Below are 57,927 nucleotides of genomic sequence, written 5' to 3'. Positions count from 1 at the left end.
TGATGAGAACAGCAATGGTCCAGGCACTAAGGTCAGCAATTGGTAACACCAATTATCAGAATCGGTAACACCAAAAACTCAAGAAACAGCACATGCTGATAAGGAGGTGGAGGGAGGGTTATACCCCTTAATTGCTGGTGGGCATGCAAATTTGTACAACCACCTTGGAAATCATTTTAGTGGTTTCTTAGAAAACTGGGAGTAATTCTACCTCAAGACCCAGGTATATCACTCCTGGGCATATACCCAAAAGGTGCTCCACCATCCCACCAGGACACTTGCTCAACTATGTTTACAGCAGCATTATTCGTAATAGAAACTGAAAAAAACTTAGATGACCCTCAACTGAAGCGTGGATAATGGATATGTTGTTCAACTACACAGGGAGCACTCAGACATTACAAACAAGGACATCATGCAGCCAAATGGATAGAACAAGAAAATGTCATGCATATTGAGGTAACCCAGACCAAACATACATGAGTGGTATGTACTGACTTATAAGTGGATATTAGAGGTAAAGTACAGGATAACCATGTTAAAATCCACAGACCCAAAGACCACAAATATTTAAGAGGGCCCAGGGAAGGCTGGTTGAATTTTTCTCATAATATTTCAGTGGCGGATAGTGGAAGGAAACTGGGTGGGAGAAGAAATGGGGAAGGAAGATGTGGGTGAGAGGAGGAGGGACAGGTGTAGGGAAAGCAGAGGAGAGAATAGAAATTGGTGGTGTAGGGATCCAGAAGACATCTCTAGGACCTGGCAGAAATCTGGGACAGGGAGAGACCCCAGGATGACTATTTGCAAGACTCTAGCTAAAGCTCCTAATGATGAAAAGTATAGATTTTTAAAAAATTTTTTTAATTTATTGTGTGTATATGAATACACTTTAGCTGTCTTCAGACATACCAGAAAAGAGCATTAATGGATTCTGTTACAGGAGGTTGCGAGCCACCATGTCATTGCTGGGAATTGAACTCAGGACCTCTTCAAGAGCAGTCAGTGCTCTTAAGCTCTGAGCCATCACTCAAGCCTGAAGATGTGGATTTTGAATTTGCCACTTACTAAAGCAAAGCAGGTCTCCCAGTGGAGGGATGAGGACAGCACCCCACCCACATAATCTTCCACCTAAAATCATTCCTGTCTATAAGAATACAGGGACAAGGATAGAGCAGTATAAGAGGGCGTGGCCCACCAGTGACTGGCCCAAATGGAGACTCATGCCATGGAAACAAATCCCTCCCACTATTAATGATATCATGTTATGCTTGCAAACAGAATCGTAGCAAAACTGGAATCTGAGCGGCTCCAATAAACCGCTAACAGAAATAGATGCAGAGCCAAACGGCCGACCATTAGACAGTGCTTGGAGACTTTTATGGAAGAGTTCAGGGAAGGACTGAGGAACTCAAATAGGGCAGGGAATTCACAGGAAGACTAACAGAATCTACAAACCTGAAACCTTGATGGCTCGCAGAAACTGAATGACCATCCAAAGTGTGAGCATGAACTGGACCTCAGACCCCTCTTATATATGTGGCAGATGTGTGGCTTGGTCTTCATGTGGGTTCCCCAATAACTAGAGTGGTGGCTTTCTCTGAATTTGTTGCCTGCCTGTATATTCCTTTCCTCTATGTGGACTGTCATGTTTGGCTTCAGTGAGAGGATATGCCTAATCCTGCAGAGAATTATGTATCAGGGAATGGAGGATCGAGGGGCTGGTGGGGTGAAGGATCATACACAGAAGTGGTTCTTCCTTCTTAAAAAAGAAGGGGAGAGGGGATACGGAGAGGAGCTTCGAGAGGGTGGAGGGAGGAGAGGGGCTGATATTAGGGTTTAAGGCGAAAAAATAAACTAATTTTTAAAAAGTGAAATCAATTATTGACTCTTGAAAATTACAAGTATCATTGGTAAAAACCCACATATTTATACTGACTTTGAAAAAGAGCAGGCTATTTCCCTGCTGAGAGAATTACATTAAGAAGGTACTGTTTAGTCTTGCTGCTAGGTACAATGTTAGCTTCTAAGATATATAAACAAACACACACAGTTAAAACCAATAGCCTGTTTCTCAACCCTCTGAGCTAAAATAACTGTAAAAATAGATACAACACATATACTAAGGAGAGCTCTCTCTCTACTTGTAAATTTAATATTCACTGGATCAAGTTAACCTCCCCAAACTGTATGCCCACAAATCTGGTCTGCTTCTATTCGCATGACATGAATTATTAATACAGGCTGGGAAATTACAAAATCCTTCACCACGACACAATCAAGTACATTTTCATAATGGTGACAATAGCAGCTGATGTTTTACAAAATCTCTCACTGTACATTACACATTAGGAGAGTCCTCTCATTCTGATCTGAAGTTAAAAGCCATACTCCACATGCAAATCCTTTTCCTCTTACTGCTATGGACAACCTGACTCAAATAAGTAATTTTCAAACTAAGTGGTGGTACAACCAGTTAATTTAAGACTTTAGCTCAGCTGGTCAAGGAGACAACAGTTATTGCCCTCAGGAACAACAATGGGATCAAGGCCACCAGAGTCAACCTAGAGGAGCTTTTCTCAGAAATATCATTCTAGACTTGGAGTAGCTGATCTAGGTGTAATATGTCTCTCTTAAAGGAAATTACTTTACACACGTAGAAGATTTTAAAAAATCTTTTTAGTACAGCCTACATTTACCTCCAGTTAATGCTCAAAGGCAAAACAAGCCAGAACAAAATTTGTACTCCACATATGCTGTCATTCTGAAGTCTCTTCTGTTTACAGGACCAAGATTGTATTTTGAATAATTTAAATAGGGAAATGAGCCAGCAAGTCTAGCCACTGATGCACATGGAGATTTATAGAGCAAATCTACCACCTGTAAGATCATAATGTACGACCTAAAACATAGATTTGAAAGATGTTATCAATACTACATCTCTCCCACATGCAAAGGACAGGAAACACAAATACAGAAATCATCAAGTAAAAGTCACCTAACAGCATTGTGGTTACTGTTCTTATATGAACAGCCCTGCTGATGTATTTTAACTCCCAAATAAGGCAAATTTTCATGTTGAGAGAATGCTGGTTCAGAGGAAGGCCACAGTTGCTTCCATGTAGGACCAGAAAAGTGTTCATTTTAACTTTCTCTGACTGCTATGTGTCTCAGGCCTCTGACATTACTATAAAGAATTACATTTTTTCAAGCTTTGCTTTTATTTTATGTAAGGGATTGATTTTCCTGCATGTATCTGTGAATAGTAACCCCAGAGGTGTGAAGAGGGCATCATATCTCTCCCAGAGATAGCTGCTAACTAGGTAGTTTGGGGAACTGGACTTTTATCTACTATAACAATACCTAGTTCACTGACCTGCTATGCTATCTATCTGGTGACAGTTTTATTTAAAATTATTTTAAACATCTTAACTAAACTATATTGCATTACTTTCACCATTATTCATCTTTTTTATACATTCATAAATTCTTCCTTTCCAGGTTCTTTCTTGTTAAGTACATATGAAAATATATGCATGTTGCGGCCTGCTGTGTTCCGCAGGTCGGGGTCTAGCAAGAGACAGAGTGTAGGGGAAAGAAGGGGGAGAGACGAAGAATGGAAAACAAACCAGAGGATCTGTAGTCAAGTCTCCTTTACTGTCTCCCACAGACTATATTCACACCTCCTACTGACCCCACACACACCCACTCTTACTACTACCACCACCACTCATATAGACCTCCAATACCATATTGACTTCTCCTATTTACCCTGTTGCAAGGAAATCCTGGGTATTTATAAGCACAAGCAGAGGAACACAGGTGAAAACATTTTACCACGTGCACCATGCAGCTGGGGTCACTAAACAGCAAAACAAGCTATGTGGGATAAACAATATATTTATCAGAGTGTGCTTCAGCTGTTGTAGGCTTTTGAAAAACAAGTCTCTATCAGGGTACATGGTTCCAGATGACTGCAAAGATGATCTAGCCGCTTTCTGCTAAAAGTCAGCTCAAAACATATGCACAAATATATGAATAAAACATGCTGTGTGCATTTCTGTTGGGAGTGTACATGATTTCATAGATGAACACTTTGCATTGGATATGCCATTAGAGAGCTCATTCTGGCCTGAGGATAATTTTCTGATTTACAGGAGAGTCAGACCTTGAAGTAACCTAAGATGTCTTAGACAGGAAACATTGAGAATAGAAAGTTTGGGTGCTAAACATCTCAGCTAACCCTTACTGATGTTATGACCTTGAACTTCTGTAGCTTCAGGGAAGACGTTGGGCACTGGTCTGTGCCAATCACAGTCTACCTTGGCTCTCTGGTCCTAGTACCATACCCTGATGACCACTATGTCTGGTTTAGGTGGCTTCCACTTCAATTAGTAAGGCACTAGAATTACAGCATGAGGAAGATGAGCAGTTCCACTTAAGTATATTCAGAAGCAACTTAACCCTACAACCCTCGATTTCACCATCTCTAAAATAAGGACAGACCTCTGCCCTAGTTTTGGTGAAGTATAACAGATGGCATGATAAACTAAAACATTGCTTTTAGTTGGAAGACAGTGGAGTTTTATGCAAGAAGTCTATATATGGTAGAAGACTTCTGTTACTATAGTTAGGGCTAGAGCCTGTGTCACAACTGCTCTAACCAGCTGGGCTCAGCCGCACATCTTCACTAAGCCCATAAAAAATGAGTTACCTAGCAGCAACATGCCCACATATAAGTGTTTCCTCGTAAGACTGAACCAACACATTAAAAAGGAGACATAGCAGTGTATCATTCTCATTTGCAAATAAGATTTGCTATTCAACGTGTCCTGTTTCTTTCCATCCTTTCATGCTTAATAGGTTTACAAATTGAAAAGAAGACAGTATTTTACTGATGTAATCTTTCACCTAATCTTATTTGAGCATCAGTGAGAAGGCTCAGTGTGAAAGGTCTATGGAGCAAGCCTGGTAACCTGACTTAGATCACCATATAAAGATGGGCAAAATTAGACCTCACAAAGTTGTCTTCCTGTCTCCACATATCTGTCATTGCCTAAAAACCCATCACCAAATTCTACACAATCAATCATAAAAAAAATCAAAGTAAATCTCAGTGCATTACATAATTCTACATCGCTAGATAATTCCCTTAGAAGTCAGTACACTTTAAAATGAAGTGCCAATTGCTTAACTCACAGGACATGAAGAAGCATGGACTGCCAAATAACATATACATACACATAGCATAATGAGCTATGTTGTGAGATATGCAGTTGATTGCTGATTAACTTACATTATTATATCTCTATAAGATAGATGAAAATGATGTTTTGGGTACACACATAAGATATGCAATGTTTTTTATCTTTCCATTTATTAAGTATTTAAGATTAATGTTACTGAAACATATCCAGATAGGACATATTGAGTATACAACTTCTACCCCTAGACTTGTACTCATAAAGCTGACCACCTATATACCTATCACGAAGTATAGTGCAATTAAAGATGAACAAAAATCTTGGAAGGAATACAAGGACAGCCTAATAAACATCTGCAAATGGATTTGCTGTGCATTCAACAAACCTTAATACCTACTCCAAAATGTCTGAAAATAGAAACCACAACCACAATGGTGATCTCTACCAAAACACTTGAGTGAACTTCCTTCCAGGCTATGATGAAGAAGAAATGAAAGCGGATGTTTTTCTTGAACTTGAAGACAACTGAAATGTCTACAGTCATTACCAAGTCATTTGTGTGTATAGGGTTTTGTGGAGAGGTTTTGGTGCTGCTTTAGGAATTCAGTAAGAATACTTGACATTGGGCTAGGACAAGAAAGTAAGCTTAAGAAAAAAAATTACAGCCCAGGATATTCATCATTGTTGGGACCTAACTCCTAGCTGCAAGTGGCTATCATCTTTGCAGCCATCTTGGGCCGTATGTTTGCAGGTTGATGCTTTTCCACCCTGACAAGAGACTTGTTTTTTTCGAATATTTTTGCAAGTGGCCCGTGGCAGCTGAGCACACTCTGATAAACATCTTGTTTTTCTCAGAAATATCCTGGACTTGTTTAGTGCCCCCAGCTGTAAGACACTTGTGGTTCAGTGTCTCTCAGCTGCACTCCCTTGCTTGTGCTTATATACCCATGCCTTTTAATAAACGATACTTGTTCTAACATCCTCTCTTGTTTCCTTTCTTTGCATCTCTTCCCCCTTTATCCTCACTCTTTCCCTAGAAGATCCTGTTGACTGACCTGCTGGCCAGGTCACATCATGTTGTTAAGTCCCTGAAAACAGTGACCCTGTAACCTTTTTTTTAATGTCTTGTTTATTCCTTGACTACTTTGTTTATGCCTTAGAACTGACCTTATTCTTTGCATGTCCCTATAGTGATATAAAAGCAAACTGAGTAAAATCAAATCTGCTTCAGCTTTTGCTGGGGTCATACTATAGTATTGTTTAATTGTGTGTGTGTGTTTTTTTTTTCTTTAATCCTCCCTCACTCACTCCCTCAAGACCCTGTTGACTGATTGACTGAGCTGGCTTGATCAGGGTTGTTGTCTTTTATAAGATTTTTCCTATTTTCTGACATCAAGATGATATAAAAAAAACTTTAAAATATTTACATGGTTAGAGACATGGCCAAGCAATTAATAAAACTTCATTTTAGGTACAAAGCTAGGTTTTGACATCTTACTGTAACTCCTGCTATAAGAAGATACAACAGTTTAATTATCTTGGAAAGCAGCATGCACATGGACACACACAGCCATCTCATTATTAAAATTAAAAGAAATTGGTGAACAAAGACAATTTTATTCCTGAAGTTTTTCTTGTGTAAGCATTCATTACTATCACACAGGTCTTGAGGATTCTGAAGGCTTACTCAGAGATGATTTTCCTGTTGAATTGGCTCAAGAAACAGAAAGCAATCATGTAGGCTTGAAAACAAAGAAACCAATTTCGGTTGTGGTGTCATTTGGGGAGATTTAGGAAATGTTCCCTTGCTGGAGAAAATATGTCACTGTGGGTGGACTTGAGAGTTTACATCCTCACACCATGTCTAGTTCCCACACTCTCTGTAATGCTACATGTTGAGGATCTGAGCTCTGAGCTCCCTCATTTAGCTGCCACATATGGCACTATTTCCCCTGACACTTTTGTGGTGATCCCATATCCCTTTGGAACTATAAGGCAATTTAAACACTTTTAAAAGTTGCCTTCATGTTGAGGCTTGGTCTCTTCCTATGTATTGTAATGCTAAGTGCAGGCCTACAAAACCTGGTTGTCATAGAGAAGAGAAAGTCTTCACATAGACCCAAGTAAAGCTTTGTGACCTTGCTTCTAAGTTACTTCCAACTGGTGAATAAAGATGTAACAGTCAATAGTGAATAGGAGAAACAGAGACAGGGTTTAGGGTTATTGGAGTTTGAGTCAGAGGAGAACCATGAGGAGAAGAATGTAGATAGAGAAGAAAGTTGCCTTAGGTCAATAATAAAATAATGGCCATGTGGGATGATTAGTTGTAGTTAAGAGCAGCCCAGATGAAACATAGCAAATCATACAGTGTGATTATGGCTGGGAAATAGGTACAATAGCATAGAGGAGAGATATCTGCCCAGGTCTTGTGCTTATTAAGGCTTATTATAAATATAGAGGTCATATGTGACTTTTACCTGGAAAAAAATGGTCAAAGATGGGGTAGAAACACTCGTTTAGGATTAAATTTTTCTACAATAACTTTAAAATTTCATCACAGCAACTCAAGAGCACTAATATACACAAATAGTTTTTAACCTGTATGAGTTATTTCATGTAGTTGAGGAGAATTGTGAAATCTAAACCAGTTACCTTATCGATGTAATTCATACAGCTTTTGTCCATATGAGTTTGCAGGTACAAACCAAATGGAGACATTGTTATACTTGAGCAGATTGTTGACACTTGTTAGTGTTTTTTTTCTCAAAAATAAATAATTTTGTGTTACTTATGAAAATGGATTGGCTAAAGATTGTACCAGAGTCCACCAGAGTCCCAGATTGCTGTAAGTATGAGTACCTTTAAGTTCTCGAAGAGTAGTGTGTCATGCAATCTCTCCCAGATTGATTACATGCTAAATGTTTTACTCTCACATAAAGATACCAGGAAGAGCAAACTTTTACCACAGTGACTACATTTATATGGTTTCCCTGCAGTGTAGATTTTTCTTATGATTTCAAAAATGACTGATACATGCACAAGCTTTACCAAATTGCTTATTTTGTAAGGTTTCTTATAAGTCTGTGTGCTTTTATGCATTAGGATATAACTATGACATGCAAAGTTTTCACAACATCCATCAGACAGATATTCTCTCCAGCATGTGTTCCATTAAGTATTTGAAGATTACTATGACATGCATTTACTACATTGACTATGTTTATAGGGTTTCTTTCACCTGTGTGTTCCTTTATGTATTCTAAGTTTTATGTATTGCATTTGTAGGGTTTCACCACCACCATGTGCTTCTTATGTATTTGAAGATGACTGTGATATGCAAAAGTTTACCACACTGAGTACATTCATAAGATGTTTCCCTCTCTCCAGTATGTACTCCTTTCTGCATTAGGAAATAACTGTAATGGGCAACTGTTTTACCACATGGATGATATTCAGAGGATTTCTCACCAGTAAACATATGTTCTTGACAATGAAGACCATGGAAATTCATGACTTCACTGTATTATCTAATATAAGACACAGTAGTAAGCTTTCTCTATAGTATAAATTCTTTTATGCTTTTGAAGATTATTGTGACATGTAACAGCTTTCTACAATTTATAGGGTTTCTGTTCAATATGTGTTGTTTTATGCATTAAGAAATAATGGTGTTGCAAAAAAGCTATCTCACATTGATTACATTTGTAGAGTTTCTCTACAATATGTGTTCTATTGTGATATTGGAGACTACTGTGTGGGGAATAGGCTTTATCACATTGACTTTGATTACATTTGTAGGATTGCACTCCAGTATCTGGTCTTTTATAAATTTTAATAGTACTTGGTTGGCTATAGGCTTTGTGACATTGATTATACTTTCAAGGTTACTCTCCAGTATGTGTTCTTTTATGCATTTGAAAATGCTGTGTGAAGAGCTCTTGCTGGTCCTGTGAATAAGTGAGCTCAATTGCCTGTATTTACATGAAGCTCACATCTATCCATTATTCCACTTACAAGAGGTATGAGGCCATCTTCTGACTACTGTGAGGACTTGCACAAATGTGTATATTCATGTATGCAGGCAAAAGACTCCTAATTTTTCTAACATAAAGTCACCACAAACACAACAGGTAGAAAGAAGGTCAGCACCTGCAATCCAATGACTAAGAATAATCAGCAATATTAATGTCATGAATACATGCAATCCTAGGAAATAGAATTATAATGTCTGGAAATTTTCAAAAATCAAGATGTGTGTGAAGCTCAGTACAAAAGAATATGCTTGATATATAAAGACACATACATTACAGGCCTATCTTTTAATAAATAAAAATAAGGCCAGGCATGTTGGCCCACATTTGATCCCAGCACTTGGAAGCCATAATCAATTTGATGTCTATGTTCAAGGCCTGCCTGGCCTCCAGGCCTAGTTGAAGGACAGCCAGAACCACAGGGAAATGTTGTCTTCAAAAATAAAAATAAAAAATATGAAAACATGGGCTGGAGAGATGGCTCAGGGGTTAAGAGCAATGACTACTCTTCCACAGGTCCTCAGTTCAATTCCCAGAAACCACATGGTGGCTCACAACCATCTGTAATGGGATCCGATGCCCTCTTCTGGTGTGTCTGAAGATTGCTACAGTGTACTCACATACATAAAATATAAATATATTTTTTAAAAATATGAAAGCATTATGTATGCAAAACAGCTTAGCACTGAATAGCAAGCTATTGTTTCTACTGCATCTTATGCTATTTAAGGACAGAGTCTATTATGGGGAAGGCATGACGTGAAGGAAGGGCATGAGAAGGAAGCTGAAGGATGAATTTTAATCAAAACAGTAAACAGAAAGAAGAGGAAATGGATTAAGTCTATAGATAATCAAATCCCATCTCAATAAGAAATTGCATCTAGTAGGGCTTCTTTTACAAAAGCCTTTATATTCTCACCAAGGAAGGCCACCAAGAGGAGAATAGTATTTAAATACAAGATGGTATTTGGATTTTCTTTGATTCACCCAACGATGCTCTGACTCTGTTCCCTATAGGCTCATGGTCATTCCATGATAAAAATGCATTTAATCTACTTCAAGGATTCTTAAAGTCTGAAACCCCCCATACACTATTCAAATGTTCAATGTTTCTTTTGAAAGGCAATCTTTGGACTGTCACATCTCCTAAAGTCAGAAAGCAAGTTAAATCTTTATAACACAAAATGGCATAGCATATACCTTCTCATTCCAATAGACAGGGATGGGTACATAGGGAAAACTGAAGCAAGGCAAGAAAGTCAGCAGGACAAAGTTCAAATCCTGCAATTCTGTCTCAGACACATGTGATTTCAATTTTAAGAGATAACTTCTCATACAGCTCTTGGTTTGGTTACTTTCACTCTGTATATGCATTTCTTAATGGCAGATGTCCCATATCTCAACATCCTGTGGTCTGAAAATGCAACTGAGGTTTTATCCTCATAGCTCCCAGCAATAAACTCACTCAGTTGATTCCTTGGAGCTCTGACTCTGTTGAACAAAGATGGCTGGGTCAGTGCTGAATGGAAACCACAGATCAAGAATCCATGACCTTTAATTTTACGTCTTTCTTGATTCCAGAACCCATAAGACATTGGCGGTCCTGCTGAGTTTGGTTTCTAAGTTGGGATGGACCCCACTGCAGGTAGACTCCAGTTGTAAGAAGTTTTTCATGAAGTTGTTTACTGGGACTAGGAATCACTTTACCTACTCCTGCTGTTAATTGAAGGGTTAGCAGGAGAGAGTGTTACTCTTATGGCAACTTCTAAGATTTCAAGTCTATAGCAAAGATCTTTTCTTTAATGGTGATAATCTCCTTGCATATCAATTCATGCTCCTGTTTCACCACTTGAGGGTCATCTGAAACTACCTGGTACTGTTTTTCTTTATAACCCACAAACTTTCCATTCATTTCTAACCCCCCCCCCCCACTTGTTGAGGTTTTTTTCTCTGTTGTCCTGAATGAGTCACTAGTAATAACACATGTTGGTGAGGATATGAAGTAAGAGGAACAATCCTCCACTGTTGGGAGGATTGCAAACTGGTACAACGACTCTGGAAATCAATCTGGAGGTTCCCCAGAAAATTGGAAATAGATCTACCTGAAGACACAGCAATACCACTCTTGAGAATATACCCAAAAGATGTTCCATCATGCCACAGGGTCACGTGCTCCACTATGTTCATAGCAGTCTATTTGGTGATAGTCAGAAGCTGGTAACAACACAGATGTCCCACAACAGAAGAACAGTTATAGAAAATGTGGTTCATTTACACAATGGAATACTACTCAGTTATACAAGGACATCTTGAGTTTTGCAGGCAAATGAAAAGAACTAAAAAATATCATCCTGAGTGAGGTAACTCAGACCCAAAAGAATATGCATGGTATGTACTCACAAATAAGTGGATATTAGCCAAAAAAAGAGAAAAGTACAGAGTACCCAAGAGTTCCACAGAACTCAAAAAGTTCAACAAGATGTAGGGCCCAAGTGAGGATGCCTCAGTCCCACTTGAGAGGGAGAAAAAAGCAATCACAAGTGAGGAGGGGAAGAGGGACCTAGGAGGGAATGTGAATGGGGTGGGGGTGGGGAAGAGGGGAACCTGATCTGGTACTGGGTGAGGAAAAAGGACTGAAGCCCTGAGGGCCAGCAGAAAGAATGGAAACAGGCAACCTAGGGAGGTAGGAGGTTGAGGACCCCCTCCAGAATGCACCAGGGACCTGGGAGGTGAGAGCCCCTCAAGACTCAAAAGAAGAGACCTTAGATGAAATGCCTGACAGTGGGGAGAGGGAACTTATAGAGTCCACCTCTAACAGAAAGATAGGGCATCAAGTGAGAGAGGGGGTTGTCATCTCACAGTCAAAACTATGATCCATAATTGTTTCTGTCTGAAAAATACTACAGGGATGGAAATGTAGAGGAGTCTGAGGAAAAGAAGGTCCAGCCACAGGCCCAAAATGGAATCGAGCTCAACAGAAGATCCCAAGGATTGACACTATTACTAAGTCTATGGAACACTCAGAAAAAGGGACCTATCATTACTGCCCTCTGAAAGACTCAATAAGCAGCTGAAAGAGTCAGATGCAGATGTTTGCACCCAACCAATGGTCAGAGGCTGCTGACCCTTGTGGTTGAATTAGTGAAAAGCTGGAAGAAGTTGAGGAGAAGGGCAACCCTGTAGGAGGACCAGCAGTCTCAATTAACCTGGACCCACAAGATCTCTCAGACACTGGACCACCAACCAGGCAGCATACACCAGCTGATATGAGGCCCATATCACATATACAACAGAGGACTGCAGTGTCTGGGTTCATTCAGGGAAGATGCACCTAACCCTCAAGAGACTGGAGGCCCCAGGGAGTTTAGAAGTCTGGTGGGGTGGGTGGTAGGTAGTGGGAACATCCTCGTGGAGACAGGGGGATAGGGAGGAGGTATGGGACGTGGAACAGTGGGAGTGTGGACCAGGAGAGAAATTAAATCTGGAGTAGAAAATAAATAAATAAATAAATAAATAAATAAATAAAAGATACTCTTTGACCTTGCCTCTAGGTGGATTGTTAGCCGCTGGCTGAATCCTGTAACCTGACACACAGCTGCATCCAATAGCCTGAGTTTCAAATTTCTGAGCTGACCTAATTATAAAAATGAGGTTTGCATATGTGTGTGTGTGTGTGTGTATGTATATTCATAGACCAGTGTCCTTAGTGGAACTGAATATTCATGGTTTAACTAATATTCACAAATTGTACACCCACCAATCTGTTCTGTCTTTGTTCACACAACTCAAATCAAGGTATACCGAAATATTATGTATTTACCCTCCAAGCCTTCAAAAGGTCCTTTCTCATAATGATGACGCAAGCAGTTGATTGCCTACCCTGTTTCCCCCAGCAGTGTAAGCAATAAACTATTCTTCTGTTAGGATGTGAATGGAGAAACTATGATCCTAATACAGTTGACTAAATGACTCAAGTGGATAATTTTGTAACTCAGTGGTGATATGGACTTTAGCTTAAGTATTTAGTTGGTTTAATTAAGAGGACAGCAACGGCATTGCACTGGGTAGTAATAGAATGGAATCAAGGCTACGTGATTCAGCACAGAAAGGCTTGTCTCAGAAGCACTTTTATAAAATCTGGAGGTGCAACCAGTCTAGAATTAACACCTTTTCCCACGGGGTGAGTAATCACTTATTCAGTTCTGGTTAATGCTTTAAGAGGAGCCAGCCTAGAACAGATTTTTACATCCTACATATAGTGTCATTCTTAAGTCTCTTTTACTTTCTGGCTCTAGGTTATACTTTGAACAATTAAAAAGGAACATGAGACTACATGTCAAGCCATTGAGATGAAGATTTACAGAGCAAATCTCTCTTCTAGACCACAATATATGATTTCAAATATAGACTTAAAAGATGAACCAATGCCACAATTCTCCCACCTTCATAGAACAAAAAAACACAAACACAGAGAGCATCAAAAAATATCACATAACAGCGTGCTGGTTACTGTTCTTTAGATTATTTTAACCTCAGAATAAAGTTGGTCCTGCTGGTTCACAGGAAGGCTACAGATGCTCCCAGCAGCCAGAAGAGGGCACTAGATCACCTTGAGAGTCCAATATGGCATTTGTTTAAATACTGTTCTCCTTCCATGAAGCTCTTCTCAGCCAACATACACACACACACACACACACACACACACACAGAGAGAGAGAGAGAGAGAGAGAGAGAGAGAGAGAGAGAGAGAGAGAGAGAGAGAGAGAGAGAGAGAGAGAGAGAAGCACCTACTAAGAAAGCTTTCAAAAGTGAAATTGCTTATAAAAAATCTCTAGCTCCTTTTAATCCTTTGCAGACTCAACCATGTTACTACATTGATGGGGTGCTCCAATCCAAGTCAGTGTGTGCCCAACCATTTCATCTTTAGTGTGGGGAAGCTAAAGGACATCCAGCTGGTTTTGTCTCAAGTCATATAGCAAAGACCACGGGACCCCCCTCCCCCCCAAGCAATTTGCCTCAAAATTGGTGGGCAGAGCTGGAGAGAAGTGAACTACAGGTGGGAGATTCTGATTTAGGCAGGGGCTCTGAGCAACAAGCAGCTTCCACATATGCTGATGAAGGGTGCCAAGAGGCCTTGGTCAGAAAGTCTTTTGAGATGGTGAAATGATTAACATAATTTACTTTATTTAGTGTCATTAAAAGCATTTTATTTTCCTATCAAGTCTGGGGAAGAGGAATTGGACCCACCTCCTCATTATCCCACCAGGAAGGACTTGGATTTCCTATGTGTACATATCACTGTACAAGGGTCTCAAAGGAAAATCATTGTCAGAATTTTAGAGCAATGGTCAAGAGCAAATTCTCATGGTTCCTGTTCACAAAAGAAAGTCTTTAGTCCCACCTTCAGTTGTACTGTGAGCTCCCAATATCAGAATGCAGCACAGTTGTTTCATGTTAATTCCTCAGTACAGAGCCTGCCATAAAAGAGAAAAGAAGAATGCCAGGAAGCACCAGCATGAAGCTGTGATTTCCCTTACTGCCTGCTCTGCCTCTGAAATCTAAGCTCCATGACTTCCTGCTTCAGTGTTTTTACCCTTCTTAGATGGAACAGTGCAGAATCACTGCACAGGAAGAATTGGTATCAGTGTTTAGTCCCATCAGTGTGCCCAAGGCCTGGAGTGAAGGCAAGGGCCTGTTCATTGCCTCACTATGCATTTGGGCTCCCTAAGTAAGCATCTGGGGAATCAAGCCTACATCCTAAACCATCCTTTTTACACAGTCCAAGAAAATTGAAAACATATTTCAAAATTTCTCATATTCTAGAAGAATTAGAAGCATATTTCACAATTTATCAACATTTTGGAAAGATAGAAGTACATTCATATCTCTTCATAGTCTTTCTCTAGGGGAAGCTCTGTGGGCAATAGAATGAAAACAGAAGGATATTTTCAGAAACTCTTGTGTTGGTGGCATTCAGTTGTCACATCTCATTGTTATATTGAGGGGCCTAGCCTACAGAGGAAGTACTATGTGATTCAGGACCACAAAATGTGAAACTTCTTAAAAACATATATATTATACCTGTTTCACTTCTCAAATTCTCTGTCTATTATGGCTGGTGAGATGCCAAGCAGGTAAGAACTCTTGCTGCTCTTCAAGAAGGCTAGGCTTTGATTTCAAGCATTCACATGGTGGGTAACAACCATAGGTAACTCCAGTTAGAGAAGATCTGATGCCCTCTTTGGCTTCTATGGAAACAAAGCATTTGTGTGGTCAACAAATACACACACAGGCAGAGCACTCATATACATAAAAATTAAAATAAAAATACAAAAATATTGAAAAGCCAACCATTAGGAAAGCAACCTAATCGACAATGGGATCTAAAACCAGGCAAAGAGTTCTACAAAATGAAAATAAAATGGCAGTAAAACATTGTTTTGACATTTACAGAAGAAAAAGAGCATGATTAAAATATATGAAATCTCAAAGAATAATTAAAACTGTAAAGAATTTTAAAATGTGAAAAACCATTCAACATCATTTGCCATCAAGGAAATTCATATTAACACTATATTGAAGTTTCATCTTAATCCTTTCAGACTGACTAAAATTAAGCAAGTGCTGGTGTTGGTAGACCATAAAGGGAAACATTTATTCACTTCTGTTCCACCCATTGTAAGCATCAGTGTAGACCTCCCTCATAAAGCTATGAATAGATCTACCACATGATCCAGCTATGTAACTCTTGGAGTATATACTCAAAGGAATATATATCCTAATGTAGAGATAACTGCTCATCCATGTTCTTTGCTAAATGATTTACAACACCCAGGAAACGGAAACAGCCTAGAAGCCCACCCACTGATGAAGTGATAGTGAAAAATGTGTTTTATTTAAACAGTTGAATATTATGCAGCACTTAATAAAACAAAATTATGAAATTTGCAGGCAAATGAATAGAGATGGAAACAATAGTTTCAAGTGAGGGAGCTCAGGCCCAGAATTACCATGCCTTATGTACCTCTCATTTGTGGTTACTGACTTTGAAGGCTTAGATAGGGTTGAAGGTGGGAGGTCATAGGAGAGTAGGGCAAATAAATAACACTAAAGTCTATTAGGAAGCAGGGGGAGCGGGATGTGATGGGGGTTTCCGGAGGGGAAACGAGGACAGGGGATAATATCTGAAATGTAAATAAAGAAAATATCCAATCAAAGAACAGAAGAAAAGAGAAGTCATATGGAAACCTACTACTGTGGGAGACTTCATGTGAGTCAAAATGTTCTTACTCTATATTAGCATGGCAATGCCCTTAGTAGACACCATCGGATGACAAGAATCCCAGTGTCAGTGCTGAGTTACCACTTGGGAGCTGTTGACTGGTGAAGTTCCATAGAGCCCCAAACATTACAGTTTATTGCCAATGCTAATGGTTAACCTCCTATTTTTAAAGAAACCACAAAGTTGATTCGCAGACTTCTGGTGGACATCTTTGGCCTATTGACAGGGTGGCCTGAGGACATAAGAAGTCAGTGAGGGAGGAGTTAGTCAGGCACAGTGGTCTGAGGGACCTTGCAGCTCTGACTATCTAACAATCAGGTTGCCTCTTTATTTATACAGGTTTCACAAAACAAAGACAGACTAATGATTATCCAGTAAGTACAGATTGTATCATTTTGTCTCTGGAGATGTTTGATTTTTCATTGTATGTCCTGGGTTACAAATTCAGTCAGAAGTAGAAAGTACAAATAGAACAGATTTTTTTATTTATTTTAGCCCTATAAATCCAATTCAAAGAATCCAAAGAATGTTTCTACCAAAACAAATACATGTATTATATGACAACCTGCTTTTGCGCTGGCAGTATCTACAGTTTTAAAGCACTCCACACAAACAGAAAGTATTAGGACTAGACTTTTAATAGATAGCAAGTACTAATACATAATTTTTTTAGGATATCATTTCATCATCTATGCTATAAAGGAGTGAAAGTTTATTTTAGTCAATCTAACTTATTGAGTTTTATTCCTCCAAGGGTGTACCCTGTATGATTCCACATTTTTAAACTACATTTTAAGAAAGCTCTACCATATTGGAAAAAGAGGCCTTAATCTGTTACTAATTCTCCTGGGCAATCAGAGTTAGACAATTGTGTCTATTTATCATGTACCAGTTATGCTGTTTGAGTTTGCTTAATGGTGGCTACCCCAAGAAGAGTTTTGGTGTCATGGCCTAATTCAGAATTTCCCAGCTCACTGCCTACATATTACAATCTCCAGGGCATACAGAAGGCTTGCAAGTAGGTCCAGATAAAGTTATTTTCCTAAAAGCAGAGGGATAGTAAGTTTAGGACTTTCCTAACTGAAGGTTCAGACAATTTTCTTGAGAAAAGACATAAAATCAGAATGCACAAAGTCCTCAAGAATGCAACGTGTAGTGAATCAAACCTAAAATCAAGTAACAAAATAATCATGATTGTATCATTCAGCTCAGAAGTGCTGGAACTCGGCCCAACAGATGTTCTTGCTGCATGACTTTTGCCATTTCCTTTATTTATGCCTGTGCCAAAAGACCCTGGACAAAGCAAGTCCTGACTTGGAACTTCATTCCTTCTAGCCTAGTTTTATTTGTGCTATGAAGTGGATGTTCCTAGAAAAGAAAAGTCTGCTATCAGTCATATACATCTGCATATCTTGAGAGGTGTAACAATACAACTAGCCTGGAAAAACATTTCTGTTGGTAAAATGATGATCAGTTAGGTCCTCCTGCAGGAATGCTCCCAGCATTTACACAGAGACAGCCCTGCTGTTCCTGTTACATCCTATGTCTCGGTTAATGTTATAGTTTGTGCACATTGGGTAGTTTAGGTTGTTGGACAAATCAGATTCATATCCATCTTTCTCTGAAATCTCCTCAATCACCCCAATATCCCCAATAGCAAGAAAGTGTAGCAATCAACTCATAAAATATGATTTCTTTAGGTAATAAAATATTACATAAAGTGAAAAAATTTGGCTGAAATTATGAGAGATTAATTTGTTTCTTAATCATTCCCCCTTTAAATATTGGTGCAATTGAAATAACTTACCATGATGGTGGTAAGGGAAACACTCAACTCACAGAAGCAGTCAAATTCCTACACACAGAAAATGAACTGCTGACTGCTGAAGACGCAGGAGACAGAGGGAAGGATTATTGTCCGATGAATCCAGAGTCAGAGTTTCAGTGAACAGAATTAAGGCATTCTAAAAGTACACTTGCTTGTTTGGGTTGTTTGTTTGTTTTTTGTTTTGTGTCACATATGAATGTGCTCTGTACTTGTAAAATGAAGAAGCAAGTTTTCTGATTCTCGACTGAACTATTCTGGCAAAAGTGCTTAGTCAGTTTGCATTATGTATGTCCTGCCTACAAGGATTAAAGTGGCTCTGATGTTTATTGCTGTGTGAGTGTTGGTGTCTTGGGAGTGTATCATGAGAACCAGAAAAGGAAATAAAATCTGCTGTGGCTTGAGTTACAAGAGATTGCCAGTTGCAAGGCAGGTGTGCTGGGGATGGAGCAAAGGTCTTGTGGTGGACAACCTAGTGCTCTTAAGCTCGGAACTGTGTGTCCAGCCTCCAAAATGGCTTTACCTGGGATCTTGGACTTAAACTATGAATTTTACTTTTTCATGATCTATGTTTTATCCTCTGAGATCTCCTCATGGAAGGAACAGCAAACTCATCACATGTGGTCACAATACTCAGAACTTGGCCTGGGGCAGAGGCAGCACGCCAGACCCCATCCCACACCCAGAGACAGCTGACTCCCAGGTGCTCCAACACAACCAGGTTGACAGGGGAGACACCTCCCCTCCACTGGAACACCTGGCCCTGCAGGGGACACAGCTTCCTCTCAGCCTACTACTCAGCCTGGGGGCAGAGCCTGCACTCCAGACCCCCTTCCACACCCAGAGACAGCTTGACTCTCAGGTGCTCCAACATAATCAGGCTCCCAGGCACACAGAGGGGACAGGATCCAGTCAGAGACAAAAAGGCCATTTAACACCTATAGGGAGGCAAGCACAAGAACATATGCAACAGAAACCAATGCCACTTGGCTCCATCAGAACCCAGTTCTCCCATCACAGGAAGCCCTGTATATCCTAATACACCTGAAGAGCAAGACTTGGACCTAAAAATCCCATCTCGTGAAGATGATAGAGAACCTTAAGGAGGACATAAATAACCCTCTTAAAGAAATACATGAAAGTCAGGAGCAAGCAAGTGAGCTAAAGGCTGTTGGACACCTGGAGCAGAGCAATGACTAAATCAAAGGAACTTGTTTCTTCAAGCTCTTCAGGCAGTGATTCTGACAGTGAAGTTGGAAAAAAAGCTAAAGGGGAAAAAGCAAGTTGTTTCAGAGAAACCTGTGCAGAAGCAGAAGCATGATGAGACTTCTGGAGCCCTGGCGTCCTCCAAGTAGAGTAGCAGAAGCAGAGATGATAACATGTTCCAGATTGAAAAGAGGAGATATGTCAGTGTTCAGAAATTTAAAGGAAAATTTCTAATTGATATTAGAGAATAATGGATGGGATCAGAAGGCGAAATGAAACCAGGGAGAAAAGAGATTTCTTTAAACATGGAACAATGGAGCCAGCTGAAGGAACAGATCTCTGACATACATGATGTAGTAAGAAAGCTGTAAAATCCGAGCCATATCAAACCTGTACTCTTGTTGTTTTAATCTGTCTTTTTACACTGGCTTTTGTTTTCTATATGTTGTTTTCCAAGCTGTTGTATATTTGCATTGCAGAAAGATTTGTAAGACAAATACTTTTTTATTATTGTTAATCAAAGGCTTTATAAGTTTGGTAATGCTCAATCAGAAGTGTAACCCAATACCCAACCTAGATATATAAACTATCTTTGGTGGAGACACGTGAACATCTGCCTCCATGTCCGCCCCCCTCTTTCTCTCTTTTTCTCTCTCTCATCACCTAGCTTCTCCTCTCCTTACTCCATCTCTTCCTCTTGGTACTCCTTCCCCCTTAGCTCCTCCTACATATCACCCTTCCTGTAAAAATAAAACAAGACAAATACTTTTTAAATGTGCATTATTAAAATGTTCTAAGTGAAGCTAATTGTCAACTTTATTAAAGAGGATTGCTTTGTGCCCCCTACCTAGTGTAAAATAAAGTCATATCATTACAGTCTTAAAAAAAAAAAGAAATACAGGAGAACATAAGTTAACAGGTAGAAGCCCTTAAAGAGAAAACACATAAATCCCTTAAAGAAATATGGGAAAATACAATCAAACAGGTGAAGGAATTGAACAAAACTGTCCAGGTTTTTAAAATGGAAATAGAAACAATAAAGAAATCACAAAGGGAGAGATGTCTGGAGATGAAAAAACCTAGGAAAGAAATTAGGAGTTACAGATATAAGCATCACCAACAGAATACAAGTGATAGAAGAGAGAATATCTCTATAGAAGAATCTGTAGAGCCAAGCAGTGGTGGCACACACCTTTAAGCCCAGCACTTGGGAGGCAGAAGCAGGCAGATTTCTGAGTTTGAGGTCAGCCTGGTCTACAGAGTGAGTTCCAGGACAGCCAGGGCTATACAGAGAAACCCTGTCTCAAAAAACAAAAACAAAAATAAAAAAAGAAGAAGAATCTGTAGAAGATAACATAGAAGATATTGAACTGTGGGGCGGTGGGCTGTGAGAGGCAGCTGGGTACCTGGTTGAGCACAGGTCTTGAACCCCAGAGACCATAAAGTGATAGTAGGTGTTCAGCCTTGCTCCTGGGCCCTGGTTGAGATGGAAAGACTATGAGGACTTTTGAATTTGGACTAAATATATTTTGAGGTATGGTATTCCCACAATTCTACTGAGGCCAAGGAGTGAAATGTCATGGTTTAAATGATAATGACATCCAAAGACTCATATGTTTCAATGTTTGGTCCACAGTTGATGGAACTGTTTGGGAATGTTTAGATGCGGCTTCATTGGAAAAGCTATGTCACTGGAGTCAGACTTTGAGGTTCCAAAAGGCATGTACTAATTTCAGTGTCTCTTTTGCTTCTTCCTTAATATGTGTACATATGATGTCTCAGTTGTTTCTGCTGCCATCAACTGTAAACGTCTGAAATTATAGCTTAATGAAATACTTTTTTTTTTTTGGTTTTTCATGACAGGGTTTCACTGTGTAGTTCTGGCTGTCCTGGAACTCACTCTGTAGACCAGGCAGGACTCGAACTCAGAAATCTGCCTGCCTCTGCCTCCCAAGTGCTGGGATTAAAGGCGTGTGCCACCACTGCCCAGCATGAAATACTTTTTTTAATTGGTTGCTTTGGCCATGGGTTTTTATCATAGCAATAGAGAAATAACTAATGCATGGTCATAGTAGTGAAGAAACTTCTATAAGTTCCTATTATATTCATAGATTAGTGCATCTCTTAGTCTTCACCCAAGAAACTTCTCTTTGCTGTAGATGCTGATTAACACAGAGACCCACAACTGGTCAAGATGCAGAGAGTAGGAAACTTTGGAATGCCCAGTCATAATTGGAGATGTATATGTCATATTTCTCCTTTAAATATGTAACACTCATTATGGAAAAGTGTAGACAATGAGTGTCCAAGCCAGGGGTAGTTGATGATTAAAAGGGAACTGTTTTGACATAACAAGTAACTACAAATGTGAACTCACAGACAATGTCACAGGATGCACTAGACAATGCAAATCAAAGCAAGATCAAATGTCAACACTGAGTGGGTTTGTGGACACAGATTCTCACCATTAACCATAGTGCTATTGGCAATTTGAGCCTCTTGGAGTGGGTGATTGAGTTTTTTCTTACACTTTAGCCGTTGGTAAGCTGACTATACCAGTGAAAGGTATAAATTGGGTAAAAATTGTTGCTGATGTGTTTAAATAATAAAGACACAGATTTGTGTGGGTAGGAAAGTGAGAAAGATCTAGCAAGAGTAAAGAGGGTGATTAATGAGATCAAAACACATTATATGAAATACTCAAAGAACAAATTAAATAAAAGAACCGTTTCAGAGCTGATTTCTATCCTGTGCTCATATTCTAGACATTGGGCTTCTGCCTTATTGGTGGACAGGGGGGTTGTGGAACCAATCTGCTAATGTAACTATTATTTTTTGAGAAAACCCTCTATATTCTGTTGACATTTGGGTTACACTAAGGGATTCAGAGTTCTAACAGCTTCACTATCTTCTGTTTTCTTGGGTGAGATGTCAATTTCTATCCTAGAGATCAACACCTGTCTACAGTATGCAGTAATTTGTGGTTGATCACAATGAGGAGAAATTGCTGAAAATTCAGGACAGATTCAGGTGACTAGAATGAGTTGAGTAGAGATGAGAGATTCTGATGGCTTAGACACAGATTCTTAGTAATAAATTGCATCTAAAGCTCATGCATGCTGGAGGATAATTTAAGACAATGGTTAGAATGTTCATTAAGATGATAAGTGGCACAATAATTATTTAATATCACTAATCATTGCATTTTGCTGATGAAATTGGGTGAAGTAGAAATTGCCCAATCTCAGTTTGTAGCCAAGTAGAAGGTTAGGGATCTGAAAATGCAAAAGGATGCCAGCAAAACAGAATCAGAATTGAAGGGATAGCTGGAAAATGGCCAGGCTTCAAATGGGTCACAGTGGAGGAAGAGAACCCTGATCATATTTGAAGAGTGATCAGATAGCAATACTGATTTGTATAGGAGTCTTAATGGGAATAAAATGACACTAGAACACAGACAGCTGTTGTTTGCAAAATTCCAGGGAGCTGAATGGATCAGGCAAGATAGAATTCAAAAGATGTTGAATAAATAAATACATAACAAATGACTTAGAGGCATTATAATGTGTACTCATTATTACTTAAAAATCCTTCACTATTTCTTCTATATTTAGAAACATATTGGATAAGTTTAAATTTTATGTACTTTTGGTAGTGTAGGTTATAGGGTTGATAGGTAACATATATTACTTTCTTGTTCTAAGGAAGCTGAAAACGCCACAATCAATGGACAAACATAATATGAAATCCCTATGTGTCCTGGTTTGAATGTAAATGACCTCCATAGACCCATAGACAATGAAATTATTAGGAGCTGTAGCTTTGTAGGAGTGGGTGTGGCTTTTTTGAGAAGGTGTGTCACTAGGGTTTGCACTTTGAGGTCTCAGATGCTCAAGCCATTCCCAATGTGACAGGAATGTGGATCAAGATGTAGAACTCTGATCTTTCTCCAGCACCATATCTGTTTGCATGTAACCATGAGAGCAGCAAACCATGAGAGAGTATTAAAATGGACTCTGAAATTGTAAGCAAGTCTCAATTAAATGTTTTCCTCTTTAAGAATGGTCATGTTGTTTCTTTATAGCAACCCTAACTATGATCCCATATAATAGAAATTATAAAATGTTAGAAAAGTATGATATTTTGACAGTATTTCCAGGGGTCTAATTTTTTCCAAGTGGTCCACCTTCAATAATGGTACAGAAGAAAGTACTTCCAATATGGTGATTGTAAGAAAACTCAACATGGTGATGGTAAGGCAAATGCCTAAACAGAAATTGAAGTGAGGAGTACTGTAGTTGAGGATATGTATTAGAGGAGTTTAGTTTAAGAAGTCTAGAGTTTCTCTAAAGAAAAGTAAATCTTCCCAGAGATCTACTTGGTGATGCTTGCACAGCAATGTTTTTGTCCCTAAAGCCAGTGAAATGTACATATACTCAGTAATAGTGGGAACTTTCAGGTGTTACATGTGCTACCCAGTTAAAAGATTGACATTTTATAGTTCTTGCCAATAGGTTCTCCTTTTAAATTGAAGTAAAGAAAAGCCAAACAGTTTCAGGGAACTCTGAGAGCAAGGAAATTCACCTTGCCTCTTAGGTTTTAGTCTTGAATGTTGTCTTGTTTGAGAATAAATTTCCCCTAAAGATTCCTATGAAAGTCATGTCTGTTACACCTTGAGGGCACAAAAACATTATTCCCAGGTTTCTATTCTCATAGGATTTCACCCTAGTTGTAGATTAAACAGGAAATGTGGTACTCGTTTATGATAGAAAACCATTTTTTCATTGACCCACTCTTTGTGCAAAATGTCACGTATGAAGTGATTGACTGTGGAAAAATGAACTATCTGGCCCACAGCCACCCCTTCAGGACAAGTAGGATAAGATCTACTTAGAGCCTGTAGGTCTGTAGCCTGAAGGCTAATCACATCACTACACAGCAGAGCAGAAGAAGCCAAAGGTTGAAGGGTGGGACTGACTACACAGAGACTTGGGATTTAAAGCCTGAGTAAAGTGTTGTTGGCCCAGATCCTGGGAATTCAGTAACCTTTGGAAGGCTGTGCAGTGGACTGAGGCAGCAGCGTTCACCACAGGTGACATTCTGCATCCACCAGAGCAGAAAAGTAAGTGTCCATGGGAGAGAGCCTTGCGAGATTCCATGGATTCTCAATCAATGACCCAGGAATGAGAATATTTTCTTAACCTCAGTAGCCCTGTTGTGTGAAGGTAGAGAAGGGTGGGGAAGGTAGGGAGAAAACCCGACATCTCCTGGGTTTAGGTTTGTACAGGTTTCCATTATGTGAAAGTCTGGTTCTGTCTGTGAAGACTGACATCTGGTACCATATAGAGTAGGGACATGTTCATCTAATCCTGGGCCTACAGAGATAATTTTCTTACATGTCACCACTGGATGAAAGCTGCTTTTCATGATTGGCATGAGTAGATGTAATAGTAGGTGGTTTGACTCTAGTCAAGAACTATAGAGGGCATGGCTTAAGAGACCCAGCATATCTTGATCTGAAATCCCAGTAGTGGCTTTCTCTAGTATCTCTCCTTCACAGCCGGCTGTGTCTCACAATGGCTTTTCTGTGTAACTCTTTCCTCACTGAGGTAATGTGTATTGTTCCAAAGACCTAAGGGTAGGACAGATGAATTAGGAGCTGTAGAACTTTCCCAATTTTGTAAGGAAGTGTCAAGGGTTAATGTTCAAAATAAGCCCATCTAATAATGTATGTCAGGCAGGAATATGGTGCCATGTGGCCCCAATTTATGAAGCAACCTTGTGCTATGTAAGAGAAGCTTTGCTTTATTACAAATCCTAGGTTAGCTATGTCACAAATCCATAGTCTTATAAGTTTTGAACATTTTTATCTTGATAAATTTTATTACATATGCAGTTCTTATTCCTAGAATTGTCATGTGCTGCATCTCTCTTCCTCTCTCCCTCTTTCCATCTATTATCTATCTCTCACACCTATCATCTGTCTATCATCTATCATCTATCTATCTATCATCTATCCATCTATCTATCTATCTATCTCTATATATCACCTATCCACTTATCCATCCATCTACCAATAATTTATCTATCTATCTATCTATCTATCTATCTATCTATCTATCTATCTATCTCTATATATCACCTATCCACTTATCCATCCATCTACCAATAATTTATCTATCTATCTATCTATCTATCATCTATCTATCTATCTCTATGTATCTATCTCTATGTATCACCTATCCACTTACCCATCCATCTACCTATAATCTATCTATCCATCTATCTATGTCTATCATCTATCCACTTATCCATCCATCCATCCATCCACCTGTAATCTATCTATCTATTTATCTATCATCGATCTATCTGCCTGTCTACCTATTTATCTATCATCTATTTATTTATATATTTATCTCTCATATATTACATCTGGATTGAAGTTTCTCCTTTCTCCAATTCTTCCACATGCTGTGCTTTTTTATGGACACAGGAAATGTCATTCGTTAAACCTTAAAGCCAAGTTAAACCCTTAAAGCCAAGGGTGGTGGTGGCACACACCTTTAATCCCAGCACTTGGGAGGCAGAGGCAGGTGGGTTTCTGAGTTCGAGGCTACCCTGGTCTACAGAGTGAGTGCCAGGGCTACACAGAGAAACCCTGTCTCGAAAAACCAAAAACAAAAACAAAAACAAACAAACAAACAAACAAAAAAACAAAAACAAAACAAAACAAACAAAAAAAAACCCCTTTAAGCCAAAAATATAGTTAGCCATTTCCAAAATCTTTGGATAAATATTTGGAAAGATAGTTCAAATAATTGTATCTACCATGGATGTTTTTGTTTCTCAGGAAGGTGTAAGAAGGCATTTTAGAAGTGTTGGTGTAGCCACGCCTTCCTTTCTCCTCCCTCTCTACATCCTTGAGATATGACTCCTGCTGTCTTCCTGGCCATTCTGTGCTTGGGAATGGCCTCATCTTCACCAGCACCTGATCCTGTTTCTGATGCTGAATGGCAGAGGTGGAAAATAAAACATGGAAAAACATACAGTCTGGTTGGTAATTTTGGAACTATCCACAGGGAACCCAGAGAGCTTGCTTATGGGGGTTATGGGTATAATGAAGGTCTTAGAAACTGTCTTTTTTTTTTTTAAGAATGACATAAACTCAGGTGAGCATAGGGTGGTCATGATCTCTGTTCCTAGACATGTGGCAAATGGTTTGCTTCAGTGTCCTGAGTTTCTCTCTCTCTCTTTCTCTCTCTATCTCTATCTCTCTATCTCTCTATCTCTCTATCTCTCTTTCTGGTTTTTCTTTACCTATTGCAGCCAGTATTTCCTCAGCTTCTGTAGTGGTTAAAAACAAGTAATCCATTATTTTTATTTACAGGAGGAAGAAGGACAGAGAAGAGCAGTTTGGGAAGAAAATATGAAAAAGATCATACTGCACAATGGGGAGAATGGCTTGGGGAAGCATGGTTTCACCATGGAAATGAATGCCTTTGGTGACATGGTGACCATTACATACTAACATCTCAATGTGTTTTTCTCTTCAATTCATTGGTGTCTTTGCTTTTCAATGTTTTATGTATTTTTTTCTCTTAAAGACGCGTGAAGAATTCAGAAAGTTGATGACTGAAATCCCAATCCCAACTGTCAAAAGAGGAAAAAGTGTCCAGAAACGTCTGTCCGTTGATGTGCCCAATTTTATAAACTGGAAAAAGAGAGGCTATGTTACCCCTGTGCGGAGACAGGTATTACTGTGTTACATGCCCATCTTCATCAGCCACTGGGGAAGTTGGGAAGAGGCATGTCTGTGTGGATTGAGTGAGTTCATTTTTATGAAATTTTTATTCATTTTGTGCTTTTATACAAGGCATATCAATCATTTCCACCCACCATTACCTTAGAATTGCCTCTCCACCAAGTGTCCTCTCATATCTTTAGACTTCATGTCATCTTTCATTACTATTTATAACCTGCCCTTATGTGCATGAATGTCAATGAGCACTGTGGCATGAACAAACCACCAGCAGTCAAGTCTCCAAAGAAGACTACCCTTCCCTTAACAGGCTTGCATCAGCTGCCAGTGGGTCATTTTCTGACACAGTATTAAGCTTTCTGATGTGGAGTTGATATTTGTTTGTGAATGATTGTCTCTTGTTCTCTGCTTAGGGCAAATGTAATTCTTGTTGGGCTTTCTCTGTGACTGGTGCCATAGAAGGGCAGATGTTCCGGAAAACAGGCCAACTGATCCCTCTGAGTGCACAGAACCTAGTGGACTGCTCTAGACCTCAAGGCAACAGGGGCTGTTACATAGGCAATACATACCTTGCATTGCAGTATGTGAAGGAAAATGGAGGTCTAGCATCTGAGGCATCCTATCCATATGAAGAAAAGGTAAGGGGATTCTTTATGCTATTGTCATGTCAGGGCTGTTATTGCAGTACTGTCTTCACAGGTTTGACTATTGATATGGTTTCCTTGTAGGTGATCCTACTTCTACAAACATGGAGAACATGTAAAACCTTTAAATGAAATATACACTTCTTCACTATGAAAAATTCTTATTAACAGTGACACTGAAAAGGATGTCAATGACAACATAATTTTCTGTTCCTAATATCCCAGTATCATTTTGTTTTCTGGCATAATGTATAAAAGTCCTGATGTGGGAAGGCTCAACTGCGAAGACTGTGTTGTTCTGACTCTTGCTCCACAGAGCCCAGAGAGAAGTAACCTGGTTTATTAACACTTTATGTTTTAAAGGAAGGATCATGCAGGTACAATCCACATAATTCTACTGCTAATATCACAGGCTTTGAGTTTGTCCCAGCAAATGAGGATGCCCTAATGAATGCGGTGGCAACTATAGGGCCCATTTCTGTTGCAGTCGATGCATGGCATGACTCTTTCCAGTTCTATAAAAGAGGTAAGCCTGTGCCCTTTTAGATATTAGTTGAACAAATCTGTGATGTTCCATTGAGTTTCTGTTCAACAGACCAATTTTCAAAATATAAAACATGATGTATTCATATGGGTTTGCATATTTTATAGCTATCCATTCAATAATCTTGAGTATCATTTGTACTTGATATGACTTCCCCCTTGCATGTAAGCACTGCATAATCCATAAAACTTACTGTTTTAACTTAATTTCTCATTTTTCTACATGTGGTATGGCTTTTAAACTTTTAGCAAAATGATATTTCTAGAATAACTTAATGAGGGTCTTGAATTAAGTATCTTGTGGTCAGGGGTGCTTGCTTACAAAGGGGTTTTACCTGTGAAAACACAAAATGTGAACGAGTCATCTTCTATGCTCATTCACGATCTCTTCGATTTCTCTGGATTCTAATGAGGACTTTTATCAGGGTTCCTGTTAATGACCGATGCTATGGTTACTGGAATTTCTGTCATTTCAGTGAAATCAGAAAACAGCTCACTTATTGTTGGTGACCATTGTCTTTATCAGGTTCCTGGGCCTTTCAGTGCTTTATGGATTTTATATTTCAGGTATATATTATGAGCCCAACTGCAGTAGTACTGCTGTCAACCATGCTATGTTACTGGTTGGCTATGGCTTCATAGGAGAAGAATCAGATGGCAGGAAATACTGGCTGGTCAAGAACAGGTATAAACTGCCAATATTATTTATATTTGGTGTTGGAAGGAGATATTTTTCAGTTTCTAGTGACAGTTTGCAGAAGTCCTAGAAAATATTGTTCCACTTAAGTTTAAAAAAAACATTTTTTTACTTTTTTCTCTTATGTATGTGAGTGGGGTGTGTGTGTGTGTGTGTGTGTGTGTGTGTGTGTGCATATAGACCCATATGACTGTGTGCTTGTGTGTGTGTATACATACATGTTTACAGACACGTGTATGCGTGTTTGCTTATAAACAGACCATAAATATACATGAGTTGTCTTCTTCAGTTGTCTTCCACTTATCAGTATAGGTATTGAATTTTGCCAACACAAAGCATTCACTCATATAAACTTATATATAAATAAAAATAATAAAACTTAAATGCCAAGTAGCCTTAACACCCTGTCTGAATTCCCAGAGGTAGGACATAACTGGTAAACAAAGAGTAGACACACTAACCAAGAGAATGAACTCTAGAATCAGCAAGATTCTTTCCTTTTGCATGGCAGGGCATAACCCTCTTTGGTATCTTGACAGCTAGAATAAATGACTCATACTGCAAGGTCACAGTAGTGACCCTTTGGTTTCCTTGGGTGCTAATATCACACTTGTGCCATTGATTTTCTAAAATATGACACAATCATTATTTCTGAACCACCCATGAGGGGAGAGTAGTCATCATTTTCTTGTTGAGATTTTCATAGTTATATGTGAGAAAATTCTTGGTTCTAAGAGGTTCACCCTCTGTCTTTTCTCATGATTTTTATTATGTTGTGTTCTGGCTCACTGCTCAAATGAGGAAGAGTTTATAGTAATCCACTGTGCTGTGTAATTTTCACTAAATGGAAAATATGATTTGTTTCAGTATGGGTCTTCGATGGGGCAATAGAGGCTATATGAAGATTGCCAAAGACCAGAGAAACCACTGTGGAATTGCAACATATGCCCTTTACCCCAAAGTGTGAACTTCTTTGTGGTGACAAGGAAGGAATGGACAGAAGACAACATGTAGAGAAGAGGCACTTTCATTTCAAAACAGTTGACCACTGCTGTGTATATAAAACACTGCAGTCATTGAAAAGCCAGTTGTGATGTGAATTTTGTGACATACTACTCTTGTAAGACATGACCATTACTGTAAATGATCCCATACACTGGTTTGTATTTGTTTTCTATAAAAATGTTATTTTTATATTTCCCTTAACAAATTAAGTCTTTAAAAATAAAGGTTTCTTTAAATGTTGATCAGCCAATTTTGTTTCTTCTATTGAGAGTTCTTTCATTTGATCTGTACCTCATTTTTAACTTAAATGATTTTTTGATATTTAATTTCTTGAGTTCTTTATATATTTTGGGTATTAGTCCTCTATCAGATGTGGAGTTGGTAAAAAAAAAAAAAAAAAAAAAAAAAAAAAAAAAAAATTAATTCCCATTCTGGTGGGGTCCAGCCTGGCATCAAGTTTGGGTATCAGGGGAAGACAGTAAAGGGTTGCGTTGGTGAACAGGGAGAAAAACTGATAACTTTGGTGATTAACTCTGTAACTCTTTGCTATTCTGTGGTCAAATGCTGCTGGATTGTGGCTGTTAGCTTCTGCTTATAGCAGAAGGGGATTAAGAAGGAAAGTTTAGCTGCTTTTGCTCTTTTCTCTTTGACTCCTGGGCATCTCACTAATCAGGTGAAAGGCTCAGAGTTTATTAACTCTTTGTGAGCCAGAGAGAAAGGAAAAGAAAGTAAGGCACACAGAAAAAACCACATGCACTCTAGATGTAGTCTAGGGAAAAAAGCTGCAACAACCCCATATTGCTGTTTTCAGTTTGTATACTTTCTTTAAAAAAATTACCTCATATTACTATCAGGTAGAATTGTTACAGCAGTACAATTGATTACATGATTTCCTAAACACTTTTTTTTAATTTCATAGATTCATAGTAAGTTTAAGGTAACATCTCATGTCATAGATCGATAAGGTTTAAGGAGTTATGACTGAATTGTTTACATGTCTTTTCATTAAACTATTATCTGACTAAACATTCATTATCTATCTTCTAGATCCATCAGTTCATCATGAGTTTGTTTGTTTATTTGTTTGTTTATGTACACAAGTACACTGTAGCTGTCTTTAGAAACACCAGAAGAGGGCATCAGATACTATTACACATTGTTGTGAGCTACCATGTGGTTGCTGGGAATTGAAATAAGGACCTCTGGAAGAGCAGTCAGTGCTTTTAACTGCTGAGCCATCTCTCCAGCCCCTCATTGTAACTTTAAAAAATAATTTTTATGTCACAAGTTAGCACTGTTTTGTCAAGAGAGAAGTTATCTGCCTTGTGCTGTATTATTTTGAAGTTATGTATAGGAAGTTCTTTTATTATTCCTACTTATATTTTTATCATGTAGGGAGCTGACAGAAGGCGGCTATCATTCCTGCAGCCATCTTGAGCCAAATACCCTGACAAGAGACTTGTTTTCAACAGCCTACAACAGCTGAGCACACTCTGATAACATCTTGTTTTATATACCCAGGATTTTCCCTTGGGTGTGCGAGACTTAAAGGTGTGGCTTAAGATGTGAGACTTATAAAAGGTGAGAGGCACACAGAAGAAAGTACAATCAGCTTAGACTTGGAACTTGGAAATACTAGAGACTACATACTTAGGACTAGTGACTTGGAATTAGAGATGAGATGTCCCGGACTGCTCTGCTGCTCCAGTCCGTGGGTCAGGGTCTAGCAAGAGAGAGTGTGGGGGAAGAAGGGGAGGAGACGTGAAGAATGGATACAAAACAGGGTGTGTAGTCAAGTCTCCTTTACTGTCTCTTGTCTTGTCTATTGCAAAGAAATCCTGGGTATTTATAAGCACAAGCAGGGGAACACAGCTGAAGACACTTTACCACATGCACCATGCACCTGGGGTCACTAAACAGCAAAACAAGATATGTGGGATAAACAAGATGTTTGTGAGAGTGTGCTCAGCTGTTGTAGGCTTTTGAAAAACAAGTCTCTTATCAGGGTATATGGCTCATGATGACTGCAAAGAATGATAACCGCTTTCTGCTAGAAGTCCTCTCCCAACAACTAGCGACTTGGGATTTTGAGACTTGAGACTTGGAACTAGGGTCTTGGAACTTGGAAAGAGAGAAGAAGAGAGACTGGAGGAGAGAGACATGAGAATAAACAGGGCTGAATCACACTCTGTCTGGTCTCCATTCTTCGTGTCGGCCTTCATTCTCTCTCTTGCTGAACCCTGACCCGCAGACCAGAGCAGCACTATCAGCCAGGACAATTTAGCCCCCAAGCTTGGGGCAGGGCAGGTTCTAACAATTTTGGCCCCCAAGCTTTTGGCAGTGCAAGTTCCAACATTTGGCAGTGAGGTCCCCGACATTACCACAGCTCATATGTTCCACTAAGATGGTTATTGGCTATATTTGTTTGAGGTTGAAGAATGTGTATTGGTACTGAAGATAGAAAAACAAAGTACAGATACCTGTCTACATTAGAGAATCATGACTAGAATACTAATTCAGCCCTGTGTTTGTAGGAGACAGATGCTGTATGAGCAGCTTAAGCATGCATATCTTCTTGCAGTAAATAGGACAGGACTTCATGTTGCTAGCACATGTTCAGTGATCCCATTCTTCCACCATGGAAGTCTTTAAGGTTGCAACAAAAGTAGAACATCCATTGCTAGTCTCTTATCAATTCCTTACAAACACCTTGCTTTGGGTCTTCAGTGGTGTTAAACATAGTTAAACCTTAGAAGTTCTAAGACACAGACATTAGGTAGAAAAATCCTTCTACCCTGTATTTCCAGGTTCTTGCATGTGAGAAGCAACTGTGAAAGAACAATTCATCTTTGCAAAAGATATCTAATTCTCTGATGTACCAAGGTGTAGATTGAGATGTGTGGAGCCATTTTTCTTTAATATCAACTCAGCTTAATGACGGATGATCCCAAATCAGACACCATATGGGTATTTGATGGTATATAATTAAGTGAAAGGAACTTCAGTTAAGGTAGCCTTCAGAGCTTGTACATTTGAACAAGAAACAGATCAGTAACTGTGAGTTCAAGGTGCCCCAGTAATGAACTGACCAATATCCACCATTAGATTTCCAGTGTTTACTTGATTTGAATCACAAGAGAAAAATCATGTCTTTCCTAGAGCAATGATGAGAAAGATTCACTGTCTCTTTGACAAATTCCAACTTAAATCTAGAAAGCCCTTATTGACCAAAGCATTGAACTGACTGGAGCTATGTTTTGTTAGTGTTTGTTTGTTTAAACTGGTGTTTAAAATTTTAAGGAATTTGGGCTGAAGAGATGGCTCAGGGTTTAAGAGCCCTAACAGCTCTTCCAGAGGTCCTAAGTTCAATTCCCAGCAACCACATGGTGGCTCACCATCACCTATAATGGGTTTCGATACCCTCTTCTGGTGTGCATGAAGACAGAGACAGTGTACTCACATATGTATAAAATAAAGAAATCTTTAATTTTTTAAAGGAATTGAGAGATTGAAGAGAAGACTCCATGGAGTTCAGATATAGAAAACCTGGAGAGTTCAATAATGAAAAAATATATCTAAAATAATCTTCATAAAATATAATACGATTGGTTTTAGTAATGGACATTAAGGTTTTTTTAAAGGCCTGCACAATGTAACTACAGGTATTTTGTCAGTATGGATGGAGAAAATTTCACACTACACAAAGGATAGATTAAGTGATGAAAGGAATCAATGGCTACTGAGATAAAGAAGCAGTTTTCTTCAGGAACCTTCTTGGGTGGTTATTTACTCCCAAGTTATCAGTTCCAAATATAGGTGCATAAGATGATCAAATTTACCTAGCTATGTGATATGGTCTCTCTCTCTCTGTCTCTCTCTCTCTCTCTGTGTGTGTGTGTGTGTGTGTGTGTGTGTGTGTGTGTATGTGTGTGTGTGTTTATTTTTACATATGTAGCAATAATAATTTTAAAAGAGGTCACAAATTTGAGAAGGATTGGGAAACATGTAAAGATTGCACGGAGAAAGTGAGAGGCACAACAATAAACATACAATACTCATGTAGGACATTTTGAAAAAAATTAAAAATGTACTAGTTTGTAAACTTTGAGAAAGTGGACATTTTTAATTACTTTATTTCATGTGCATATTTTTATCTTTCTGGAAGTTGTTCCATTTCTAGGAATTTACTTATTACATTATTTTCTTATCACTCTAAATTATATGAGCTATGGCACTTATAATATTGTTTGGAAGGTATTTAGAAAATGTTACAGCTATCTGTCAATGTACTTACGGGTGATTGTCATATGTACTTAAATTTATAAGACAAGGGATGATTGTTAGTGATGCATTAAAATAAGGGATTCCATAGAAAAATATTGAATATGAAATCAGAGCATTTGCATGACTTGAAGTTTCTTAAAATCCTAGAAGTAAGCATTCAAACAAGATTCATTGTTTATGCATAAAAACACATGTGAGAGAGACAGAGAGAGAATAAAACAGTTATTGTATAAGGAAGAAGTGTGCTAATATAGGACACTGGAGACTAACAAATAAAACATCCAGTATCAGTGTGAAGTACCTTCTTTTGTAGGTTTTAGCCACTGAGGTCCTATATAGCTATCACGATACAGGCTATAACCAAGCCTCTTGGTTACCCCCAGAATATGATTATAAGAACATATTTCTGAAGTCATCACCTCTTTGAATAATAGAACATATAGAAATTAAGCTGGTACCTTCCAGAAAATTTCATCTCAACTCTCTTGTTTTTTAGTTTTGGAATATGTTATTCTAGCTAACAAAGGAAGAAATTAACATCAGTCATATGCAGCTATGTAGTGTGTGAGACACAATAATAACCAGCCTGGTGAGAAATACTCACTGGTGAAATAGTAGCATGAATATTGTGAGAGGAACCAATCATTTTTTATTTATAAGATAAACCTATAACTGATACATTATAGGACCAAGAACCTATTACTAAACAGATCATAGGATGCATATCAATATATTACTAAATGGACATAATATTAAATGGATTTCTAATGATTTATCATTATCCACATAGGTTACTGCATTTCTCACCCCTTTTATAGATGTATCTATTTGCAGTAGATGATGATTAGCACTAATATTCACAAACTATCCAAATGCATCGAACAATAAACATGCAGAATGTTGAGCCCTAAATGGAAAATATTTGTCCCATAATCTCCTCGAAAGGCTGAGGGATCAGTGTTGAAGAGCAGCTGAGTAGAGCATAAGAGCCTGAGGCAGTCGATGATAAGAAGGAAGTGTCTCTGTGACATAGCAGGACAGCTGCACAGATTAAATCACTTATTTCAACATCAGGCAAGAGACCTGTGTAAATCCAGGTGAAACCAAACCAGTATGGAGAGGCAGACACGGATCTTACTGACATGTTGCTTTACTTCTAAGTGTTCAGAGCATTTTTCTTTCAACAATATCCTCCTGTTTATAGACTATTTAATCGGTACGAATTAGAACTCTCCTGCCTCTGCACCATGTTTTTGTCATATGGATGTGTCTTTTTAGGAGATTTATGACATCTTAAAGACTCCTATCCTTCTCTAAATACAGGGTAACCTAGAAAGGCAAATGAAAAAATACTGGCTGTCACTTATCTCCTTGGCCTTCTGGACTAAGCTTCAAGTCTATATCCTAAGCACACATAAGACCTTAGACATTTTAAGTACTATTGCTGGAATGGCGAGTTTGTGTTTCTGTTTTGAATACTTTTAGGTAAATGTTGGCCACACAGTAAATTAAATTATCTTGAATGAATATTTTAGTTAGGTATCTTTGGTGTTAACCATATAATTAACTCCTGAGTCTTTATTCAGCTGAACCATCCTGCTAGAAATGTCTTCAATAGAGGTTTATGTAGTAGAGGTGGAAGAGGACTAGAAACAGACAGCGGGTGGATTATGAAGAGAAAAGCTTCTGCATTAGAGTATAGAGGATGGTTTCACTCACATCCACTCATAATCATGCAAAAGTGCCACACGGACTTTAACTAACATGTGTAGAACATGAACTCACAGTGTAAAGAGGAAGAAGACACATGATTTCTAATATTTAGTTATGACTAATTTTGCTAGATGTGTAGTTTGTGGCCTGAAGTATCAGTCCATAATAAGAATGTGTGTGGTTAAGGCAAGGGTCTGGTTCCTTGAGATTCCCATCTGAGACAATTACTAGTGTGATAGTGTTTTATTTTTATTTTGGGGGAAGCCCAGACACCAATAGGTAGCCCAATAGCAGAATGGAGACTCTCCAAAGTACTACTTCTAGATGAGCTATTGGAGCTCATTTCAATAAAGGAATAGTGTGTGTCCTTCCAATGAGAAACTCCATGCAACCATAGACTCTGCTGGTGTCATACTTTAGCCATGTGCTATGTGCTGATCTAGTAACCTAGATATATCTATTATGGGATCCAGCAAGGTCTTCAGGTTTCTTCCTCTGTGGATAAATCTTTTTTGTGGTTTTTTTCTTGCATTTTTTGTTTCCCCCTAGTCCTTCCATTTTCTTTCCATCTCTCTTAACATCCATATTCACTCACTTTTAGTTTCTCATTGGAAAAGTAATATGTTCTAGGGGATATTAATAAAATAAAATGCAATGAAATAAAATAAAAATAAAATTCACATCAAAGGTGGAATGTAGGAGAAGCTAATATGGGAGGAGTAAGGAGAGAAAGAGGGGGAGCAAGGAGAAGGAAGGAGGAGCAAGAAGAGGAAGAGAGAGAGACAGAGAGAAAGAGGGAGAGAGAGAGCAGAGATGTAGGAGGATGAAGAGCCATGCAGATGTGGAGAACAGTCGTGGGTAACAACTTTTATTTAGGTTAGCTAATTGGGAAACAACTCACTTTGTATGGGCATACTGTTATTGAGCCTTCACAAATATATAAAGCCTTTGATTAATCTTTAAGCATTAGAGTCTCATTTTCACACTAGGCCTGCATGGATGGTAGAATTGTCTGGGCAATGCGCAGCCTTGCGGAGACAGTGTGGAAGACTGGCGTCTCATGGGTGGCAGGGCTATTGTTTCCTGCTGGCTGTTTCTACCTGTAGCGCACACGTGGCCTCTGGCCACACAACATGGTGGCTGAGCTAGGCAGAGCCGCTGCAGCTTAGCCAGTCGGCTTGACCAGCAGCCATTTTTTTGTTGTTGTTGTTAAAATAATTACTTCAACAACGTGGTGCACCAACTTCAGGCACGAATTCACTAGAAATTTAAGTCAATTCACCTGAGAGTAAAAGTTGTATTTTTTTAAAAAAAGAAAGTGAGTGAGTGATTGGCACTGATCAGAATCAAATGACTCCAGCACAGGAACAGCAAATAAAGAAACTGCTGGCAGGCACGTCCTCTGCTGAGAGAAACTGTAAGCTGCTCTGAGCCAAGAGAGCCAAATAAGCCTTTGTTGTGGAGCAGTTACTGATTTAAGTATAAAGTTAAAATATAGGCATTATTTGCTTTTAGGAAAGGTTTATAAACAGATTTGTCCAAATCACATAGGGATTATCGCCCATGGTTTGGAACTTAGATAGGGAAAATTGTCACTGGCTCTAGAGTAGAGAGTACAGCATATAAGTGGAAGCTGCTCTGGAGTACAGAGCCAAACAGATAGATGGTATAAATAAAAAACTGTTCTACACAGAGGGCCGAACAGAAAGATAGTGTAAATCAGATGTATTTAGGTGATATAAAGTTATATTGCCTCACAGGAGACTTGGATTCTGTCTAATGTGGGCCCCACATTAGGTGCCACTTTGTTGGGGTAAATATTTTAAAAGCAGCCACCAGTCAAGCTGACTATCTAAGCTGCAGTAGCTCTGCCTAGCACAGCCACCATGTTGCATGGCCAGAGGCCAAGTGCATGCCACAGCTAGAAATGGCCAGCCAGAAACACCAGCCCTGCCACCCAAGGAATGCCAGCATGGAAGATGGCTCTGTCAATCTTCCACACTGTCTCCACAAGGTTGGACATTGCCCAGACCATCCTGTCATTTGCCATCCATGCGGGCCCAGTAAGGAAATGATACTCTAATGCTTAAAGATTAATCAAAGGCTGTATATGTTTGGTAAGGCTCAATAACAATATGCCCATACAAAGAAAGTTGTTTCCCAATTCAATAACCTAAATAAAAATTGTTACCCACGACTGCTCTCCACACCTGCGTGGCTCTTCATCCTCCTACATCTCTTCTCTGTCTTCTCTCTCTCTCTCTCTCTCTCTCTCTCTCTCTCTTTCTCTCTCCCTCTCTTCACTCCTCCTCTTCCTTCTCCTTACTCCTCCCACCTTAGCTCCTCCTACAGTAGAATTCACAAATTGTCAGAATCAAATTTGCCAAAGAGAAGGCACAAGAAACAGAAATCCACTAATTCACACACTCAGGGATTTCATAAAATCACTGACTGGGAGCCATACTATATAAGCAGAGGAGCCAGTGCAGACCTTTCCAAGCCCTAGCCATGCCTAATTGAGAAAATGTCTTATAGCTGAATCTCATGGAGTCATATTCTTCAAGGGAGGCTCCTTTTTCTGTGATAACTTTAGCTTGCATAAGTTGACACACAAAACCAGCCAGTTTATATGCATTAGATTTAATATCTTTTGAATGATGAATCTATTTCTTCTATCATACCTTTAATGCCTGAGACTCTTCCTTCCATCTCTTTCACTCTGTTGGTCAAGTTTGCCCCTGTATTTCCTGTTTGAATTGCTAAATTTCATTTTCCTATTTCTCTCATTTTTCTTTTCCTTATTTATTTCCACTTTCAATTTATGAAGGATTTTATTAATTCCTTTCTCCTCTTTGTGTTTTCATAGATTTCTTTATGGGACTTACTCATTTTCTATTTAAGAACATCTGTCACATTCATAAAAGCTGTTTTATTGTCCTTTCCTTGTGCTTTAGCTATGTTGGAATATTCAGAGTATGATATAGTAGGTTTACTGTGCTTTAATGGAGAAATATTATAAAAGCTCTTATTTGTTTTGTTTTTACCTTGTGTCAGGACATCTAGGATTGGAAGGTTATAATTTTATGTATTGGTATCTGGTGTTGGGGGCTGACTTTTAGCAGAAAGCAGCTATCAGCTTTGCAGCCATCTTGAGCCATATACCCTGACATGAGACTTGAATTACAATAGCCTACAACAGCTGAGCACACTCCGATAATCTTGGTTTAGATACCTTGAGATTAAAGGCACCTGAGATTAAAGGTGTGTGACTTAGAAGTATAGAGATCTGTTGGGGACCGCACTAGTCCCACGTTGGGGCGGCTAAAAAATGTCTCGGCCTGAGACATTCTTCTATAGTCTCCCTAATGTCTGAATCCTACTGTCTGCCTCTGCATTTTATATGTCTTACTTCTAAGCCACGCCTCTAAGTTACACCTTTAATCATGCCCTTAGGTCTTGTCTCTAACTCTGATCTCTATACTTCTAAGTCATACTCTTAAGTCACACACCTTTAATCTCACACACCTTTAATCTCACACACCTTTAATCTCACACACCCAAGGTATCTAAACCAAGATTATCGGAGTGTGCTCAGCTGTTGTAGGCTATTGTAATCCAAGTCTCATGTCAGGGTATATGGCTCAAGATGGCTGCAAAGCTATCTTTGTCTACTGGAAAGACATGCTGCTTTCTGCTAAAAGTCGGCACCCAACAGAGATCAGAGTTAGAGACAAGACCTAAGGGCATGATTAAAGGTGTAACTTAGAGGCGTGGCTTAGAATCAGACTATAAAAGACAGAACCAGACATCAGACTAGAGAGAGAGATTCATACACATCAGACATTAGGTAGAATCTGCCCTCACCCTCGCTCTTGCTGAAACCCGACCTGCAGACCGGAGCAGCAGCTTGGGCCCGGATACAGTGGCCTCCCAAATGTGGGTCGGCCCGGGCCTCAACATTTTGCCTGGGCTGCAACATTTATTTTGGCCGCCCCAACTTGGGGCTAGTGCGGTTCCCAACAATCTGGTCTTCTCTATGCTGAGTGGTTTTGTTGTTGCTTAGTTTCTGTTTCCTTTCTGGTTCTTTGGAGAATGTTGTGGCTATATGTTGCCTGCCAGGGCTTAATAGGTGTGGCCACAGAAGCTTCCAGGTAAAATGTGTATCTGGGTATTATAAGCTGACACTTAGTGTTAGTAATATGTTGGTGGTGCTGATGTGGTTAACATGGGGGAAGAAGGTTCCTTCCGGTCTGGGCCAGAGCACTGAGCAGATTTTGGGTGGCAGCTCAGCCCCCAACCTCCAAGAACCCAGAGGAAGTGGGGATCCCAGGCGCTCTAACTCGGGCAGTATCTTAGGTAAGCAGACAGCAGGGCCCGCCCTAAACAGGGAGTAACCGGGACCCAAGAGGACCCAGGAAGTCACTCCTGGCCCAGAACACTGGTTTCTTCCAGTCTGGGCCAGAGCACTGAGCAGATCTTCGGTGGCAGTTCTGTCCCCAACCTCCAAGAACCCAGAATAAGCAGGGATCCCAGGCGCTCTAACTTGGACAGTGTCTTAGAAACTAGTTCTCAGATCTGAGGCCTGGACCAGACCTCTGCCAGGTCTGCTGTTGTGTGGACCCCGGATTCCACCTGAGACATACTGGAAGGTCCACTCAACCCAGAGCCACAGAGGAACAACTGAACTCAGAGGGTCAGACAACATATCCTGAGATATTCTAAAGGAGACACTGCACCCAGAACAGCAGATACCTAGCTGGACTGTTACCTTGGAGGCACCATATCCTGAGGCATCCTAGAGGTACCACTGTAATCAGTGCAGCTGGAAAAGATCACAGAGACATCTGGACCCCTAGGAGATCAGACACAAGCTAGATAACTGGAAAGACATGCTTCAGTCAGAGACAGCAAGTACAGGCAGCACTAGAGTTAACCAGATGGCAAAAGACAAGCACAAGAACGTAAGCAACAGAAACCAAAGTTACATGGCATCATCAGAACCCAGCTCCCCCATCAGAGCAAGCCCCGAACACCCCATCACACCAGAAAAGCAGGATTCAGAATTAAAATCACTTCTCATGATGATGATAGAGGGCTTTAAGAAAGACATAAATAACACTCTCAAAGAAATTAAGGAGATCACTGGTAGACAGATAAAAACCCTTAGAGGAAACACAAAAATCCCTTAAGGAATTGCAAGAAAATGCAACCAAACAGGAGAAGGAATTAAACAAAACCATGCAGGATCTAAAAATGGAAGTAGAAACAATAAAGAAATCACAAAGGGACAATACCCTGGAGGTAGAAAACCTAAAAAAAAGATCAGGAGTCATAGACACAAGTATCACCAACAGAATAAAAGAGATGGAAGAGAGAATCTCATGTGCAGAAGATACCATGGAAAACATTGACACAACTGTCAAAGAAAATGCAAAATACAAAAAGCTACTAACCCAAAATATACAAGAAATCCAAGACACAATGAGAAGGCCAAACCTAAGGATAATAGGTATAGATGAGGGGGAAGACTCCCAACTTAAAGGACCAGTAAATATCCTCAACAAAATTATAGAGGAAAACTTCCCTAACCTAAAGAAAGAGATGTCCATAAACATACAAGAAGGTTACAGAACTCCAAATAGTTTAGACCAGAAAAGAAATACTTCCCGCCATATAATAGTCAAAACATCAAATGTACAAAACAAAGAAAAAATGCTAAAAGCAGTAAGGGAAAAAGGCAAAGTAACATATAAAGGCAGACCTATAAGAATTACACCAGACTTCTCACCAGAGACCATAAAAGCCAGAAGATCCTGGACCGATATCATACAGACCCTAAGAGAACACAAATGCCAGCCCAGACTACTATACCCAGCAAAACTCTCAATCATTATTGATGGGGAAACCAAAATATTCCATGACAAATCCAAATTTACACAGTATCTCAACACAAATCCAGCACTTCAAAGAATAATTGGTGGAAAACTCCAACACAAGGAGGGAAACTACAACCTAGAAAAAGCAAGAAAGTAATCTTACAAAAACCGTAAAAGAAGTATATGTAATATACTTAAATGTAATAGCTACACAAACATATTTCCACAGATGTTAGCCCAAAAGCTTGGATTAGCGAAGACTCAACCCACAGACCACATGAAGCTCATGAAGAAGGAAGACCAAGAGGGGATGCCTCAGTTCTACTTAGAAAGAGAAACAAAAATGCTCAAGGGAGCAAATAGGGAAACAAAACATGGAACAGAAACTGAAGGAGGGGCCATCAGGAGACCATTCCACCTGGGTATTCATCCCATGTACAGCCACGTAAGGTAAACACTGTTGTGGATGGCTGGAAGTGCATAATGTGAGGAACATGATATAGCTGTCTCCTTAGAGGTCTGCCAAAGACTAACACACTCAGAGGACATGCTCACAGTTAACCACTGATATGATCAGGGATTTCCCAATGGAGAACTTAGTGAGAGGACTGAAGGAGCAGAAAGGGTTAGTGACCCCAGGTGGAAAGCAACAATACCAAACAACCAGAGCCCCCCAGGGTCTAAACCACTAGCCTGGGAACACATAGGGAGGGACCCAAGACTCCAGAGGTATATGTAGGGGAGGATGGCCTTGTTGTACATAGGTGGGAGAAGACTTTCTTGGTCCCATAAAAAAATGAACACAGAGTGGGGGGGAATGTGAGGGCGGGGAGGGGATAATGAGGGGGGATAGGTGCAGTCACTGCCTCATAGAAGCATGAGGAGGGGGATGGGATAGGAGGTTTCTGGGTGGTGGGAGGAAGTAGTCTAAGGGGATAAAATCTGAAACGTAAATACTACAACCAATTTTAATAACGGAAAAAAGAAAAAGTTGTGAGAACCAACATCTTTTTAAAAAAAAAATGCCAGCCCCCTGGGGGGGAATTTTTTTTTCTTGATACTAAAACTTGTTCTGAGAATTGTATATTGCAGAATACACAGCCTTGGTGTATCTACTCATCAAGCATACTGAGCAGACCTGCCCAAACTTCCGATGTCCTGGAATTCCATCTGGATTCAGTGAAGACACAGCATCAGAGGCTTATCAACTTACTCTTCCCCCCACCCCTCTTCTAAAATCTCAATGCCCTTAATCAGCTTGAAGAAGTTAAAGAAGAGTCAGCGCCCCTATTCCCTGAGCTTGGGGACTAATGTGGTTAATAATGGTCTGTCTTTCTAGGGAAAAGTAGTGGTTTTGTTGGAACAGGGCGGATTAGCTAGGACTTATTGCATAGCCATAACCTATTGGTAGAAATCTGTATAATTATTATCAAGATGAAGCTATAATTTCTTAAATGGTACAAAATTTACTTTGATTTCAAATTTAAGGTTTTCATTGGTATGAGCCTCTTATTAATATAAAAATGAGATGAATATTGATGCTCTCATGGGCATTGTGCCTGTATAACACATTTAGGAATACAAGGCCTAGACCCAGCCTTTTTTAACTTTTTTAACTGATTTGGGACGGTTAACCTATGAGTTAAGGGACTATAGCAAATTCATATTTTTGAGTTTATTGTTAGGGTGTTTCCCATATTTTATTTAGAAATAGCTGAGAGGAGTGAACAGACAACAGTCCAGGTTACCTTACATGGATAGTTGGTTTTCAAAACATCAGAAGTCCATAGAACTGACGCTACAAATATTTATATATTAATGTTCATATTGATTAGAGACCTGTCTGCTCCTGACAGCTTCCTGTCGTGGATTCTAAGAAGAAATTGAGCATCCTTGGAGTTACTCCAGTTGTGTGGTGACAGCCACTAGGCAAGAATTGCCTCTCTCCATCTACAGACAAATTACTGTCCAGAAAAGGACACACATGCAGAATAGTCGACTGATTATATCTGCCTAGACAGAGTAATCAGCCCTTAAGAATCCTGCATCACTAAGGTCTGTCAGATGATTCTGGGCCAGAAGGCTGAAGATTTGATGCTCCAATGTTCGGTAGTATAGGGGCTTTTCAGGTGTTCAGTGGTCTCTATTAATTGGCTAAGTTTTAGAAGTTATGTTTAGTGCTTCCCATAACTTCAGTTAAATCAGTCATTCTGGATTTCTGATGGGGTTGAAGACCCATAGTCTCATAGCCAATCCTGGCTATTTACTTTGAGAGAAAAGATCTGAGTAGATGGTTTTCAGCTGACATTCATTCTAAAGCCAAAAAAGCCAGGATCAAAAGTAAGTGTTTTAGTTAGAAGAGATGACAGAGGTTCTAGTCAGTCAACAAAATGATGGACTGGGTATTAGGACTATCTTATACCTCACTGGTACAATTAGGAATAAGTATGCTCTAATTGTATTTTGAGAGAGAAGTTTTACTTTAAGAGGAAGAGTGATGTGTAGGAGGAGCTAAGTGGAAAGGAGCACTGAGAGGAAGAGATGGAGCAAGGAGAGAAGATGAAGAAGAGAAGCTAGGTGATGAGAGAGAGAAAGAGAGAGGGGTCATGGAGGCAGATGTTCACATGTCTCCACCAGTCAAAGATAGTTTTTATATCTAGGTTGGGTATTGGGTTACGCTTCTGATTGAGCATTACCAAACTTATAAATCCTTTGATTAACATTTAAAAAAAATCGTATAAAAGTAAAAAGGAAAGGGGGGGCATGGGACAGGGGTGTTCTAGGGAGGGGAAATGTGGAAAGGGGATGGCATCTTAAATGTAAATAAGATATAAAATTTAAAAAAAACATGGGGGGGAGAAAATAGGGTGTTTCACTGGGATCTGCTTGCTTAATTTTATAATAACAAAGGCAGTGAGTGAGTAGAAGCCACAGTTGCAGAGCTTGGATGAGCCTGGGGGATTAGACTTGAAGGAATGCAGGGAGAGGTGACAATCTGCAGTTGGCTTACCTGCTTCCCTAGCAGAAGTAGACTGTGGTTCCCTAGGGACTGTCTGATAGTGTTGGGTGTGGGTTGAATCAATGAATAAGAGGAGAGATAGGCAGGACAACCTGTAAGATCCACTGGAGAGTGGGACAGTGGAGAAGGGAAGCTCCAGAAAGTCTTCTGGTACAGAGGTAAAGATGAGGTTAGTGATTTTTAAAATTATTTTTATTTTATTACAGTCCAGCTCTTGCTCCCTTCTAGTCCCCCTCTCAAGTTTCTCATGCCATTTCCTCCTCCCCATCTTTAAGAGGACGATCCTCAAGTCTTTCAAGGGTGAGGAGAGTCATCTCCCACTGAGGAGTAGCAAAAAGAGAGATGAAGGTCTGCACATAGCCTACCTCCTTTATAGCAGGAGTGGCTTATGGGTTCAGAGGGAGTGCTTGCTGAGGTTTTGGGGTAGGATAAAGCAAGAGATTAGGGGAGGTTAGAAGGATAATATCTCTGCAGATGACTGGGGATGAGTTGCTGGGAGGCTGCCACAGATGTTTTACTGTATAGCTGGGGATGAGACTATAATATTTGACTTGGAGAAATGGAGGGAAGGGTAAAGCATTGCAGATAGCCTACATGACTTCCTGTCAGGAGTAGCCTGTGTTTTTTCAGGGAGTGCCAAATGGGAGTTGGTTACCAGGATACAGCAACCTGTTGAGGGAAGAAGGTCTAAGGATAAGAACTATGTAGGTTAGGGATGGGGAGGTGAGGAAGGAAATAGAATGTCTTAGCATGCAGTCTGATATTGAACTAGGGATGAGCCTTGGGAATTGTATTTGGGGGATTTGATTGAGAAGTGGACATCTGACGTTAAAAGGGTTAAAATTTTTCAAAAACTCCTAGCAGGCAGAGCAGAACCAAGAGTGCAGGACAGCTTGGTCATAAGCTCTGTGTTTCAGGAGCTTGGCTGACCACAAGATAGATGGTTGATTATGAATAGGCTCTTAGAGAATAGCCTATACAAAATGTTCCCCATGACTGTTCCTTGGACCCTGTCACAAACTGAATAATGGGCTGGGACTTTCCACAGGTACTCTCCAATAACCCCCCTTCACTCCTCCTGGGTTGTGGTTCCCCCCGCCCCTGCCCCTGGTTGTGGTTTTTTCCTTGTGGTTTTTGACTTTAAATTCCCCCATTCTCCAAAGCCTAGGGGTCAGACCCCACTGCCCCTTCGTGGGTCATGGGTCTTGACCCAGTGTCAAGTGTCTTGTGAGTTATTGGGTGGCCATGAATTCCTGAAGCTTGGGTGAGGTCCTCCCTTCATGGGGGCCTTACAACATTAGCTAATCTGCTTTCTTGACTGGAGTCTGGATTATTTTTAAAAGCACTATTGCATTAAGTTGGAAACCTTTACAAATCAGTACATTTCTTGATTCAGCTGAACTACTAAAGTTAAGCCAAGAAGCTAACAACTCAAACAAACCCAAATTATGTGAGAAGATTGAAAAATCCATATAACTTCTTTCAACTAAAAACAAGGTCTAGACCCAGATGGTTTCGTAGTAGATTTCTGCCACATTTTCAAATAAGGTATATAGCCTATCTTTCTTAAACTATTAAAAAAAAAAAGACAGAGAGAAAATAAACACTCCCAAATTCCTTCTACAGTGCCCGTGACATGTTAATATGAAAACCAGGTAAACACTTAACAAGAAAAGGGAAAAGAAGGAGCAGGGGGAGAAGGAGGAGGAGGAAGAGGAGGAAGAAGAGGAGGAGGAGGAGAGAAGGAACAAAATGAAGGAAGGAAGAAAGGAAAGTAGGAAGGAAGAATGAAAGAAAGAAAGAGAGAGAGAGAGAGAGAGAAAGAGAGAGAGAGAGAGAAAGAAAGATATAAAAAAAGAAAGACATAAATAAAGAGAGACAGAAAGAGGGAGGGAGGGAGGGAGGGAGGGAGGGAGGGAGGGAGAAACTACAGGCCAATATCATTGAGGAACATAGGCTCAAAAATTATCAATGAACTACTTCACACAGAATACAGACATACATTGAAAATATTATGCATCATTACTGCTTTGACATTATCTATGAAATACAGGGATGCATCAACACATACAAACCAATAAATATAATAAAAAAAACAAAAATGGACCTAAAGGCAAAATTAATACTATCATATCAATAGATGCAGGAAAAAGTCTGTGGTAAAACCCAAACCCCTTCAAGATAAAAGCCCTAGAGAATGAAGTACTAAAGGGAACAAACCTTAACATAATCAAAGCTATACACAAGAAACCTACAGCCAACATCTTCATCCTAAATGGGAAATAGGAGCTTGAAGTAATCTAACTGAAGTCAGGAAAAAGATAGGGATGTCCAATATCTCCATTCCTTTTTGATATTGTGTTTAAAGTATAGAGTGAAAAATTATAAAGGCCATTTTATGAAATATGTGTAGATTTTTCGCCTTACAGAACTTGGAACTGAAAATAAGATTTCAGGCCTTGACATTCCAGGTGAAGGACACTTGCTGGATTACATTCCTCAAGCCTCTCCCACCTATGGGTGGGAGGGGCCCAAGGCAGGAAGACACATTCCTGACCACAGATAAAAGATGCTGCAACCTAGGTGGGGCTATAGCAGGAAGAAGCAAAGATAGTTAATCTGAAATAGTTGGTAAATGGCAGGATAGGACACAATGGCATGGTAAAAACCACATTTTTGAGAAGAATGAGTGTGCAGAGTGATTTCACATGACTAGATCATTTGGGCTAGATTCCTCTGAAATGTTCCACTGTTATTGGTTACCCCTCCCTTGGTCTTCCCAGTGCTATGTTCAAAATTTGTAAAACAACCAATCATGTGTAAGCACGTGAAAATGCCTTCCTCCCCCCACCCCATGCTATAAAAGACCCTTTAACCCACCACTCGGGGCCAAAACCTTGCTCTTGGAGCTAAAGAGCTTGTCGTTTTGACCACCGGCTTACTTCCCTAATAAAGCCTCTGCTGATTGCATCCAGGTATGGTTTCTTGTGATCTTTGGGTGGTCTCGATTTCCGGAGGCTTGAGGAAGGGTCTCCCGACTATGGGAGTCTTCAAAAGTACTGAATAGAGCCATAAGGCAAGAGAAGGAAATTAAAGGAACATAAACAGGGAAAGAAGTGAAAATGTAAGACCCCCACAAAGGAAGGACCTCCCTCTGAAGACCCCCATACTCGGGAGACCCTTCCTCAAGCCTCCGGAATCGCGACCACCCAAAGATCACAAGAAACCATACCTGGATGCAATCAGCAGAGGTTTATTAGGGAAAGAGCTGGCAGCCAGCGGTCTGACCAGGTACTCGCGCTGGAGTCAAGGTCCGACCCCCTCGGCCAGTCCTTGGAGGGTTTTAAAGGGAAAAACCACAAACCAGGGGAGTGGGATGGGGTTGTTAAAGATACAAAACATGAAAACAGTGGAACAATTCAGAGGTATTCACTCTAAATGATTAGTGTCATGTGGAAATCGCCCTGCATTCTTCTCAAAAATGTGGTTTTTACCATGCCATTGTGCCCTATCCGGCCATTTCAGATTGCTATCTTTACTTTTTCCGGCTATAGGGCTAGGGCCCCACCTAGGTGGTAGCATCTTTATCTGTAATCAGGAATGCCTTCCTGCCTTGGGCGAGGCTTGAGGAATGTAATCCAGCAAGTGTCCTTCACCTGGAATGTGAAGGCCTGAAATCTTATTTTCAGTTCTGTAAGGCAAAAAATCTACACATATTTCATAAAATGGCCTTTATAATTTTTCACTTTACACCTCAAGTCTCAGGAATTTTCAGCCACTCAGTAACTCATAAGACACCATTCTTGATGCAACAGCAAGAGGTATATTTCAGGATCAATTGACTGAGGCCAAGACTCGTAACCCATGCAGGGGCAGAGGAGTGTCGACCCCAAGGCAAGGGAGTACCAGATATATAAAGGGAAAAGCCATGAATGGGGGGGTGGTGAGGGGGAAACAAAGGAAACATAACATAAAAACAGTGGAAAGTCTCAAGAAGTCCCAACCCATAATTTAGTCCAGGTCATGTGGAAAACATACACTTATCTTTCATAAGAATGTAACCTTGTCTAATCATTTATCTTGTTGTCAACCAGTTCCTGGGACCACCCAGATAACTTGCATCTTTCTTTGTGGTCAGGAGTGTGTCTTTCTGCTTTGGGCCTTCCCCACCACAGGTGGATTCTCTTCCCTGAGGTCTGAGGAATGTTAATCAGCCCCTGTCTTCCTCTCCTGAATGTTAATCCAGCAACTGTCCTCTGACTCAGGGATAATGTACCCCTCCAAGAATGTAGAATGTATCCCAGGGCAGTGAAGGGCTAAAATCCTACATTTAGTTCTGCTTTCTTTGTGGAACTAGTGAACCAGCTGGCCTGCATTTTTTGCTCAGGTCTAGGGGTGATAAAAAACTTTCTATACTTTTCATAAGTTTTCTATATCTTTCAAAACTACCCCTATTTGCAGATGATATATTATTAGACATCAGAGATTCCAAAATATCTACCATAATACTTCTAGAAACTGTGAACAAAGTCAGCAATGTGGCATGGTACAGAGTCAACTTGCACAAATCAATAGCTTTTATATAAACCAACAGCACACATACAGGAAGAAATTAAGGACACATTCTAACTCACAATAGCTCAAATAGAATAAAATATCTAGGAACCAAAATCCTCATCTCATTTTAAAAGAACATTGCTTTATTTACTTTTGAGGGTGTATTTTGGAGAATGGATTGAGGATATTGTTGTATTTTGTGTTTGTTTATTGAGAAAAAATTTACAATGTGGTGGGTATTAGGGAGAGTCTTGAAGGACTTGGAGGAGTGGAAGAAAATGATCAACATATATTTTAATTTTAAAAATTGTTTTAAATAATAAAACAATACAATAATAACCACAAAATAAAACAAAGTTCAAGAGAAAGTCCTTAGGTAATAAAGAATGTTTTTCTTTGTGTCATGTCTTCTAGCTTTTGTCTATGTATAACTCAAACCAAGAGAAGTACGAAAGCAATTAATTCATTTAGGAAGAAATTAACATGAGCTTCCCAGTGGGATTGGCCAATCCCATTCCACAACTACAGGCCATTTTGGAGCCTGATTATCCTTAATGTTCAGGACAAAGCATTTTCCTTTACATATCAAATGAATTTTATGGACAAGTCATCAAGTCAACAGTTATGCATACCGGAAGTGAAGTGCCCTTGAAACCTGGTCATTATGTTGGAATGCTGAGGGTGTTCCTTGTAAATCATCCCTGAACAGTTATGTTATTCCATGCTAGACCTCCATGATTATCTTTTCATTGTTTGCTTTGGCAGGTGAGTTCATTTCTCTGAGGAAGAGCATAGATGTGAAGATGTGTAGGGATGTTGTACAGCAGAGGAAAGTTGGATATGACTGTCCTGATGATCTGAACTATATGCAGGAATACTTGCAAGGCTTTGAAACAACACTGCCTGTGTGTTTTGACCAAAGTGCTGCTCTTTCATTTGCTCATTTTTCTGTTGATTGTATCATGCAGATCTCAGACAGTGCCTAACCTCAGGGGTCAAACTCAGGGGTCACTGGGACTCAGAGTAATAGTTCTTTTATCCTCCTAATTACCTTCCCCATAGTTAAGATGTTCTACTAAGGTGGTTCTTAGATATATTGGCTTGAGGTTGAAGAATGTATGTATTAGTATTTAAGACAGCAACATATGGTACAGATATTTTCAGAGATTAGAGAACAATACTATGTTGTCATGTCCTACATGTGCAATCAGACAGACACAATGTGAGCAGCTTCACAGTGTACCTCTTTTTTGTGCTGAACACAAGGACAGTAGTTCAATTTACTTGATCCTTTTTTAATGGATCCAAATATTTTCTTCTTGAGACTTTAAGAGATGACTGTTCTGAATAAATTTAGCTTGTGTACATGTAAACACAGTAGTTGAGAAACTGATTCTGGCCCCAAGAGGGATGATGTAATATTTGAAGTCTCTCACCAATTCATCTGCCAGTGTTGTTGTTCTTCATGTGTCTTGTAGGAATGCACCAGAGAGAGGTCTCAAATTAAAAGAAGCCAGTAGAGACATCCTTCTCACCAGTATTTATAGGTTCTTAAGACAAGAATCCCTAGGATATAATGCATAGAACTCAAGAAAGTTAACAAGCAGATGGGACCAAGTGAGAATGCTTCAACAGCACTTGAGAGGAAGAAGAAAGCAATCATGGGAGGCAGAGGGAAGGAGGGAACTGGATGGAAGAGGGAGAAGGGGGAAAGGGAAACATAATCAGGTATTGGGGAGAAGGAGAGAAGCCCTGAGGGCCAGCAGAATGAATGGAAATATACAACTTTGGGTGTGGGAGGTGGGGAGAATCTCTAAAGCATACCAGAGACCTGGGAGGTAAGAGAATTTCAGGACTCAAAGGGGGGACTTTAGATGACATACCCAACAGGAAGGGGAGGGAACTTGTAGAGTCCACTTCCAGTAGAAAAACAGGGCATCAAGTAGAGGGTTAGAGTTGGCATTCTACAATCAAAAACTCTGACCCAGAATTTTTCCTGTCTAAAAGAACTACAAGGACAAAAAATGGAGAAGAGATAGAGGAAAAGGAGGTCCAGTGACTGGCCCAACATCCAGGGGGAGGAGCTGATACTAAAATCTGGTTCCCTAATTGGTTTTTTATTAAGAAAATGGCAGAAGCCAATTGCTGGACAAAGGAAAGTGGGACCTCTGGGTCTCAGGAGGAAGAGAAGGGGCACAGGGAAGGAGGAGGCCTTTCAGCTAGGCTTTGGAACAGGAGTCATGCAACCACTATGTAAAATCTTGAGTGGCTGGAAACTGAAATAGGCTAGCTGATAAGTTTAGGGCTAGGGATTTCTATGACCAGCAACTGTGTTATTTAGCAAGTTTTAAAATAATAAAGTGGTCTAGTGTTTTTCTTCCGTGGAGCTAAGGCAGGCAGAGAAAGAGAGAAGATGAGGAGGTTGTTGGTGGCTTGAGGAAGCTACCTGTGCAACCCCGGGCAAAGGAGTAAGCCTGCTTTTTTAAATACATGCAACAGATTGTGTCCCACATTAGAGCCAATTTGTTGCCATAAATATCCAATCCCAATAAGCTTGTGCATGGAACACACAACTCAGTTATAATATTTATAAGCCGCACGCCTAGACTGGGCAGATGTATCACTACACTAATCTATTACTCAGCTATGATGTCTGTTGCTACTTGCAGCTTCTCTAGGCCACGTGATTCTGCTCCATCTTTCTTCCACTTCCTCTTTCTCTTCCTCTGTTGTTTTTTTGTTTGTTTGTTTGGTTGGTTGGTTGGTTTTGGTTTTGGTTTTTTTTGGGGGATTTTTGGTTTGTCGAGACAGGGTTTCTCTGTGTAGCCTTGGCTGTCCTGGAGCTCACTCTGTAGACCAGGCTGACCTCGAACTCAGAAATCCTTTGCCTCCAAGTGCTGGGATTAAAGGTGTGCGCCACCACTGCCCCGCTCTCTTCCTCTGTCTCATCTGTCTCCTCATCTACCCCTCTTCTTTCTCTCTTCCCCCTCTCCAAAACCTCCAGTCCCATCTTTTTCCTCCACTACCCAATAACAGGTTATAGCCTTTAGTTGACCAGTTATAATGGGAAGGTTCACATGAAATCACCTGAGTACATGATCCACTCCTGGTTGGGGAAGCCCCTCTTAAGGAAGCAGAATTAACATCAAAATACAAACAGCACCAGGGCAACTACAACATGAGAGGGAAGGTGAATTCCTGAAATCTTAACAATGTGGTTGGATAGACAAGATCTGTGATATGATAACACCAATTATTTTGTCAGTATACATTGGGTCAAATTTCACAAAGATCCCCTAGATAAGGAAATACAGGCAATGAATTGTTGTTGATGGAGGGAGAAGCAGTCTTTTTCAAGACAAGTTACCTGATAGTTATTCCAATACTAAGTGTTCAGCCTTAATTACAAGTCCATCAGATCAATGGTGAATAGATTATTATTATTATGCACATTTATACATAGCAATAATAATAAAAAAGAGATAACGAAACTCACAAGAAGTAGATTTGCATGGAGGATTTGCTTAGAATTAGAAAGTGTAAGAGGAAGGAGAGAGTAAATATAGCACTTATGTGTGAAATTTTTTTTCTTTAATAATTTATTTTTATTCAGATTACATTATAATCCCAGATTACCTCCCTCCTCCCCTACCAGGTCCACTCTTTTAAATCCTTCCCATTAACCTCTTTCCTTTTCCTCAGGGAAGCCTCCTTTGGTTACCACACCTCCTTGCAACATTTAGTCCCAGCAGAATTAAACACATCCTCTCCCACTGAGGCCCAACCAGGCAGTTCAAGTAAGGGAAGAGGATCCAATGGGTGCCAATATAGAGACATCCCCTCCTCCATTTGTTAGGGTACCACATGAAGACCAATCTGTATACCTGCTACAATTGTGTAGGGAGCCTATGTCCAGTACCTATATGCTCTTTGGTTGATTGGTGGCTTAGGTTAGTTGACTCTGCAGGTCTTCTTGTGGTGTCTTTGATCCCTCTTGCTTGCTCAGTTCTATACATCACTCTTCCATAAGACTCCTCAAGCTCCACTTGATGTTTGATTATGGCTCTCTGCATCTGTTTCCATCTAATGCTGGATGAACAGGAGACAGTTTATGCTAGGTTCCTGTTTGTAAGCATAGCAGAGTATCATTAGTGTAAAGGGTTGACTCTGTCCCATGTGATGCGACTCATGTTGGGCCAGTCATCAGTTGGCTGTTCCCTCAGTTTCTGATCTATCTTGATTCTTATTCATTATGTAGGCAAGACAAATCCTTAATGAAAGAAAAAAAGTTACTTTGTAACTTTGAAAAAATGAATGTTTTAAATTGTTATGTATAAATTTGCAGTTTGTGGCGACCCTTTTCTGCATGCTGTTCAGTCTCTAGAGCTTAACATGCTACATTATTTCCCAAATACTCTAAGGGCACAAGGGCAATAATAGTCATGCAATATTGTTTGAGAGACAGTGACAAAATTATGAAAATGTGTATCAGTATATCCAATATAAAATTTTAATGGATTTAGATTTATCTAACAACAGCATGATGTTCATTACACTGAAAATAAAGCTGAGGGAGAGAGAGAAAAAGAGAGAGAGACAGAGAGAGAGAGAGAAACAGAGAGACAAAGACAGATGAGAAAGATAGAGAGGAATCGTCCATAATGAGGCAACAATTCCCTTACTAGATACCAGTTGTTAATAAATAAAAAGCCTAGTGCCTGAAATAGATTAATTGTTTTGAAAATATAAGCCAATATGGTCACTTAGACCTCCAACCTGTATAGGCTACAGCCAATATCCTTAGTTACCCATTAGAACTTGATGATAAGACATTATATGTTGAAACCACAATATATCCAAGTCATAGAGTATGGAAAAATGAAGTTGGTACTGACCTAGACACTTTATTCCTACAGGATAATTTCCACAGTGCTAAAAGGTGCAATCACACTATTACTATAGAATAGAATTATTCTTACTCAGCAGTGAACCCCATGAGGTACAGCAGTGATTGGGCTGGCATGGCATGTCCAATGGTACAGTTGTGGCATAAACATTATGAGTCTAACCCAATATCTAATAGATGATAAGTCCTGCTTCACAAGAAGAAAGACATAAATATCATCATCACAGAGCTGAAAACCTATGACTAGCCAGACCTTAGGCCTGAGGAGATAATTTACAGCTGTATTGCTGTTAAAAAATCAAGGTATTAAATGAACTCCTCATGAAATATTATACTCACAAATTAATGTATCTCTCAGCCCTTTTATGGAAGCTTCTACTTGAAGTGGATGGCAGGGGACACAAAGAACTATAGTGGGTCAAGCAGACTAAGACACTACAGAGAACCTAGCAAGCTATGGGACAGATCCACACACCCCTTCCTCCATGGTTCAGATATCATTGTGGAAAGCTGGAAGGATGTGTGAGAGCCAGAGGCAGTTGATGACTACAAGGAAACAGTAGCATGACAGCTGTACAGATGAACTCATAGTTAATGTGAAAACACACGTGTAAGACAGACAAAATGAATCCCAGCATGAACAAGGCAACTAGGCATGAAATTCCATTCCTATATGTGGAGGTGCTAGCAAGTTTTAGCTTCTGAAAAAGGCAGAATCATTGATCTCTAAGACTATAGACTCTGATAAGTCAACCACATCAGTGAAAGGTTACACACTCAAAAATATTTGGGGATCACAAATTAGTATTGATGTTTTAGAAAATCTCACAGAGCCGGGCAGTGGTGGCACACACTTTTAATCCCAGCACTTGGGAGACAGATGCAGACAGATTTCTGAGTTCAAGGCCAGCCTTGTCTACAGAGTGAGTTCCAGGACAGCCAAGGCTACACAGAAAAATCCTATCTCAAAAAAAGAAAAGAAAAAAGAAAAAAAAAAAGAAAAAGAAAAAGAAAATCTCACAGAACTGTGTGTGCCTAAGGATGCTCAGAACTAGGAAGGAAAGGTAGAGTGGGGTGTGAACTAGTAACTCACAAGAAATTTGCAAATTAGAGAAAAGAACATAATTTTAGTGATCAGTTCTATAGACTTTTTTAATGATCTGGTTACTGAGGTTCTTCTACAGTGGTGGAGTGTGGAAGCCCCTGTAACCAATATGATAAGGTGAACATGTTATATACTAAGAGAAGCGTCTACAGCTTGATGCTGTCTTGGTTAGACTGGATTCTGTAGTTTGAAAAGCTTCTCAGTCTCCTTTTCTTTCATCTGACCACTTTAATATTGTCCTTGAGATTCTGTAGTAGAATAGCCATCAGGATTTGTTGAAAATTCAGGTAAGATCACTGTATAATGAACTGCGGCAAAGTTTAGCACAGCTGAGAGAGTCTGACAGTTTAGACAAACTTCTGAGTATCAAGCAACACTCATCCTTAATGCACCATAATGAAGAACACCAGCAAGCTTTGGCCAGACTCTCCTTTAACACAATGATTGACACACTGGTCTCCCAGTAATGATTTCTTTCCTCCTAAGAACTCTGGAAAAGAAGGATAGTCATTATCATAGTGTACCTCCACTGGAGACAAACATGTACTACATGTATGAACCACTGTTCATGGACACTCAAAGTGAAATTCTTTTTTTTATGGTTTTTCAAGACAGGGTTTCTCTGTATAGCCCGGGCTGTCCTGGAACTCACTCTGTAGACCACGCTGCCCTCAAACTCAGAAATCCACCTACCTCTGCCTCCCAAGTGCTGGGATTAAAGGCATGTGCCACCACTGCCAGCTTCAAAGTGAAATTCTTGACAGACTTTTAGACCAACAGAGAAGATTCACAAACTTTCTCTACATACAAAAGGTACCTTTCCCTAAACTAATTCCACTTCAAAATTTGAATATAGTTAAATAATTTTAATATATTTAAATTCACAATTCAAAAATATTATGAAGTTCTTGTATCTAAAACTTCTGAAAACTTAAATTTCGTTACACAATATGAAGATTTGTAAATATGGAAAATTTAGGAGAAGACTATGAGAATTCTTTAATTAATGTTTTTAATTTTATTGTCAGGAGATTTTATTTTATAAATTGTAGCAGAAACATGTATATTACTATATTTGCTCTTATACTTATGTCCAAAAAAAGAATATGGCAACATTTGGCACAGTATTAGATTCAGGAAGCATGATATTAAATTTTACTGGAAAGTATATGTGTGTCCACACAATGGGTCATTTTATCTGCTTCATTATTGAACTCCTCTTCTGCTGAAGTCACCTTTTAGTGAGCGTTTACACGGGACACAAATATCTTCATATCCGTTGTACATCTGGAAAAATTTATTCACGAACTTCTTGCCCAGATATCTTTCTCACCAATTTTTTTAATTGTGATATTTCCAAGTCCCTGACCATCCAGCCACTCCATTGGCTACAGTCAGGAAACAATCACACATCTTGTCATTTCCTCTTCCACACAAACTGTAGTACCATGGGTACTGCCAAAAGTTCTGCACACTATGAAGATTTCCCTTCACCAGGGTTATCCCAGAAAGGGGTTGTAATGCTGCAGTTGTCCACTTCTGGGTGGTGCCTGCACAACATGCAGAACTATTGGTAAACCAGGTCCTAGTCTTCTCTTCTTCAGTCAACAGATCATAAGGAACTCTCCAGGAGACTACAGTGCACGAGTGGCAGCTGACAGCATTGTAAGAGGAGTAGCAACCATAGGCATTTGGGCAACTTCTTCATGTAACTTGCTTGTACCTTCAGGACCTGCTTGGGCCTGATCACATATATACTATTCCATTTGTTAATAGACTGCTGCTGTGCATGTTCTACTTTATGACTTAGTAGGACAATAACACTCAGTTCATGATGGCCAGTTCAGCTCATATGGTAGCTTGGTGTCCTCTTGTCAGACATTCACTTTCCTGCCACAAGCCTCTCGGCCCAGAGAAGGTACTGGCAGGGGCACAGAGTAGGTCTCTGGTGATGGCTTTAAAGTCTGGGGGGGGGGGGGGGTCTCAGGACTTTCTGTGATAACGTCTAAAAACTTCTAAAAACTTTTTCTGAGGGTAAAAGACTGCTGGCTTAGGTGATAAACACCTGTAGCCTAAAAGCAGAGGATTAGGCATTGTGGCCTTTGTTTTATCTCAGCAGGAACTGCTGGGCTCTAACTTTCACCTGCTAATCTGAAGTCACAGGAAGAAAAGGACACTTACAAAAGTGGTTATAGCATTTATTACTACGTTGTAAAAAGTTTCCTGTAAAAGGTATCTAAGGGAAAAAGCGGAAGGATCTTAAGGGGGGAGGGA

The 57,927-nt window shown here is 39.6% G+C and overlaps 1 protein-coding gene and 1 pseudogene across 1 annotated transcript; both read left to right on the top strand.

The window, feature by feature from the left end:
- Positions 1–19,531: 19,531 nt before the first annotated feature.
- Positions 19,532–19,916, top strand: LOC117714372 (activated RNA polymerase II transcriptional coactivator p15 pseudogene; annotated as a pseudogene).
- Positions 19,917–26,472: 6,556 nt separating this feature from the next.
- On the top strand, positions 26,473–30,155 carry LOC117713941 (cathepsin M). Its single transcript, XM_034510493.2, has 7 exons — positions 26,473–26,598; positions 26,933–27,055; positions 27,150–27,296; positions 27,718–27,942; positions 28,312–28,474; positions 29,059–29,176; positions 30,056–30,155. Exons 1-7 carry the CDS (start codon positions 26,473–26,475, stop codon positions 30,153–30,155), a joined length of 1,002 nt encoding a protein of 333 aa, XP_034366384.1.
- The last annotated feature ends 27,772 nt before the right edge of the window (positions 30,156–57,927 follow it).

This window comes from Arvicanthis niloticus, chromosome 8 (assembly GCF_011762505.2).
Source record: "Arvicanthis niloticus isolate mArvNil1 chromosome 8, mArvNil1.pat.X, whole genome shotgun sequence".
In the NCBI taxonomy this organism is placed as follows: domain Eukaryota; kingdom Metazoa; phylum Chordata; class Mammalia; order Rodentia; family Muridae; genus Arvicanthis; species Arvicanthis niloticus.
The sequence above is the reverse complement of the archived record's forward strand: the minus strand, read 5'-3'. Positions and strand labels throughout refer to the sequence as shown.

Coding starts and splice junctions, on each gene's coding strand:
- LOC117713941 (XM_034510493.2), top strand. CDS start 26,473: ATGACTCCTGCTGTCTTCCTGGCCATTCTGTGCTTGGGAATGGCCTCA. Junction 26,599..26,932: donor ATGGAAAAACATACAGTCTG/GTTGGTAATTTT, acceptor TTTTATTTACAG/GAGGAAGAAGGACAGAGAAG. Junction 28,475..29,058: donor TTTCCAGTTCTATAAAAGAG/GTAAGCCTGTGC, acceptor TTTATATTTCAG/GTATATATTATGAGCCCAAC.